The sequence below is a fragment of the Heteronotia binoei genome, chromosome 8 (genome assembly GCF_032191835.1).
Source record: "Heteronotia binoei isolate CCM8104 ecotype False Entrance Well chromosome 8, APGP_CSIRO_Hbin_v1, whole genome shotgun sequence".
Taxonomy (NCBI): Eukaryota; Metazoa; Chordata; class Lepidosauria; order Squamata; family Gekkonidae; genus Heteronotia; species Heteronotia binoei.
In genome coordinates, this window is record NC_083230.1 from 17,320,603 (window position 1) to 17,392,691 (window position 72,089).

Consider the following 72,089-nt stretch of genomic DNA (forward strand, 5'->3'; position numbering starts at 1 on the left):
AAGCATGACATAAGAGAATGCAAGGTGAATCTGTGCTGACATCCCTCTGTGTTCTGAGTGTTTAAATACAATGCTGCAGATAATTATCAACTCCTACCAAATGTGCTTGTTAGAAGTATTGGAATTAATTTAGATATTAATTATGGAAGCTTTACCTTTGGGGAAACCCATCAATCTAGCTATGAAACACCTGTCTGCAGGCAATTTGATGCTGCATCACATTTAACAGAAGTTTATTCTCCAGTATTGCTGTTTTTTTGTAAAAAAAAATTAACTGCAATCACTGAAAGTTCGCATAACTAATCCACAATGAATGTTGCCCTATTCTGTAGGTTCAAGTTAACTGATCTGATGTCATTTTAACCGCCATATTTTTGCTGTGCTTTGTCAATTTATTTTTAAATGCATTTTCCCCATTTATAAAGCAGCTACAAAATACAGCAATGTCAGTCTTGGAGAGTGCTAATTTAAAAGACAGGCAACAAGCTTTACTTCAATTGGATGAGAATTCTATCCAACAATATAAGGAGATTGTGCAAGCTATAAAATCACTGCTTAGTAATAATAAAGCAGTTTATATATTTGGAACCGTACAAGCTAATTCATTATCATTTGATACAACTTTTGGTGCTACTCTTTGCATTAGCAGCTAGAAAAGTCGGAGAAAAGATTGCTCTTAGGAACGCATCTCATTGGGATGTAATGCATTGACACAGTAATATAGTAGTGATTGAAAATGGAATTCTACAATGCTGTCTATATTTTGATTTGAGGTATTTTAGATTTTGCGTAACTGAATTTAATAACTTAATATGCTATTTCTAATATTAGGCATGAAATTTCTATCATTCTTCTCTCTCTTTTTAAAATTGTTCCAAATAAACAATTTTATTAGTAACATATGGTAGTAGAACTATAACTACAACTTATAAAAAGCTTAATATATATTAAGAAAAAGACCATCATTCTACCCCACATCTTACTTTCTCCCACCCCTCCCCCAATTACTTGACCCCCGCCAGTGTTATTTTCTTTAAAAAAACAGATATTAAAGGTACCCTTAACTATCAAGAAAAAAAACGAAACAAAAAAGAAACATAGGGAAGAAGAACCCCCTTCAAGAATTGTATTGTTATCTTAAAAATCTTAATCCTCAAAAATTGTCCAATGTCCTTTTATTTTCCACTCTTTCTCTACATATCTTCTGAATTTCTTCCACTCTTGGTTAAAAAGTTCTAAATCACAGTCTCTTAATTTTCTTGTTAATTTGTCCATTTCACTCCATGACATAACTTTCATAATCCAGTCCCATTTTTCTGGTATTTTTTCTTGCTTCCACAACTGCGCATACAATGTCCTAGCAGCTGAGAGCAAGTACCATATTAATGTTCTATCTTCTTTTGGAAATTTTTCCATTTGTAATCCCAGCAGAAAAGTCTCTGCCTCTTTATTGAATTCATATCCCAGGATCTTAGATATCTCTTGTTGAATCATTTGCCAAAACATTTTAGCTCTTTCACAAGTCCACCACATATGGTAGAAAGAACCTTCATGCTTTTTACATTTCCAGCACCTATCTGGCATCTTATTGTTCATCTTTGCTAATTTTTTTGGAGTCATATACCATCTATACATCATCTTAAAACAGTTCTCTTTAATACTATGACATGTTGCGAGTTTCATGGAATTTTTCCACAGATATTCCCAAGATTCCATCTTTATTTCTTTATTTACATTAATTGCCCATTTTATCATTTGAGATTTCACTACTTCATCTTCTGTAGCCCATTGTAAAAGTAATTTGTACACTTTTGAAATTAATTTCTCATTATCTCCAAGCAGAACTCTTTCCATTTCTGTTTGTTCTTTCCTTATTCCTTCAGCTTTGATATCATTCTCCATCAAACTTTTTATTTGTTGCATTTGAAACCAATCATATTTATAGTTTAGTTCTTCTGCAGTTTTCAATTCTATTTTCCCGCTTTGTATTTTACCTATAAATACAGAGCATTTGCAGATGATATAATGTTTATAAATGAAAATCCTTTACAAGTTACACCTTTGTTGTTAATGAGAATACAAGAGTTTGGGGAGTTGGCGGGACTTTATATAAACAAAGAAAAATCAAAAATCTTATGTAAGAATATGCAGAAAAATAGACAACAAGAACTACAAAGACTAACGGGTTGTGAAGTTACCTCTAAGGTAAAATACCTAGGGGTAGAGATAACAATGAAAAATATTGATTTGTTTAAGAACAATTATGAAAAGCTATGGCGTAAAATAGAAGAAGATATGCTAAAGTGGAACAAGCTCAATTTGTCACTGTTGGGTAGAATAGCTGCAGTAAAAATGAATATTTTACCAAGGATTATGTATCTGTTTCAAACCATCCCCATTGTGAAAGATGCTAAGCAATTTGATAAATGGCGAAGAAAAATTTCGGAATTCGTGTGGGCCGGGAGGAAACCTAGAATTAAAATGAAAGTCCTGATAGATGCGAAAGAGAGAGGTGGATTCCAATTACCAGATTTGAAACTGTATCATGAAGCAATTTGTTTAGTATGGTTAAAAGAATGGATAACGTTATTAAATAAAAAACTTCTAATGTTAGAAGGCCATGGAAAAAAATTCGGCTGGCATGCATATTTGTACTATGGAAAAAAGAAGATGGACGGTCTTTTCTCTCACCATTATATAAGGAGTAGCTTATTAAATGTGTGGATAAAGTACAAGAAATATGGTGATGAGAGGAGACCTTTATGGATAGTGCCGGCTGAAGTGATAAAGTTAACGGCCAAAACAGTCAAGGAAAAACAACTATCTCTTTTTAAAATTGTAATGGTCAATCACTATATACAATACAATAAACTATCATCACTTCAGTGCTAGATACCTTCTCCAGTGCAACTAATACTCACCTTCTCACCAAACTCTTTATTATGAAGAACCCCTTCAAAATAACCAGACAAAATGTTTGCTGTCTATATCGGAAGTGGAATTAAATATAAATGAAAATATTGAGGTGGGGAGTGCTATATGTTCTTTTTATCTGTTATCATAAGCACACCGATGGCATCTCACTTCTGATCTCTAGATTATCTTCATTAATGGTTTCATGTAGATGTTAAACAATATGAAGAATGAGAAAGAGAGAGACTCTTGTGCAACACCGTAGCATGGATTCCTTGACAGTAAATTGTCAATCCCCAGTATCAGAACCTACCTGACAGGAAGAAAGTGATCAAACAGAATGTAGTGCCTCTCACCTCTAGCCTTAACAGTACAGAATATCTGATTCATAGTATTAAAAATGAATGAGAAGTTAACAGCAACCAACAGGGTTATACTCCTTTCACCTTTGTAATGGTATAGGATGTCTACCAGTAGGGAAAGGCACAAACTGTCTCATGAACTAAAGTTCATAATGAATTTTGCCCGGTTCATGGTTCACAAAGTGTTGTTTGTGGAAGAGCACCCAGCATGAACATTTCACGAACTTCAGTGCTATTCATGGAGGTTTGTGACAGTTCATGAATGGATACATTTTCAGGCCAGATTGTCTCTGCTCAAGGTAATGGGGTGTGTGTGTGTGTAGAATTGGAAACACCAATAGGAGCCCTCCAAAGCTTAGCAGGCTGGCTGGCAATAACAGAATTCCCATTCTGCTCTGTGGAATTAGAATGCCATATATCAGCTCAGCTCAGCTCTGCATCCTCTTTTCTCTTGGTTGTTTGCAGTTACAGGGAGGCCCAGGGAACTTCCTAAAAGCAAACTAGCAGAGTACATTCCCTTTTGATTGGGAACGTCTCTCCCCTGCTGGGGTTTTGGTGTTAGGTGGACTAAGGGCTCTAAGCCATCCTATCTCTCTGCTCATGGTGAGCAGGTAATTTTAGTTAGTGGGCTTCTCAGCTGAGGACCTCATTTTGATTGTGATTCCTCTCCACTGCTGGGGTTTGGGGGATGTAGGTAGACTCAGGACTTTAAGCCACCCTTTTAAATATTTTTATCACCTTTTTTATAATCATCATAATTGCTTTATTACAGTATGTAACCAACACAAAACAATCCAGACATATTGAAAACCAATATCGAAATATAACCATAATATTGTAAAATTTAGAAGTCAGTATAAAAATAAAACCACAATGAAGCATTTACAAATAATTAAATAAAATATATTAGAACCCATATCACACCTTTACACACTGTTTACGGATTCTGTAGGCTGCTGCTAGATATTTGGCAGCACCAATGTGACCTCTGGATTTGAATCTGAAAGAAGCATGTTGCTTATTACAGTATTCGAGAAACCTGAAAATCTTTCCTGGATAGGTTGTATGAATGGTTGTAATACCTACAACTAAATAGAATATGTGTGATTGTATCCACTTCTCCAGTACCGCACTGGCAGACGTGCTCAACCATCGGTGTCTTTCTGTAGTGGCCCACTACCATCTCTGAGGGAAAGATATTACAGTGGGCCATAGAAAAGGCCCATCTATGAGATGGAATGTCTAAATTCAACAAGTATGAAGCTGGGGAGATAATATATGTTGTTTGAAGTGAGGCTAAATAATTTGAGACCCTAGCGATGTCATTCTGCCTCTCTGCATCTAATATTCTCTGCTTTACTAGGACCCTGGCTTGATTTAAGGCCATTATCTGCAAGGACTCAGGAGAGAAGCTGAGTATGGGTAGCCTCTGATAAACAGCTCTAATCCACCATGAAGAGTGCCAGTCCTTCAAAATTAAGGAAGTAATATGTTTCTTGACTCACATTTTATACCCTCCCATCCCTCCTGATTGTGAACCAATCCCTCTCTGCCATAAGGATGAAAGTGGGTGCGAAGGGTGCTCATTGTGGGGGAAAGAAGTCACCCACTTCCTATACCACAGGCCCATATCTCCAGGCATGAAAATCCATCCTGCCAGCCTACAGAAACCCACTCCTAGGCAGGGCATCACAAGACGTTTCAGAGCCTCCTTCCCTTGATCTGTTCCTTGGACTCTTTGTAGAGGATAAAGAGTTTTTAGTACTGCCCAGAGATCAGCACTTGATAACACTCTTTGGACAGTGATTTATCGTGGAGGGAAGCATCCTCCTCTTCCACACAATTCACTGTTGCTTCTCCTGCTTCCAGTACACCCCTTTGTGCCCCTCCCACTCCAGTGTCAGAAATCAGGTGTCCCTCCTCACACCTTCTCTAGTCCTGGGGTGTCATTTCTGGCCTACACTTTGGAAATATTTCTGCACCCTTCTCAGTGACCCTGTGTGGCAGAGTGCCAGGTATGCCATACTCACATCCACACAGGTGAAAACTCCCAACATTTGCCTTCCTTCATCCCTCATAGGTGCCTTCAAAGGATCCACCCCAATATGTTGCCATCAGGGAAAAGAGAGGAGGCCAGTGGGAGGAAGAAGAGGCCCACTCTCTCTCAGCAAGGAGAAGTGACGGGGGAGCAGGAGGCCCCTTCAAGAAGAACTCCCCACATTGTGGGTGGTGGGACATCAAAGCAGGCCACCCTCCAAGAGGTCATTCCCACAGGGACACTGACAGTGCCATCCAGAAGGGATATGTGGAGGGCCCAAGAAGCAGTTGCCTCATCAGTGAAATTATTGCTGGGTTGGCCAACCCTTCTCCCTTGTAATTCTGAGTTTTAAATAGTGTCTAGGTTTCCCCAAGGGTTTTGACCCTTTTTAACCTTTCCTTTCAATTTCCTCTTCACATGCCTCCTCATCTCAGAGAATTTACCCCTTTTAATTTAATTTATTCAATTTATATCCTGCCCTCCCCGCCAAAGCAGGCTCAGGGCAGCTCACAACAATAAAATCACAATAAACAATAACATTTCACAACATTAATACATCATAATTTAAATCCAACAGTTAAAAACAATCTGGTGCTAATATCATTTGGTGTTGTTTCACTTTTGATGGCTTCAGTATTTCTTTAATTTCTCCTACAATAACGGTGACTCAGAATCAATTAAGGGCCAACCAGAAGAGTGTGGTCTTACAGGCCTTGTGGAACTGGGTGAGGTCCTGCAAGGCCCTAACTTCCTCCAGCATCTGGTTCCACCAGTAGGGGGCTGCTATTGAGAAGGCTCTGTCTCTGGTGGACTTTCATCTTGCCTCCCTCGGCCCGGGGTTCACTAATAGATTTTGTGATCCAGATCTAAGTAACCTCTGGGGACAGATGGTTCCTAAGGTAAGCAGGTCCTTGGCCATATAGGGCTTTCAAGGTAATGACCAGCACCTTGTAGCGAATCTGATATACTATTGGCAGCCACTGCAGTTCCCGCAGCCCCGACTGTATGTGCTCCCACCTGGGAAGCCCCAATAACAACCTGGCTGCTGCGTTCTACACTAGCTGAAGTTTCCAGGTTCAAGACAGGGGCAAGCCCAAGTAGAGGACATTACAGTAGTCAAATCTGTTATTAGAGAGCAGCAGCTTCAAAGCATTTAAAGGCATCAGAGCCATCCTGCATTAGTTCTTGATGTAACCAAAGGTCATTCTTCGCCAGAGATTGAGCTAAACTGGAGTGTAACTGTGAGGACCACTTGATTCTCCTTACAAAGAGCTGAGATCCCTCAGGGAGATACTGGGTAGGACTTAGCAAAATGTCATTTCTGAATTGAAGTAGAAGCCTTAAAGCACAGAGGTCACTTTTGGTTCTGTTGCCTACCTGAAAACAGAGGGTCTTGAACCAGAGTGAGGGGATACTACCATGTAATCTATTGTGCTGGCTCCTCATGTAGATAAGAATGTAAATGCACCGCTCAACACATCAAACATTGTGTTGCACAGAATATGCAGCCGATGGAGTGACAGCAGTTCTAAATCTTAAACTTGGTTTATTTATAACTGTGTCCAGTGAACACCAATCCCAAAGCAAGCTTTTTTTTTTTTTATCTTTTACAAGCATCTATAATTTCCCCAAAGAAAGATTTTTATTGCTATAAATTCTACAATTACATTCCATCTTATTCCTTACAGTCTATTTTGTATTCTATTTCATAAATCAATTTTTAAAAATATTTTAACAAAATTTAAACAAATAGAAAAGATCACCTAATTATTAAAACAGAAAGCAAAGGTGGATTACATCTTAGATGTATACAATGATTAATATTCTTACATTCTATCCAATCCTTTTTTGTATATCTCTCCTCTATTATTCATTTCTTACACCTTTTAACCCGTTACTTTCCTCATCTTTAACTCTATTTTGTATCCAAACATATAATTTCTCCCATTTTTGATTAGCCAATATTTTTTATTTCCCATTAAGTATCACCGTAAGTGTATCTGCTTCTGCAGCTTGTAAGACCTTATCTATTAATTCTCCCAAACTTGGGGTTTTCTCTAATCTCCAATATTTTACATATAACATTCTCGCGGCGGTAAGAGTGTAAATAGCCAAATGGACATCATCTTTAACCACATCTTTCTTCACCAGAGATAATATAACTTCAGGCTTAAACTGAATTCCCATTTTCAACATTCCTTGCAGGAATTCATAAACTCTAATCCAATATTTTTTTGCCTTACTACATGTCCACCATAAATGATAGAATGTACCCATTTTTTCTCCGCATTTCCAACATTTTGGAGATAGACCTGGATTAATCTTTGCTAACTGGACTGGTGTGATATATCACCTGTGGAACGTCTTGAATAGATTTTCTCTGAAATTTACCGCCTTTGTAATCTTGCAATTAGTCTGCCATATTTGTGTCCATTGTTCTAAGTCTATATTTTTTCCGAAATTTTGTGACCATTTTACCATTACTTCTTTCACAATCTCATCTTCCAATTTTGATTGCATAAAATAATTATAAATTTATTTATTAATTTGTCCTCCTTAGTCATTAACAATTTATCAAAATCAAAATTTTCTTTATTAAAACCAATTAATTTATCTTTATTGAATTTTGCTTTGATCTGCATTATTAACCACCAATCCATTTTTATACCTTGGTTCTCTAACTTCTCAACCATTTTTAAAGTGTCATCATCATTTAATAGGTCTTGGTATCTTACTATCTTTGTCATTGTAAACAGTTGTGGCTGTACGGAAGCTTCACTGGGAGAAATTCATCCAGGAGTCTTAGTATATATCTTTTTTTTTTTTACTTTTTCCCAAGAACTCTGCAGGGATTTATGTACTAAATGGTTACTAAAATATTTATGCCCTTTACTGACATACCACATGTTCACATCCCATCCTGTTTTAAGATCATGTCCTTCTATTGCTAAAATTCTTTTATTCTCCAACCTCGCCCACTCACTTAGCCATAGCATTGGCAATATAATGTTTCTCAGTCTGGCAGTCCCAGTCCACCATTTTCTTTTTTATCCCATAAAATTTTATGTTTTATCCTAGGTTTCCTACCCTGCCAAATGAAAAGCATAATTATTTTATTTAATTTTGCAAAGAAATCTTTTTTTAGCACTATATTTATTGTCTGAAATGAAAACATAATTTTTGGGAGAATAACCATTTTTACTACTGATATCCGACCCATAAAAGACAACTTCAAATTTCCCCACTTTTTAAAAATTATATCTATCTCTTTTAACAAATTCAAATAATTATTTTCATAAATGGTGTTACATTCGTTGGTTAAGTGTATTCCCAGGTACTTCTTTTCAGATTGAAAACCAGCCTTTTTACCAACTGTTTCACCATCAGATCTGTCATATTTTTCATTAACATTTTGGATTTTTCCTTATTTACTTTCAGGCCTGCCACTTGGCCATACTCAGTTAAATCTATTAAAACATTATCAATCGATTCTAATGGGTTTTGCAAAATCAATATAATATCATCTGCGTATGCCTGTATTTTGTACTCCTTGCCCTTCACTTTAAGTCCTTTAATATCATTATTTTCCTAATCGTTATATTAACGCCCTCTAATGACAAAATAAATAATAAAGGGGATAATGGGCATCCTTGTCTTGTGCCTTTTAATAAATTTATCTTCTCTGTATATTCACCATTCACTATGATTTTGGCTTTCTGTTTATTGTATATGGTCTGTATCATACGTATAAACTCATCTCCACAATCCATTATTTTTAGTTGTTCTAGCATGAAATTCCAGTTTAAGTTATCGAAAGCTTTTTCCGTGTTGAGTAACACCAGTGCCATTTGCTTATCTGGATTGATCTCATAGTATTCTAAGACATTTAGAATGATTCTCATATTGTTCCTCATTTGTCTTTTAGGGAGAAATCCCGATTGGTCTGGATGTATCACCTCATTCAAAATCTTTTTTAGTCTAGTTGCCAAGATGGTTGCATAAATTTTATAGTCTACATGAGGAGGATATGGGCCTATAATTTTTGACTTCTTCTGGATCCATCTTCTCTTTAGGGATAATAACTATATTCGCTTGCTGCCATGACTCTGGTAGATCCGCTTCTAACCAACTGTATTCCATCAGATGTTTAAATGGAAGTGACAGACATTCTTTGAAAGTAATATAATATTCAGCCAGAAGACCAACTGGGCCTGCCAATTTGTACTTTTTTTGTTTATCCCATGCCTCTTCTATCTCCTGCATCGTTATTGGGCTGTTTAACAGTTTTTTCTGGTCATCTTTTAATGTTGGTAGAGCCCTAGCTGACAAATATTCTTTTTGTTTGTTCTCATCAATTTCACTTCTACTATATAAGTGAGTGTAATATTCCTTAACAATTTGTTTAATATCTTTTGAAAGATGTTTCTGGTTCCCTTCCTTATCTTTCAGGACATTTATCAGCCTTTTCTCCTGCTCCTTCCGAATTTTATACGCTAACCACCTTCCCGGTTTATTTGCGTTTTCAAAAAAATGTTGTCTTGCAAATCTTATTTTATTTTCCATTTCATCCAAATATATCACATGTATTTTTTGTTGTAACATCCTTATTTCATTTTAATCTCTTCCATATTAGGCTTCTCCTTTAACTGTTTCTCTCTATGATTTACATGTTTGTCAATTCTTTCACTTTCTTATTTTTTCCCCTGTTTTGAATGGCATTATGTTTTATGACCAGGCCCCTAAAAAAAGCTTTACTTGCTTCCCAAACTATTTTTGGGAACATTCCATTCTGACTATTAATTTGGAAAAACCATTTCATTTCTTGCTCAGCATATTCCACAAACTGCTTATTCCCTGTTAACCTAGGGTTCATCCTCAATCCAAATACCTTTCTTCTTCCTTTCAAACTTACCATTATTGGATTGTGATCCGCAAAGGTGTTGGGTAATATCTCAATTTCTTCCAGAGTTCTCATTAATCCCACCGACATCCAACACATATCAATATGTGACCATGAGCAGTGTCTGTGTGAAAAGAAGGTATAGTCTCTTGTTAGCGGATTACATGTTCGCCATGCATCCACCCACGCATATTCTTCTGCCATCTTAAAAAAACTTTCTGGCAATGTATTGCCCCCTTTTGATTTACATTTTGATTTCTTTGTTGATTTTCTATCTTCTTCTGGACTTATCACTGCATTGTAGTCCCCAATAATACAAATATTTTCATATTCGTATCCTAATAATACTTGGTGCAATTCTTGGAAGGAGGTCTCTTGTTTTTCGTTTGGCGCATATATGTTTATTAGTAAAAGCTTCTGATTCTCTCTAACTACTTCAATGCCTTAAAATTTGGCCTCTTCCAAAAAAAAAAAACAAGTTTTGCTTAAATGTTTCCTTTGATGTATGTTATCAATCCTCTTTTCTTTTTTTCCGTCTCTGATGTGATAAAGGCTTTTCCTAATTTTTTATCTTCTAAAAGATGCTGGTCTTTCTGTTTCATATGTGTCTCTTGGAGGCAAATAATATCTGATTTTAATTTCCTCAGTTGCATCAACACTCTCCTCCTCTTTTGTGGAGAATTTAATCCATTGATGTTTATTGAAACAATTTTTAGCTGGTTAAGCATTCTTTAATACTGTGCTCCTCTGGATTCTAATTGTTGTTTTTTCTTTTTCTTCTATAATCTGGTTTCTATTTGGTTCATCTCTTCTCTAAGATCCTCCTCTCCCTCTTCCTGGTCTGATTCAGACACTGCTTCAGCTGTTTTCTTCGGATATCCTTTATCCTCTTGTCCAGGAGGTTCTTTTGAGTTCTTATTTTCTTTCAACTTCCCCTCGTCTTTCCCTCCTTCTTTGCATTCTCTCCCTGCCCCTTTCACTGTGTGGTTATCAGTGGGAGGGGGTGCCATAAATTAGTTTTGTTTAGGGCACCAGACAGTCTAGAAGCCGAGCTGCAAATTACATCAGACACAGCAGGGTGCCTTTGGTTTTGCATCTACTTTGGCAGACATTGGTGTGCGGAGGAATGGCCTCAGGAATGGGTAGATGAGGGGTGGAACAGAGATTTGACTTTCTTGGAGTTTTTCCTGATCTTGGAAGTTGGGCCAGGCGGGACCCTAGGCAACCAATATCCCCTGCAGTTCTTAGGGGTTTATGATTGGGGCCAGGTGTGCGTGTCAGAGTACGAAGCGCTGCTCTTTCATGCCACCTCTCTCATGGCATTTTTTGGGGCTCTGCGGGTGAGTGAGCTGGTGGCTCAGTCCAAACAGAATGTTTCAGGGAGGGCCTTGATGGCCCAAGACAGTTGTCTGGCTGGTGGATCTGTATATGTTACAGTTCGTCATTCCAAGACCGATCAACTGCAACGGGGAGATACTATTAGTTTGGGTTCCTGTTCTGATATCGAGCTTTATCCCATAGTGGCTTTAACGCGCTACATGGTTGCTTGTGGTTTGGGTTCTGGCCTATTGTTCCATCATGGGGACTGCAGTCCCCTGACGAAGCATCAGTTTTGGACAGTGACGTGCAAGGCGCTTGCTATGCTGGGCCTGTCGGCAGTTAAGTTGGGCACCCATTCCTTCCATATAGGAGCAGCATCTACTGCTACTGCCTTCGGGTACTCCCCGCCTTCCATTCAGAAGCTTGGTAGGTGCCGTTCCTTGGCCTATAAGGGCTATGTTTGCCCTCTTGCACTGCAGTAACTGGCATCACATTGTTAGGGGGCTATGCTATTCATTGTTTCTTCTTTTTCAGGTGCTGTGGTCCATGGAGAGAGACAACGCATCCTCATATGCGGACACAGCTTCGTGCTTTGGGCTGCCCATCGGGCTAAGAGGACTTCGGCCGGGTCACAGCTGGGGCTCAGCAAGTGGGCCATCATTGAATGACGTGGATGGCAGGGTCTCCATTGGTCCGGCCTGTTGCCCCTATTGTTTGAAGATGTTCACGTTTTGCCACCACATGTTGTGCTGATACATTTGGGTGGTAATGATTTAGGCCGGCTCAAGGGAAAAGCCCTTGTGTTGCAGGCCAAAGATGACTTTAGAGTCATCAAGAGACTTTGGCTGCAGGCTTTGATCGTGTGGTTGGCCATGATCCCACGTCAGGTATTGCATTGGGCATGGGATGCATGGGCGATTGAGAGAGCTCGCCGCAAAGCCAATTTAGAACTTTAAAAAATCCTTCGAGGGGGGTTTGGACCACTTTCTTCCTCACCCTGGGATCCGGGCTAATTGTGCGGATTTATACAGGGACAATGGCATCCATCTTTTGGATAAGGGTAATGATGTCTTTTTGGAGGATTTAAAACTGGGGCTTAAGGAAGTGTTGGGTGTTTAATGGGCGCAGCTGCCTAAGCAGAGGCTTGACATTGTGGTGGCTGGGTTTTTGCCTAAACTTCCGTTATGCAGCTCAGTGAGCACCTGTAGCACTCCAGTTTTGGGGCACGGGGTCTCGCTAAATCATTCCTGGACCATGTGGACTAGTTAAGTGATGAAGCTGACTGCCTTGGGTTTGCATGGATTGATTCGCCCGGTAGCCATGCGGCTGGGGGTTGGAACTCCAGGGCATAACCTTTGCTAGGCCGGCAGGGTATGAGCCATGCATTTTGGCTATACCTAGGGGCAGGGTGGCTCACCCATTATGTGGCAGGGGAGGGGTATTTCGTCCCCTGGCCCTGCCGTGCTGCTGGTTATGTTTATAGCCCTTGTGTTTATGTAATAAATACAGAAAGTGGCCCTTTAGTTACCCAAACCCTTGTGTCCGTCTCTTCCTTCCGTCTGGGGGGGCAAAACAATTCCATACCAGCCTCTATATGACAGCTTTTCAAGTACTTCAAGATGGTGATCATATCACCTCTCAACCACCTCCTCTCCAGGCTAAACATCCCCAGCTCCTTCAACCTTGCTTCATAGGACTTGGTCTCCAGACCCCTCACCATCTTTGTCAATCTCCTCTGGACTCGTTCCAGCTTGTCTATATCCTTCTTAAAATGTGGTGCCCAAAACTGAACACAATGCTTTAGGTGAGGTCTTACCAGAGCAGAGTAAAATGATACCATCACATCACGTGATCTGGCACTATACTTCTGTTGATACAGCCCCAAATTGCATTTGCCTTTTTAGCCACCGCATCACACTGTTGACTCATGCTCAGTGTATGATCCACTAAGACCCCTAGATCCTTTTCGCACATACTACTGCTATGACAAATCTCCCCAATCCTATAACCATGCATTGGATTTTTCCTACCTAAATGCAGAACTTTACATTTATCCCTGTTGAAATTCATTTTATTGATTTTAGCCCAGTTTTACAGCCTGTCAAAGTCATCCTGTATCCTGTTTCTGTCTTCTTCTGTGTTTGCAACCCCTCCTAATTTAGTATCATTGGCAAATTTAATAAGCATTCCCTCTATTCCTTCATCCAAATCATTGATAAAGATGTTGAACAAAACAGGTCCCCAGGACAGATCCTTGAGGCACTCCACTTGTCACTCCTCTCCCAGAGGATGAGGAACCATTCACAAGCACTCTTTGGGTGCGATCTGTCAACCAGCTACAGATCCACCTAATGGTAACAGGATCCAAACCACATTTTACCAACTTGTCAACAAGGATAGTATGTGAAACTTTATCAAAAGCCTTACTGAAATCAAGATAAACGATGTCTACAGCATTCCCCTGATCCAGCAAGGTAGTCACTTTCTAAAAAAAGGAGATCAGGTTAGTCTGACATGGCTTGTTCTTGAGAAAACCAAGCTGGCTCTTAGTAATCACATCCATTCTTTCTAAATGTTCCAGGACCAACTGTTTGATGATTTGTTCTAAAACTTTTTCCAGGTATAGACGTCAAGGTATACCTGTAGTCAGTAGTTACGGGGTCAGTAGTTTACCCAGATCGTTTTCCCCCCCCCCCCCTTCTTGAAGATGGGAACAACATTCGCCTGCCTCCAATCTTCTGGCACCTCTCCTGTTCTCCAAGAATTCTCATAAAGAATAGCCAGAGGCTCAGAAATTACATCCGCAAGCTCTTTTAGAAACCCTTGGATGCAATTCATCTGGCCCTGAGGGCTTAGTTTCATTTAAAGAAAACTAGGTGTTTATGTACTATGGCTGATCGTAGGTTGGAACTTCATACCCCTCCTTATATGTTCTGTTTTTGCCATGTTGAGCACCGTTTCCCTCAGAAGAAAAGACTGAGGAAAAGTAGGAATTGAGCAGTTACGCCCTCAAGTTCCGTGTCAATGATGGCACAGGTACACTTTGCTTGTCCCATGGTGTTTCATGAAAGACTCTACCATTTTATTTTCTTATCCAGTCTTTTTTCTTTTCTTTTTTTGCTTTTACTTGCATTGGCCTAACCCTTACACCTTTTTGAATAGGCACATATCTCTAATAAAACTACATGGAATTCTTGATTCAAGGGTATGAAACCAAGCTCAGTATGGGAGGGCTTCTTATAGGTAACAAGGATCTAATCCACTGTGAGAAGTATTAACAGTAGCCTAGTTTATGGAAACAATATAGCTAAAATTCTAGTGGGAATCTAAATGGAGATTCTGAACCTTTTATGTGCATGGCAAATGGCCTAAATTACATATTTATTATATGAGTTGCAGCTTAGTAACAGCTGTGAGTCTCCAGTGGCAAACTCCATGTAAAAGCATACAGGGGTCCAATTGAGATTGTGATCATGGTGTGGGAGACTGTGTTTTCTGCCTTCTCCCTGTGCCATTTCCCAGAACCAAAATGGCTGGGGGTATTATTTGCCCAGGTCAAAGAGATGCACATGCATTGAATGCTTGCATATGAAATACCCCCATGGGGTCAAAAACCACCCTGGCTATGTCATCTTGGTAAAATAGTGTAGGGGAAAGCAGGAACCCCTCCTCCACCCACATTATGATCCTGATCCAAATTGAGCTTTTGTGTTTTACAGAGTTGATGCTTGGGACTTATGGAGCAATCTGGAAATTCCTGTTAGGATCTTGCATGAAACGTAATTTGCAGTTTGGCCTAATGTCTGAACCTTCTATGTGAACATTGTGAGACTATATTTCCATCTGGAAACAACACCTGGCTATTGTAATCAGTAAGATGGAAAGCCTGATAATTGTGAAAGAAAGGAGAAATACTAACAACTTTTCTAAGAACTGCAACAGACCTTTTTAGTGGAAAAAAAATCCATGTATAATTAATTTCTGTGCTTTCTTCATGAGCATTAGAGCAGAAAATCCCTGAGCTTGTTAATAAATATAATTAATGACACCAAGTGCTAGGTATAAAGGAAAGTTAAAGCCCTACATTTCCATTGTGCCCTCAAACTTTGGCATGTTTATGATTCTTGAGCCCAAATTGTGCCATCTAAACTGTTCATTTGCAAATGGGGTGGAATGAAACAAAGCAAAGCATCCATGCAGGCGAATTGAGATCTCCGAACCAGATCTAAAATCACTGTGAAAACAGATTATTTCAAGTCATGAGGGATTGGGGTGTTTATTTAAAAAAAAAAATATCTTAGAACATATGGGATAATCTTACATAGAAAAGTAGCAGTAATTCTATGGTAGAAATGTAATTAAAATGAGATAATCGATCAGAGGTGAAAAATTCAGGTATGTAATGGAAAGAATAATATTTTCCACTTTTATAACCAGTTGCTTCCCAATATTTATTCTTTAGTGTGGGCAAAGTGTATATTATTCTGAAGAGCAAATAAGTAATGGGGGGAGACTTTCTGCTCCCGACAACAGCCTCTAAAAACCCCAGAGACAAAAATGATCATAGAGGATATTGACTCTCCTCCAAATTAACATCAGAACATAAGAACATAAGAGAAGCCATGTTTGGATCAGGCCAACGACCCATCCAGTCCAACACTCTGTGTCACACAGTGGCAAAAAAAGTTTATATATACGCACACACTGTGGCTAATAGCCACTGATGGACCTGTGCTCCATATTTTTATCTAAACCCCTCTTGAAGGTGGCTATACTTGTGGCCGCCACCACCTCCTGTGGCAGTGAATTCCAGATGTTAATCACCCTTTGGGTGAAGAAGTACTTCCTTTTATCCGTTTTAACCTGTCTGCTCAGCAATTTCATCGAATGCCCACGAGTTCTTGTATCGTGAGAAAGGGGAGAAAAAGTACTTCTTTCTCTACTTTTCCATCCCATGCATTATCTTGTAAACCTCTATCATGTCACCCCCGCAGTCGACGTTTCTCCAAGCTAAAGAGTCCCAAGCGTTTCAACCTATCTTCATAGGGAAAGTGTTCCAGCCCTTTAATCATTCTAGTTGCCCTTTTCTGGACTTTCTCCAATGCTAATAATATCCTTTTTGAGGTGCAGCAACCAGAACTGCATTTATATTATATTTAATTATAATTATACTCTTTAAAATAAATGTAATGTTTCTCAGTGTGGACAACAAAGAAGAAAGTACTTCGTATTGGGTGAAAGATGAGACATTCACTTTGTACATTGACTGATCCTTAGTATAGCCAACACCTAGGAGGACCAGGCCTCCCGATTTAGCATATGATTAAAAAAAAACGCGTACAAGTTCAGAAAATAAAAGCGGTAGCTTTATAGAGACAAGGGAATTGAAAATTCATACAAGTTCAGAAAATAAAGGTGGTAGCTTTATAGAGACAAGAAAGGGACTATATTTACACGGACTATATTTACACATTCAAAAGAACACAGACCCAAGAAGGATGAGAAAAACTAACTAGCATTACACTCAAAGAAGTTGTACCCAGTTTTTGTTTGGAGGTGTAATTCAGTGGATGTCTAGATAATACACACACAGAGACACACACAGACAGAGGAACATGCAGTTACTTGCTCACAATGGAAGAACCCAACAACAATCCAGAGTGCTGTGTTTTTGTTTCCCTTCCCCCCCGTCATCCTCCCCTATCGCTCACGTTGGTGAATCTTTATAACTTAATAAAATTGTTAAAACACGAAAAGCCAGAGTGCATATGGATCTAGCCTTTGATCTATGACAGGGGTGGCCAAACTTGCCTTAACATAAGAGCCATATCGAATAAACATCAGATGTTTGAGAGCTGCAAGACATGAACGTCTCAGATTTTTGTGAGCTGGGAGGGAGGGAGGTAAATACATGGAGAGGGGGAGGGAGAGGGTGGAAATAAAGCCACTTTAATTGTCAATGCATTTGTCAAGAAGCCAGCTAGCTTGGTTGAAGTGATTTTAAAAAGAGAAATGCCTTCTCCAGGCTGGCTGACAGGGTAGTGGGGGCTTTGAGAGCCACACGATATGCATAAAAGAGCCACATGTGGCTCCCGAGCCACAGTTTGGCCACCATGATCATATGGCATGATTGTTCCTAGAATAATGCTGTGATGATGTGAATGAAAACAATGTATTTGAACCAGGGAAGCTGCATAGCTTTCCCATGGGTAGTGAATGCAATGTAACATTCTATGTGAAAATGTCTTTTGTTGTTTGTGACTGCTAATAGACATAACAATGAAAACAAAGGGGGTATTATGGGTTTTAAAATGGTTTTGACTGTAGACTAACATAGTATAAATCAGGTAAGGGGAAGTCAGGCAAGGTGGGGAAATAGGTTAGTTGTACTGCCTTTTCTGTAAATTAATCTTTTGGCATTTGTTGGATTAAAAGCGAGAAAAGAACTGCCAAAAACCCAGACCTTTGCACCTTCAGGATCAATTTTCCCGGACAAAGCCTCTGGCCAGTATATGATGACACACACTCCATGTGATTGTAGGACCTATTTTGATACTATTTGCAGACCAGTGAAAGTCTTGAGGTGTGACCCGGTGATATGCTGGAAAAGAAGATTGTCTGCCATCACCTTTTCCAATGGTACTAGACTAGTCCTTTTGAGGGAGGAGGGATTCAGGAATGACATTGGAGTGGCTTCTGTTGTCCCTGCTGCAGGGCCAGTGGGTTTTGCACAATATTCGTTGCCATTTGCACCGTCCCCTGCATGAATGTCATGAAGCCCAGCATCTCCTGTCTCATCTCCTTTCTCATCTTGGTCATCTCCACTCTCAGGTGGCTGAACTTGCCAGCAGAGGCGGCTCTGGCTGCCCCATCCCGGTCTGTTTCATCAGACTCTTTTTTGTCCTCTTCCTCCTCTCCTTCCAAGAGGAATTCTTCAGTGATGACATTTGAACCCTTCCTTCCGTGATAAAAGTTGCCATTTTGAGCGGCCTAGTGCAAGGGGGTCTTCTTCAACCATTCCATTGGGGTCATACTCCCAAAGATGGACTGTCCTAGACCCTACCTTCTTTTGGGTATCTGGCCACCTAGCAGGAGTTGTGTCCCCCCCCCCCCCTTTCTTCAGATCTGTGATCCCTAGGGTCTGGCTTCTTGTTTGGGAACATTGGGTTACTCCTTGCCTGAGTCTGGTGCACTGACCCCACTTCTGTTCTCAGTCTTGATTCAGTTTGGGAGTTTGCTCAGTGTCACCAAGGGTAAAGAAAGATTGATTCCTGGCCTAATGTGAGGATCAACCAGGTATCAAACCAAGTAAACTCTCATGGAATGAAGGTACAGTTTAATAGTTTCGATACAGGAGTCAACCCTTTGCTAGAGGGTTGCCAGGAATGAGGTTGATGTTTACAAACAGCAAAGATATACTCAAAACGTGCTTGCAATTATGGTTCTCTCCCCCCCTCCCTCCTTTTCGCACCAAGTTGTATATCAGCCGGAGGACAACACAGTCTTTTTGGTTCACATCTTCCCAAGGCCACTTGCATAGCCTGGGTTAAGGGGAGGCATCAGGCACCAGGACTTTGTTTCCCATGGGAATGAGATAAACCATGAGTTACAGACACTGAATCTAGACCATAAACCAAGAGCTCTTAAAACTACAAGAGCATCATCTTCCCCTCCTTCTAACACAGGACTAGCAATCAAGCAACTGGGTTACATTAAGTAAGTAAGTAAGTACATTAAGGGGAGGGACGGTGGTGGGGGAGGGACGGTGCGTCAGTGGTAGAGCATCTGCTTGGTAAGAGCAGAAGGTCCCAGGTTCAATCCCTGGCATCTCCAAAAAGGGTCCAGGCAAGTAGGCATGAAAATCCTCAGCTTGAGACCCTGGAGAGCCCGCTGCCAGTCTGAGAAGACAATACTGACTTTGATGGACCAAGGGTCTGATTCAGTATAAGGGCAGCTTCATATGTTCATATGTTCATGTTCAAGTAAGTAAAACAGCAATATAAGGTTAAAAAAAATCTAATGACAGGACACATCCTGACAAATACTTATGGATTTATAATATATTTAATTTCAGATTTCATTTTTTTTAAAACTTTGTCTTGTGAAATGTCACTCATTGCTTTGATGGATGACCAGACTGCTTAAGGGTTCAGTTCTAAAGGTGTTGGCAGTGAAGGAGCAATACAAAATGAAAGGTGTCTATTATTCAATTTCTGTTTTAAGAGTTGGGAGTATCATTCATAATCCTCACAACCTTTAGTGGGATGGGCAAAGTAAATAAAAAACGAGAGAAGCCTAACACATATCTCTCCTTTTTGAAGCCAGGATGCAGAACATTTGCCACCCTTTCAATATTTACAACATTTTAAGAAGAAAGCAAATAAAGGGGACATTTGCTCATCTGTTTGGCCTTTTAGATCACATAGTAACTGACCTAAATATATACCACAAATGTCAGAATAATAGGTACACATGCAGGAAAACATGCTCAACACTTTCTACTTCTTTCCTTCCACAGTCACATACCCTTTGTGCATACAGAATCTTTTGAAACCTCCCATAAAGTATTGCCCAAAGGCAATACATTAAAACAGGCTAACATGTAAGCTCTATGAATAAACGGATCAACTAGAGAAGAAAAATACATTGCTAGTGAGAAGAATAATACATTGCTAGTGACCCAGTAGGAGAAATCCCAAGCCTCAAGGGGGAACATCTACCATACACACAGCTACTCAACACTTGTAGTTCAATATACAGAAGTCTTTGCTTGATTAAAACAAAGACTGATTTTTGTGACATGAAAAGCAACTCTTCAAAATTAATTCCAATTACAGCAAGCTTCTTATTTATGTATGATAGCCGCTGGGAAAGCCTGAATATTCAGCTAGCGCTTGGAAAATAAGACAGGGTTGACATTAGTTTTAAAATGCAGATTTAACCAAAATTTGAATGTTATAATCCACGCACTGGTCTCAAAGACTGTTAGAGATCGGGGCCACTTGGCTGGTTTCCACACTTTCCACAAAACAATATTTTTTTGGTATTTCTAGTAATTCATTTAGCTCATGGTAGCCATAAAACAATAACACAGCCTTTTCAACCTATATGCAAGAGACAGGGCTTTTTTGTAGCAGGAACTCCTTTGCATATTAGGCCACACACCCCTGATGTAGCCAATCCTCAAGAGCTTACAGTAGGCCCTGTAATAAGAGCCCTGTAAGGTCTTGGAGGATCATGGGGGTGTGGCCTAATATGCAAATGAGTTCCTACTACAAAAAAAGCCCGGTGAGAGGAAAGTAGAACTGCATCATCTGCATAAAGCAGGAAAGGGACTTGAAACGTACCAGGTATAGTACTGTGTCTATCAATAGTATTCAGGAAGGGAGCCAAGTCATTACGGAAGAGATTGAATAGTACAGGGACTAGAATACAGCCTCGTTTCACACCTATACTTATTGGGATCTTATCAGTTTTATCAGCCTCCTGAGAATACCAAATTTGACAAGTAGTGTTAGAGTGAGAGTTGGAGTAAGAGGCAAGATCATTCCAAAACACAGCTCTATGGACAGGAAAAAAATAGATTTGCAGGACTCAAGTAGGACTGTTGGAATCTGGATCACCAGAATATTACCATACAAAATACAATATATAAAGTACCCATATGAAAAATTGCACCATTAGAAATTTGACATACTTTTAATTCCTCCAGGACCAGACTTCCTTAGAATGTGCTGTTCTTATGCAAGTTATGAATGTCACAGTTGTATACATATTTTGCCCATTTTCTTTTAAAATGTCCCCTGTTTTGAGACTGACCGTAGCATTGGGAACACACTGAGATATGTATCTGGATACATATTATAGTCTTATGAAAGTATTAATTGCAACCTTATACATCTTACTCCCTGTGCATGACCCATCATCATGAATTTGACTGTGTCTAGTAAATGGGGATACTTTCTCATGTCTGAGAGATATTTGACTGGGAGAATCCCTTCATCAATGATGCAGTGCCTTATACATATATGCATACATACACACAGTTGTTTTATACATAAAGATACAATGCTTTGTACATATAAAACATAGCAAATATATATCCAAATGCACATTTCATATTCATCTGCACACGATTCACAGAAATTCACAGTTGAGTATTTGAATGGAATGCGCATAACAAACTATGAAATACATATAGAACTGAGTGAATGACTTTTATCCAACTTATATACAACCCTTCTTGCCAGAGACAAACTCAATGTGAGGGGCCTCCAGCAATACCCACTGGAAGTGTGGGGTGTCACTAGGGGTGATCCTTTCACCAATGTTGTTTTAACATCTATATGTGCCCCTGTACCCAGCTGGCCCAGGGGTTTGGGCTGGGTTGCCATCTATCTTCTTTCTTTCTTTCTTTCTTTCTTTCTTTCTTTCTTTCTTTCTTTCTTTCTTTCTTTCTTTCTTTCTTTCTTTCTTCTTCTTTCTTTCTTCTCCTTCTTCCTTTCTTCCTTTCTTCCTTTCTTCCTTTCTTCCTTCTCTTCCTTCCTTCCTTCCTTCCTCCTTCCTATCCTTCCTTCCTTCCTTCCTTCCTTCTTCTTCTTTCTTTCTTTATTTCTTTCTTTCTTTCTTTCTTTCTTTCTCTTTTCTTCTTCTTTCTTTCTTTCTTTCTTTCTTTTATCCCGCCCTCACCCACTGAAGCAGGCTCACGGCGGCTCATGACAATAAACTTTTACAGTTTTGAATATGCTGATGACACCCAGTTCTATCTGTTGTTGGATTCCACTCCCAAAAATCTGGACAGGGCTCTGAAGCCCATGGCTGGGTGGTTTACAGCAAAGTGGATTCAAGCTAAATCCTTCTAAGATGGAGGCTCCCTATCCCGGATGGTGGTACCTCTGGTGCTGCCCAGAAGGTGAGGAGCTGAAGGTGACCCTGGATGCCTCATTCTTTATAGAGGCCCAGATCACTACAGTCACCAGATGTTATGTATCCATGTATTACCAAATAGTGTTCCTGCCTGGCTTATTGGAATCTGAAGGACTTAGCTTGGGGACTTGGGAACAATGGGCAGTAGGATCCAAATCCCAACTGCCCTGCTCCAATCATAGGGCCCTCTGCTGGTTTGAATGACCCAATAACGTGCTAGCACAGGAACCCAGTGTTGTATATTAGTTGGCCCAGCAGGCCTCGTTCGCCAGTTGAGTTAGTGCAGCCTCCTATCATGTGTACTCAGTAAAGAGCTTGTTATCACTACCACCTTGCCTCTTCAATGCCTAAAAACCCACTATATTATAGTGGTGATGAGGATGGGATCCTGGTAGGTGATCCAGCAACCGGCACCACACCGTGCCCTGCAGCAGTTGCTTCCAGCTTTGTGCATCACACTGCCATCGCTGAGAAAGGTCTCCAAGACAGGACTTGAGATGAGTGAAGATCAAGCCCTTACACAGTGGAGCCCTTACACAGGCTTCTAGACAAAAAGGGCTCTGTGGGTTTAGGGGTCCACTGGCAAGCCACCCGCTTTTCAGGCGGTAAAAGACATATTGACTTCGAACAGCTTGCTGGCACATTTCAACGAGCAACTGCCCATCGTTCTGGCCTGTGACGCTTCCCCATTATGGGGTGGGCGCTGTCTTTGGCCTATGTGCTACCAGATGGTTGGGAGTCCTGGTAGCCTACTATTCATGGACCTTGCAAAAACCTGAGCGCAATTACACACATATTGATAAGGAGAGCCTGGCCATTGTGGCGGGGGTAAAAAAATTCCATGACCATCTGAACGGCTGGCCCTTCAACATCCAGATGGACCACAACCCACTTCTGGGTCTGTTTGCTCCCCGACTGCCAAACTCCACAACTGCTCTCTCCGCAGGTCTTGCAGTGGTCCTTTTTCCTCACTGGGTACCACTATGACCTCCTGCACCACCTGGGGAAAGTCATGGGCCATGCCAATGCCCTGAGTCGCCCACCGCTGCCTTTGATGGACTCTGATCCGGCCCCTTTTCACCAGATCATGGCTTTGGACATCATCATCATCATCATCATCATCATAATAATAATAATAATAATAATAATAATAATAATAATAATAATAATAATAATAATAATAATAATAATAATAATAATAATAATAATAATAATATTTTTTTATTTCTATCCCGCCCTCCCCGCCGAAGCAGGCTCAGGGCGGCTCACAACATAAAATACACATTACATCCATTATACTTATAAAAACATGGTTAAAACAGTTATAAATTATTAAAATTAACAAAAAAATATGGCGTTATAAACATTAGATTTTTAGTGGAATTCAGACAATAAAGACATTTCCAGCAGCATACCTAGCTTTATCACTAGTTTTGTCACTAGTTGAAGGCCATCTTGAAAAGGTTGGTCTTTCAGGCCCTACGGAATCGATCTAAACATCTTAGGGCCCTCACCTCCTCAGGGAGTTGATTCCACAGTAGTGGAGCGGTGACAGAGAAGGCCCGATCCCGGGTGGCCTTCAGTCTGGCCTCCCTTGGCCCAGGGATATTCAACTGGTTTTTCCCAGATGACCTCAGTGCCCTCTGGGGCTCATATGGGGAGAGACGGTCCCTCAGGTAGGTAGGTCCTCGGCCATATAGGGCTTTAAAGGTAATAACCAGCACTTTGTAGCGAACTCGGTATGCCACTGGCAGCCAGTGCAGCCCACGCAGCCCCGGCTGAATGGTCCACATCCTGCTGGACCTCCCGGTGCATGTCAAGGACATTGCCTGCTGCTTCAGAATCCTCTCCCACATTTTGGACTGTGTGTGGAGGGGATGGCCCACGGGCTGGGTGGGGTCAGAATTTGTGTCCTGCAGGGATGAATTGTCTGTGCATAGAGGTTGTCTGTTGTGGGGAAACAGGATGGTGGTGGTCCTGGTGCTGCGGCAGCTAGTTCTCACAGCGCTGCATGAAACCCATCCGGGGATCGTGTGCATGAAGGCGCTGGCCCACAGCTATGTATGGTGGCTGGGAATTGATGATGCTATTGAGTCCAGGGCTGCCCAATACCAACCATGCCAGGAGACCCGACCAGCTCCACCCCAAGCCCCAGTCCAACAGTGGGAGTCCACATACAACCCCTGGTCCCGCCTGCACCTCGACTTCGCAAGGCCCTTCCAGGGACAAATATTTTTCCTCATAGTGGACTCCTACTCAAAGTGGCTGGAGGTCATACCAATAGCATCCACATCCTCCAGGGCTGTGTTAGGAGCCCTCTGCAGGGTTTTTGCCACCCACGACCTGCCCAACACACTTTTATCCAATAATGGGATAGTCTTCACCTCAGCCAAGTTCCAGGATTTCTGCAGCCATAACCTGACTAAACACACCACTTTGGCCCCTTTCCATCCAGCCACCAATGGCCAAGCTGAACAGATGGAGCGGGCAACTAAGGAAACACTCTGCTGCTTCATCTATTGGGACTGGGATGCCAGCCATGCAGAGTGTCTACTGGCACAGTATTCCATCCTCAGTACAGTCACCAGCCATAGCCCAGCTGAGCTCCTCATGGGCCAGCAGCTGACAACCTTGCTAGACCGCATGCACCCAGACTGCATCCCAGACCTACAAGAAGTTCCCAAGGCAGTTCAACACAGGGGACTTGGTGTTCACTAAAAACTTCGGGGGAGGGGGGCAGCATGGCTACCAGTCCGGGATTCCAGAGTGCTAGGGGCAGTCATGTACAAGGTCACCTCAGAGGACGGGTTTACATGGAGGGGGCACAAAGACCAACTGTGGTCATGTGAGGGTCCAGGGGGCAGAAGCGACCCACCTGCCACACCAGCCCCGAGCGGTTTGGAACCTACCGAAGTTGAGGCCCCAGTCCCTGCTTCCCCATCAGCACCTGAGATCTCTGGGGAACTGGAGCCGCTGTACATGTTCAAGACCTCTGATGCCCCAGAACTGCCAGTTGAAGTGCCTGCATCACCAGACCCACAGCCAGCTACGCCGGAAGCCACAACTGACCCACCGCCCACTCCAGTGCTCCAGAAGTCAACCCGAGAGTGTAGCAAAACTGCCTATCTACAGGACTATGATTGCTAAGGCTTGTGAACTGGAGTCGGGGGAGGGATGTTATGTATGTGAATCCATGTGTTACCAAATGGTGTTCCTGCCTGGCTCATTGGCGCCTGAAGGACTTAGTTTGAGAACCTGGGAACAATGGACAGTAGGATCCAAATCCCAACTGCCCTGCTCCAATCACAGGCCCTCTGCTGGTTTGAATGACCCAATAACATGCTAGCATAACCCAGTGTTTTATATAGTTGGCCCAGGGGGCCCCGTTTGCCAGTTGAGTTAGTGCAGTCACCTACCATGCTGTACTCAATAAAGAGCTTGTTATCACTACTACCTCGCCTCTTCAATGCCTAAGAACTCACTATATTATACCAGGTCTTCAACAGATCTTCAGCAGATCAGGCTGCTGGACCCCCTACCTCTCTCCCCCAGGACTTGGCTACAGTGACCCATGCAATGGTCACTTCTAGATTGAATTAATGCAACTTGCTCTATGCGGGCTTGCCCTGGAGGTTTATCTTGAAACTCCAGCTGGTACAAAAAGTGGTGGCACACCTGCTGACTGCAGAACCTGTGTGGGTGCACATCCAGACAATGCTCCACCAGCAGCACTGGCTACCAGTTGAGTATCAGATTCACTCCAAGATGTTGGTTATGGCCTTTAAAGTCCTGTGCAGCCTGGGACCAACATAATTGAGGGACTACCTCTCCCCATATGTGCCCTGGAGTGCCCTGTGCTCTGAAAAGCATAATCTGTTGGTTGTCCCCAGTCCAAGAGACTTTGCTTAGCCTCAATCAAGGCCAGGGCTTTCTCTGTCCCGGCCCTGGCCTGGTGGAACATGCTTCTGGCTGACATCAGGGCCTTGCAGGACTTGTTACAGTTCTGCAGAGCCGGTAAAATGGAGCTGTTCCATCAGGCCTATGGTTGAGGCAGTGGGTGTCTACCAGTTGGCCTCCCTGTTGCAGCTCAGGATACCAGCATATGAAGCTGCCTTATACTGAATCAGACCCTTGGTCCATCAAAGTCAGTATTGTCTACGCAGACTGGCAGCGGCTCTCCAGGGTCTCAAGCTGAGCTTTTTCACGCCTACTTGCCTGGAACCTTTTCAGTTGGAGATGCCGGGGATTGAACCTGGGGCCTTCTGCTTACCAAGCAGATGCTCTGCCACTGAGCCACCATCCCTCCCCAAGATCACATCACTCAGTTATGGTTCAAATTCAACCATTCCCAGATTAGACATAAATGCTATAACCACCACAATGCCTACACATTATCAATATGCTGTACTTTCAAACTGTTTTAACTTTTTTAGTGGCTGATATTTATTGTAGGTGTTTTGTTTTGTTTTTTAATTGTCCTAACATATTGCTGTAACTCACCCTGAGCCCATTCATGGGAAGGGCAGAATATAAATCTAAAGTAATAATAAATAATAATAATGGGAGTACCTAGAGTAGAATTAAGATAAATTTTAGAAATTTATAGCACAGTCATAATCATAGTTACACACATCGAATCCCATTTCCGTAATGGATTTTGAACTGTGTAACTCTGTTTAGAATTTCCCTGTCAGTCCTCACCCCCCCTCCCCACTTTCATGTTTATGAGTCTTGGAGGGAAGGTAGCATGGTATAGCCTGATTTCATCAGATCTCAGAAGCTCGGAAAGCTCAGTACTTGGATGGTAGATCGTGAAAAAAGACTCTGCAGAGAAAAGTATTGGCAGCGATGCTCTGTATTCTTGTTGCTTAGGGGGGCAACAATGGGAGGGCTTCTAGTGTCCTGGCCCCACTGGTGGTTCTCCTGATAGCACCTGGTTTTTGGCCACTGTGTGACACAGAGTATTGGACTAGATTGGCCTTTGGCTTGATCCAGCATGGCTCTCTGATGTTCTTATGTTCAAGGCTGCCTATATATTTTAAATGAGATAAGACAGATGGTGAACTTTGAATGCCTGATCTACCTGCAACCTTTAACTTATGTGACAGAGGTTATGGTGGGTGGTAGGGTGTCTCTGACTGATTAAGCGGATAGCCTCTGCTTTAAAAACTCCCAGTGTGTGAGAAACCACCATCACCCTATGAATGTTGTTGAAATGTTCTTACCACTAGGAAGTTTCTCCCGAGGTTGAAATAAGCACATTTGCCTTTCCCACCAGAGTGCTACTTAAGTCTTTCCTATTGGAGTACCAGAGATCAAATCTTTTCCCTCTTCTATGAGGCAGCTCTTCAGGTATTTGAGGAGCACAATCACAGCTGCCATTAGTCTTCTCTTCTCCAAGTCGAATATCGATGGCTTCCTTCATACGACTTACTTACCCTTGACCATCTTTATTGATCTCCTCTGAAACTGTTCCAATTTGTCTACACCTCTTCATGCTTCTCCATTTGGAACATCGTTGTCAATATGTTTTGGGTATCCGCAAACATGCATCTGAATCGGTAGTTTGTCTCTTTGTGTGTCTGCTTCCATGAAGTTTAAACTCTAAGAAGCTTGAATTGGCCGTCTCAATCACTAGGCAAAGGAACTCCCGTTTCCTGAAAAGCAGGATGAGAGATTAAGGTATAGAAACACAAAAAGAAGCCGTTGGAGGAGGAATAAAGAGAAAAGTGAACTGTTTAAGAACACAAGAGAATGCTGCTGTGCACCACCTAGTTTTATTATGGAAATGTGCCATCATGCATATTTATTACAAATTGATTCTCAGAACAAGACAGCCCCGCTTAATGATGACGATAACCATGCAGTTGTACTCTAAATGTAAGGGAGAGGGAGAGATGTCATTTCAAGTGCCTATTTACTTCCCATTCATTATCTGAGGTAAATAGCATCTGTGGTTATTGCATCAATCTTATCCTAAACGTTGGTAATTTATAGGCAGGCAGGCAGAATATCTCAAATAGTGTTTAGGCAGCTGTGGTGGGGGAAACCCCCCCCCCCAGCTTCATTAAAATTTCATCAGGCCTTTCTCTCATTCATGTTTTACAGTCATTTCATTCATTTCTTAGCAGGTTTCTTGTTTTTTACGGCAGTTGTTCACACGGAGGACATGGCAAAATGATTCATTACACAGGAGATTCGGGCCATCTGTTTACTTTTAACAGGGGCACAGTGCACCAATTTTGGAGATGCTCCAACACTGGACTCAACCTGAAAGAACAAGGGAGTCTCTTGGTGTAGGCAGTCATTCCTTGTAAACATGTTTTTAAGTGTGCTAATTATTACTGTCAGTTTTTCATCTGCAAAGCGTCCTGGGCATTGGTTTCTATGCTTTGCTACATCCCATATGAATTCTAGATTCAGTCTTGGCATATGTTAAGGGCCCTTTCCTCCCTCAGGCTGGAATTCATGGAACAAGGTTGGTCTGAGAAAGACAGCCGACTTCTTCAGGTGAAATTGTCCTCCCCGCACCCTTGATGCCAATATATTGTGGGCCTCTTATTTTTGGCCTCAGAGTTTACGGCTGGAAGGAGTAACTCTCTTCCTTTCAGAATGGTAAATGTTCAGAACTTTAGTCAGAAATGTCATATTGATTCATAATATAAACAGTGGTTTTCATTGCTAGATAATAAATACGTGCTATAAAACCTAAATGAGAGTAACAGCACCATAAATTATCAGTATGTTATGTTATAAATGTGGAATGGCCTTTGATGGGTTTTTATTGCTCAGACACAGAGTATACACTAAAAGGGAGACCTTTTGTTAACAATACCATAAACTATCAGTGTACGGCAATGTAAACCGTAAGAAAACTTCCTAGCCCAAAAAACCATCTTTGCAATCTTGTACAGTGCATTGCACTGCGACCTAGTAAGAACAATCACATCTCAGAGAAGAAGGACGCAAACCTAGTTGTTGTGTATGTTATGCTTTGTAGACAGAAGTTGCTGCCAGGCTCATTGGAGCCTTTTAAGACTGAGCTTGGGGACTTATGGTCAATGGATAGCAGAATCCAAATCCGTGCTTCCCTGGTCCAATCACTGGCCCCCTGCCGGTTCAAATGACCCAATGGCATCCTAGCGCAGGAACATGGGACTGTATATAGTTGGCCCAGTTCAGTACTCTTTAGTTTAACCGTTGCCATGCTGCAGCACAATAAAGAGCTTTGATTACTACAACTGCATCTCTCCATGCATCGAACCCACTATATTACAGTGGCGATGAAGGTGGGATCCTGTTGAGCGAGCCCCGCCACTGGCACTAAACCTTGCCTCGCTGCTCACCACTCCACATGCCCCACACATTGCATCACCATCACCAGCCAACATGGCTACCACTCCAGGAACGCTGCCCAAGTTCAACTCTGCCCACCCCGAGCTGTGGGAGATATGGGTGAAGTGACTCCAATACTACCTCGTGGTTCACAAGATCGGGAATGAGGAAGAAGACCAGGAGATGAAGAAGGCCCTGCTGCTGGGCTCTTGCAGAATCGCCACGCTGAGACTAGCAGAAAGTCTGGTCACCCTGGCAATGCTGGAGACCTCTAGGGATCATCTCGGCACTTGTTAGAGAATTTGCACGCAGCAGAAAACACTGAAGAAGAGGGACAGGCAAACACAGGAATTAATAGACAAGAGAGACAACTGTATGCAATGGTAGAATATATTTACCAAGACAGTATCCAATATTCAGAGTCGTTGCCAGGCCAAGGTCATACACAGTAATCAGTACACACTTCAGTAGATAACAGTATACACCAGTAAGTATACACAGCACGATCCAAGCACAGTAGCATAGGATCAACACAAGCAGTGTTCGCTGCCACCCAGACGGTGAGTCTTACAGTACCCACAATCCTTGCAGGCAGACAGAGCAAGCTCACTGAGCTTCCCTAAATACCCATACCAATCATGCAGGCTCACCAGAGGTTGCATCAGCTCTGTGAGTCAGCACAAAGCCTAATTACAGGTGAGGATTTCCCAGAACTTGATGGACTCTCTTTTAAAAGGCATCCCTGGGGTCCAGCCATTCTTTGACAATGTGCTGATGGCCACTGCCAACGAGGAGGAATTTGCCACCCATCTCCATGCTGTGCTCCAATGTTTCAACTCAGCCAAGCTGAAGGTAAAGGAGAAGTCTCTCCTGGGGGACACCTTTTTATCTAACCCCCACTTGAAGCTCTCTATGCTTGTAGCCACCACTTTCCAAGTATTGACTTCTTGGGCTACATGGTGGACGCCCACAGAATTCATCCTGCGCAGGAAAAGGTCCAGGCCATCTGCAACATGCCTGCTCCCACAACAAGGCAGAACTCCAGGTTTTCTTAGACCTCCTGAACTTCTACCATGCTTTCCTCCCCCACAAGGCAGTAGTGGTTGAGCCCCTCCACCAGCTACTGGACAAGAGGACACCCTGGGTCTGGGGCTGCTGGCAAGCCACCACTTTCCAAGTGGTCAAGGATTTACTAACCTCCAATAGCTTGCTGGCACACTTTGGCAAGCAGTTACCCATCATCCTGGCCTGCAACACCTCACCTTATGGGATAAATGCCATCTTGGCCCATATGCTACTGGACAGCCACGAGGTCCCAGTAGCCTACTACTCAAGGACTTTACAGCCTTCCAAGCGCAACTACACACAAATAGATAAAAAAGGGTCTGGCCATAGTCATGGGGGTTAAAAAATTCCATGACTACCTCTACAGCCAGCCCTTCACAATCCTGACGGACCACAAGCTGCTGCTTGGCCTCTTTGTCCCTGACTGCCAGATGCCCCTGATGCTCTCACCCTGAGTCCTCCGCTGGTCCATCTTCCTGGTGGGGTACCAATACTCTCTGCAGTACCCGCCAGGGAAGGCGATAGGGCATGCCAATGCCTTGAGCAGCCTACTACTCCCGTAAGGAGACCCAGACCCAGCTCTAGCACACCAGATCCTTCTCTTCGAGACTCTCCCAGACCATCCGGTGCATGCAAAGGACATTGCTCGCTTGTCAGCCAAGGACTGGGTCTTCTTGGACTGGGTGTGAAGAGGGTGGCCCACCAGTCAGATGGGCCCAGATTTTATCACTTACACCTCCCACTGGGATGAACTCTCAGTTCACAAGGGGTGCCTCCTTTGGGGATGCAGAGGGGTAGTGCCCCCAACTTTGCACCAGAGGGTCCTAACTGCGCTACACGAGGCTCACCCAGGGGTGGTACGGATGAAGGTGCTCAGCTGCAGCTATGTGTGGTGGCCTAGGATTGATGGTGCCATAGAGTCCTGGGTTGCCAGCTCCAACCCTGCCAGGAGATCAGACCAGCACCACCCCACGCCCCAGCACATCATTAGGAATCCACTCCTCAACCCCTGGTCCAGCCAGCACTTGGACTTTGCAGGGCACTTCCAGGGACAGATCTTCTTCATAATTGTGGACTCCTACTCCAGATGGCTGGAAGTAGTTCCAGTCATGTTGACCTTCTCCTGGATAGCTATCGGCACTCTCCACAGGGCCTTTGAGACGCATGGCCTGCCGGACACTCTCATCTCCTACAATGGGTCTGCTTTCATGTCGGGGGAGTTCCAGGACTTTTGCACACAAAATCTGATACAACATATCAGATCAGCGCCCTTCCACCCAGCTACCAACAGCCAAGCAGAACAAATGGTGAGGACCACCAAGGAACCCTTCTGCTGCCTCATACGTGGGGACTGAGAGGCCTGCATTGCAGAATTCCTCCTGGGCCAGCATGCCATCCTCTGCATTGCCACAGGCCTCAGCCCAGCAGAACTCCTCATGGGGTGGCGGTTATCCACTCTCCTGGATCAGTTGCACCTGGACAGGGCCCAGACTTGCAGGAGTTCCCCAAAGTACTCCACCCCCCCCCCCAAGGGTTAGCTCTGGAAGATCTGGTGTATGTGCAGAATTTTGCAGGCAGCCCAGCCTGGGTACCCTCCAGGATTACAAAAGTTATGGGGTCCGTGTCATATGAGGTTGAAACAAAGAGTGGCTTCACCCTCTGGCACCACATTGACCAACTGAGGTCCCACACTCTTCCAGAGGATGTGGCTGTCAACCATAGCCCCATCGGCCAACCAGAAGTTCAACCTCCACAACCGACTGAGCCGACCCGACCTGAGGGCACCGTTCTGGCACCACCGGCTGAGCCTACGGCATCCTAGGATTCTGCTTTGCCGGTCAAAACACAGGCATCGCCAGCCCCTCTGCTCACCGCTCCAGAAGCCATGGGGCAGGACCATGAAACTCCTGCTGCTACACCCATCCCTGTACCAAGGCGCTCGACACAGGAGCAGCACAAACCTGTACATCTCAATGACTACATATGTTAAGGCTTGTGGACTGGGTGGGAGGGTGTTGTGTATGTTATGTTTGTAAATAGAAGTTCCTGCCAGGCTCATTGGAGCCTTTTAGGCCTGAGCTTGGGGACTTAGGGACAATGGATAGCAGGATCCAAATCCCTGCTTCCCTTGCCCAATCACTGTCCCCCTGCCGGTTCAAATGATCCAATGGTGTCCTAGCGCAGGAGCTTGGGACTGTATATAGTTGGTCCCATTGGCCCAGTTCAGTAGTCTTTAGTTTAACCGTTGCCATGCTGTAGCACAATAAAGAGCTTTGATCACTACAACTGCATCTCTCCATGCATCAAACCTAGTATATTACACTAGTGCTCTCATGTTAATCTCAGCATAGTCACGTTGCTTCTGAGACATCTGTTCAAGAAGCAGTGTTGCTCATTTTCCTTCTGTAGTTAGGTCAAGCACTGATTTCTCCTTCTTCAGAAGTCTAAAAGCATACAGCAATATCAGCAGACATTTTAAGTCTAGTTTGAACACACATTTTGTAGCCTGAAAATAAGCTGCTTGGGTCACATTCTTCAACCTACAATTATTTTAATTTGGGAAGAACTTCTCCACTGTGTCTGGAAAGAAAGAAAAAAGGAGTAGATTTGTGTGTGTGTGGAAGGAAAGAGTTTAGTCCAGGTGTTGAAATCACAGGCAGTCTCTATATATACTATTGAAAAAGACAGAGCTATATTTTTGACAAGTGCTTGGCAGGGGAGTACTGAAACTAGTTTCCATCACTCCTCTCCCCATTTAAGCATACTTTTTGCTTAAAGGAAGAGTTATCATTTCCCCACTTTATTACGCAGTATCATATTTGGATGAATTTTTTTTACATATCAAATCATTAATTCCAGTGTCTGTCATTTATCGTTTTAAAACACACAGAGAGAGACACAGGTCATGAATGACTTTAGAAAGATAGTCAACATAAAGTCTATCATCTAGAGAAAGATACATTGAAACCATAATTCGAAAACTCAGTCACTTCAAAATGGGTGCTATCAATTCTCTATTTTCTTGGCATTTCTCTTTCCCGCCTCTATTCTGGTCCATGACTTGCTCATTTTTGGCACTCAAAAAGTGAGTGAAGTTTTCATGAAACCATTGGCAGTATAAAAGCATAAAAGGGATTAGAAGCATAAACAATAAATGTGAAAAGGAAACACAAGTAAATGCAGTATCAATCCCCCCTATCATTTTGGGCTCTTATAGTTTCCATATTGCAAGAAGTTATGGTATCGCTTTACTCTGCTCTGGGAAGACCTCAGCTGAAGTATTGTGTTCAGTTTGGGGCTTCACATTTTAAAAATATAGACAAGCTAGAATGGGTCCAGTGAAGGGAGACAAAGATGGTGAGGGGTCTGGAGACCAAGTCCTATGAAGAAAGGTTAAAGGAGCTGGGTATGTTTAGCCTAGAGAGGAGGTGACTGAGAGGTGATATGATCACCATCTTCAAGTACTTGAAGGGCTGTCATATAGAGAATGGTGTGGAATTGTTTTCTGTTGCCCCAGAAGATAGGACCAGAACCACTCGGTTGAAATTAAATCAGAAGAATTTCCGACTCAGCTTCCTGACAGAGTGGTTCATCAGTGGAACAGGCTTCATCAGAAAGTGGTGGGCTCTTCTTCCTTGGAGGTTTTTAAACAGAGGCTAGATAGCCATCTGACAGCAATGCTGATCCTGTGAACTGAGGGGGACCCCTGAAAATCTGGGGTCTTTACCTCAAACCCCCTGCCCCCCAGCCACACTTCATTATATCCTATTTTGTCTTTGACTTCAATGGTCCATAGGGAATAATGGAGAGTTAGGTGCACCCTTTTTGGTTGCCCACAGAATTGGACCCCTTGGTCTAATCTTTTTGAAATTTGGATGTTCTGAAGGAGAGAGTCTTCTGAAGCTTCCATGAAAATTTGGAGCCTCTACCTCAAGCCCCCTGCTCCCCAGCCGCATTTCATTACACCCTATTTTGCCTTTGATTTCAATGGCCCATAGGGTATAATGGGGCCAAATGGCTGCCGAATTTCAGCGGCAATTCGCAGCTGCAGTATTTGGCTCCCGAATCAGTTCACAGAATCTGATTCAGCTCTATACCGCTTTAACACAGCCAAATCAGCTGTTTTTCGGGGGTGTATTCGTTTCAGCCGAACCGAACGCACACCCCTACGCATCCCCTTACCACATGAGAAGATGAAAAGCCCATCCATAGTGTTAACATTTTTAGTCATTAAGTTAGACATGGCACATCAGTTTTTTAGGCTACCATTGGATAAGCTGGCAACCTTGCGTGCCAGAATAGCTCAAGCAATGGTTAAGAAAAAGAGTTATTTGTTGGAACTACAGCAGTTGGTGGATCATTTGAATTTTGCATGCCAGATAGTTGCGTCTGGGTACACTTTTCTACACCACCTTTGTGATTCCTTTGCAGGTCTCCATCATGATCTGCATGCACTTAACAGCCAGCATGAAAGGAGACCTGTGGGTCTGGGCACAGTTTTTGGTCCAGTTCAACAGGATTTCTTTTTGGATGGAGGATTTGTTACTGCACTCAAACCTCCAGGTGCAGTCCAATGCAGCAGGGTCCTTTGGATGTGGGGTATATTTTCAAGGGCATTGGTGTGCCACATGGTGGCCTGAAGTATGGGTTGGGGAAGGCATATGCAAGGATCTGAAATTATTGGAAGTCTTTCCCATGGTGGTCTCTCTCTACCTTTAGGGCAAGGACATGTCCAACAGCACAGTATACCTGCGGTGTGATAGCATGGCTGTAGTTCAGATTGTTAACAGTTTGCCATCTAAGTCACCAAGGGTGATGGTTTTGGTACGTGACTTAACCTCGTGCTGTTTACAACTTAATATCCTATTCCATACCCAGCATGTTCCAAGTGGGCAGATGTCCAGAATCTGGCAATTGGCACATCTGGCCAACAGCATGCAGATGAAAATGTCAGAGGAGCTGTGGGAACTTGGAGAGCCAAAGCTGACAGGCCCATAGGTTCGTCCATCACTCCTAGTACACAGAGAGCTTTAGGCAAGCTACGTGGCAATTCACAGAATTTAGAGTACAGGTAGGGCTTCACAATCCCTGGCTAGCACTGGTACAGCACCTGATGAGGTACTGTGTCTACTTTAAAAGGTAAGAGGTTGACTGTCAGGTCTATTCAGGGCCAGATAGCTGGGATTGCATTTTCCTGTAAGGTGTCTGGGGTTCAAGAATTTACCAGGGACTTCAGACTAGGGATGGGCATGGACTGAACCACGAGCCATGATTCAGGCACAAATTGGGCCAGTTCATGGTTCAGTTCCAAACTATGCTTCCCACAAATCCATCCCTGAATTTCTGAAGCTCCCATAGGAGGTTTGGAAGGTTCGGGGACTGTTTCTGCACACTTGGTTTCCCTAGGCATCAAGTGGCTGCAGGGTGCCTGAGGAAGCCAAGGGGAGACAGTTTAAACTGCCTTCCCTCAAAGCCACAACCAATCTGGGGAAAGCAAAGGAAGATTGGGAAGCCCTCTCCCCATGGGCTCAGCTCGGGGTCTGCTGGGCTGCCCAGTTTCAACTGGGCAGTGCAGCAGAGTCGGTAAAGCAGCCGATACTGCAGGGAGACCTCTTCCCGCAGGATTGACTGTTCTAGGTTGTTCTAGCTGTGGTGTGATCCTAGAGAACGGGTTTAAACTCCCTTCTCTAGGGTTGTGCCACAGCTGCAGCCTGATCTCTCCATTATGTCCTATGGGTTCATAGGACACAATGGAGAGTTCTTCGGCTGGAGAAAGGAGGGGGTGGCTTCACAATGAACCACAAATTTCCAAACCATGAATTGTTCATGGTTTTTGTTGGTTCGTTGTTCGTTTGGTTCATGAAATCAAACCAACCATGAGATGAAATGAACCACCCTTTTACCAGGTCCATGCCCATCCCTACTTCAGACTCAGTAAGATGTTAGAGGGCTGGACATGGGAAGCTGGAGCACTTAAGGATAACAGGCTTCCTATATCACCATCTATTTTAGAAGGCCTCACAAGCACTCGGGATGCTATCTGTAAATCCCCTTTAGAAAGCTATCCTTTTTCATGCAGTAGCACACACTACCTTTTTTGTGCCCTCAGGGTTAGCAAGTCGGTGGCCCAGTCCCAGAGGGATACCCCTGGGAGGGCTTTACAGGCCAAGGGAGAAGTCAGTAGTGCTTTGCATTGGCCCTCCAAAACTGACCAGCAGCATGCTGCAGCCACCATTACCCTAGGAAATTCCAGCAACGGGGGCTCTTCCTGGTCACTGCTCTGAGGTGGTATGTGTCTTTGAGGAGGGATTCATAAAGGCCTTTTTTCCAGCATGAGGCCCTGTTCCTCCTTACAGAATTCCAGTTCTGGGCCTTGACAATCCAAGCCTTGAAAGCCCTGGGACTGAAAGCTGTTTGATTCAGGATGCATTTGTTTCAGATTGGGGCTGCCTCAACAGCAGCCACTATGGGTTACTCAGGCCCCAGCGATCAAGAAGTTGGTCCAGTGGCACTCATTGGCATTCTATTTATATGTTTGGCCTTTGAGCCGTTAGTTCTGTGACATGTTAATAACGGTTCTTGTTCGTTTACTGTTCAGGTTCCATTGGGATTTGGAAAAAGGCCCGGCTCCTCATCACCGGTCATAGCACGGTGTTTTGGGTGACCAACAGAGCACTGCACTCTGAAATTGGATTGCAGACAGAGTTGAGCGAGTGAGCCATTCTCAAGCGGCAGGGACGCCATGGCATGTGCTGGAATGGTTTGCTCCCTTCGTTATTCCAATGCCTTGAACCACCTCCAGATAGGATGGTGATCCATCTTGGTAGCAATGTCCTGGCAACGATGAAGGGCAAGGCCCAGATTATTCAGGCCATCCAGGACATGGACGAGATCCACAGGTGCTGGTCTGGGATTTGCATTGTGTTTTCAGCCGTTGCGCCTAGATCAGACGTGTCAAATGTACTCCCCACCTAGAGCTTTAATCCAGCCCATGGGTAAACTCTCCCCCTCCCTTCAAATAGCTGCTGGACTCAAACTTTTCAGAAACTGTAACATTTGGCAATCAAATGCTACCGTCGGCAAAACTTCAAAGAGGGGACTAGGCAGTCTCTACTGGGCTTCTTTGCGCCACCACTTGTGGGTAGGAATGGTTGAGAAGGGTGGAAGTAGGAGAAGGAGGAGAAGGAGGGGGAGGTGGCAGTAGGCTTCCCAATCCCCAGGTCCCAGTGGAGGATCCCCTGGTTTTACAGGCTTCCCCCCTCCCCCAGCCAGCTGGACAGCGGGGGAAGCCCACTCCCACAGCCATTATGCACCTCCATGAACGATTCCCATAAGGAATGATGGGGAATTGATCCGCGGGTGTCAGGGGCTCTGGGGGGGGCTGTTTTTTGAGGTAGAAGTGCCAAATTTTCAGTATAGCATCTAGTGCCTCTCCCCAAAATACCTCCCAAGTTTCAAAAGGATTGTATCAAGGGGTCCAATTCTATGAGCCCCAAAAGAAGGTGCCCCTAACCTTCATTATTTTCTATGGAAGGAAGGCATTCTAAAAGCTGTGCTGTCCCTTTAAATGTGATGGCCAGAACTCCCTTGGAGTTCAATTATGCTTGTCACACCCTTGCTCCTGGCTCCCCCCCCCAATGTCTCCTGGCTCCACCCCCAAAGTCCCCAGATATTTCTTGAATTGGACTTGGCAACCCTAGGTGGCAGCGGCAAAGAAGGAGGGGAAGCAAACGCAGAGGAGGCTGGTTCCATCCCAGGGCCCACACGAGTGAGATTGCTGAGAAGGAAACCAGGGCCTGCCCCCTGAGTCTTGGAGCCACTGTAGACATGAAGGAAGGCAGGAAGAGAAATGAAGGGATTTTCAAGGTTACCAGCTACTGCTGCTGTTTGCCCCTTTTGCTTCTGGAGCAAGTTGGGGGGGGGGGGGTTGGGGGAGGGTCCTTTTCTTGCACACAAATTTCACCTCTCTCTCTCAATGCTGGAGCCCTTGTGTACAAGTTGAAATTGCATCTGTTGCACCTCCATCCACGGTGAAAAGCACTGTGTGCGTGTGGCGTGTGTGTATGCATGAGAGGGGGAAAGGGAAAGGCCAGGATGAGCCTCTCCCAGTCTTGCTACGACAGATTTGAGGGCAAAAGGGACCTGGGCTCTCAGTTGTTTTATTTGGTGCAGTGGGTGTCTTTGTGTGCATGTGAGCAAGTGTGCCGATGCATGCAAGAGAACTCCCTGGCCTCTTTGCAAAATTGCATTGGCTAAGTTTTTCCACCTGCCCTCTTTCTCTGTCTTTCTGTCTGCCCCCTTTCCTCTCCCTTTTCCTCTGCCCCCCCCATTGTGTGAGCCAAAGACAGGAGGGGAAAATGTTAAAGAAATTGCCCATGTGAGCTGCATCAGTCTAAAGCTCTGAGAAAGGAATTTCAACTCTCCCCTCAGAATTCAGTCCCAGCACACATTTCCCTTTCCAAAGAACTGAGAAGTGTGTCTGCAGGGCAGGGGGAAGAGTGATTATTCCCTTCATTCTTAGGGAAAACGTCTACCCGGCAGGCGGGTTGGAAAGGCGGTGCTTCCATTTGGGAAGAAGGAGAGAAGGGCTGATCTGGCAAAGCCATTCAAAATAGGGTCAGTTTGTTTGCACCAGTCATGGCATGGCAAGAATGGGCAGATCAGTAGGGCTGCGCTGGTGTTTGTGCGCCGGGAGCACTTCCTGGGTGGAGAACAGAAAGTGTGACCTCCAGAAATCTCCCACTTGCTTTGCTTTGATTTCTTTCCTTCCCTTGCTTTGCTTTCCTTTCCTGATCTCAACCCAACCTCTTTGGTTCCCTCTTCTGCTCAAGAAAAAGAACCAGCCACTTTGGGATCCCTTGGCTGGACTTTTGCAGAATGGGAAAGCCCTTGGCTGCCTCTTCCCACAGCCTCCCAACTAGTTCTGGTTGCGTGGGGTCCTGATATGCACACAGGAATATGGAAACACAAGGAGGTGGTGAGGCAAAAGCATCACTTCTACCCAAGGTCACTGTGCTGTGCTTATTCTAGTTCTTTGCTCTGGCATGGCACACATCTGAAGAAAGAAGCATTCCTATCTATGATAACAAAGCTGAGAGACCAGTCACTGCAAAAATACTCGAGACCCAAGAACCCCCAGGACTTCATAGAGATATTGGCTTTCTATCTCAGTGAACATAATAACTTTCTCAGGTCTTAATTTCCCCCAGAATTCAAACTGTTGGTTTTAAAAGAGTGTCTGGTCTCTATTTATAAAGTGTCCCTGTTTAGGGTGAGTGCCTGCTTGGGGTGGGTTACGGTTTTCTTTTGGGGTGGGGTGGGGTTGGTCAAGTCGTTAGAAATTAAAATTTTGTGTAGGGTTTAAAAGCTTGTTGTAGAAATATTTCAGTACTTTTATTCAAAATATTACTGAATTATTGCTGTTATTATTTTGTTGCTGGATGGGAAGCAGGGAGTTTTGTTCACTGTTGTTAATTGTTTGGTTGAATTTCTGATCACAAGTTGTGTTAGTGGTTGTTTGCAGATTTAATTATTGCTACTGTTTTGTGGACATTGACAGGTGTTTTTAAAGAGTTTATTGGTGTTTCCTTTGATGTTTGGGGGTGGATGGGCAGCTGCTGTTGTGGGGTTGTGTCTTGTGGTTTGGTTCTCCTGCATACCGTTGTTGCTTTTTTGCATTTTTTTTGCTGCACAGTGTGATTTGTTATTAATGTAGGATTGGCTTTTTAAAGTTCTTTTTCCCCCATTCTGGTTGCTGGGAATGGAGTTGGTGGTGGGTGTTGGTGGGTTGCTGTATTTCTCTGTGTTGTTTTGTCTTATACAGACTTGGGTTTTTTGCCCTTTTTTTCCTGGGTGGGCCTTGCAGCTGGTGTTACTGATACAAACTTGTGTTACTCTTTGTGACTTGCTTCCTCTGGCTGCCTGATGATTCTTTCTATCTTTGTTGCAGTTTGAAATCAGGTTTGGGTTCAGTTGATTTTGGCCTTAATAGAGGGGGAGCACTGTTGCTGGGTTGGTTGACTGCCAGGAAGAACCAGTCAAGATGCATAATAAGACCTGGGTGTTCACCGAGTATAACTAAAAATGGAGCAAGGGAAGAATACAGCAGCATACAACTACAAACCTGAACACCTACATGTGAGAGAATGACATTTCGAAGAGTACCAGTGGCACCTCAAGACTAGCAAAGGACAATGCTAGGTGGTATAAGCAACACCAGAGCTCTGTGAGATTCAATGAAAAGGGTGTCCCCTCATATTTCATATAAGGGCGGGGGGGGATATGTTGCCAGGAAGCACCAATAGAATCTAGATGCCAAATGACAGAGTGGTAACTGCAGCTAGAAGTGGATAAACATATTAAACAAGAGCAAAAAAAGCTGCAATTTTGGATTCAGAACAGATACTTATGCGATTAATAGCATGCCTGAGAACTGTTTGACTGCAGTGGCACACTGAAGACCAACATAATCTGTTTTCTGTGAAAAGCTAAGGATTAAACAACTTAGCTATTAATTATTATGTCTACTGAGATAGGAAGCTGATATCTCTGTTATGTCCTGGGGGTTCCCTTGTGTTGACTGTGTCAGAACTTGTAACTTTGATTTCTTTGCTTTAGCCAAACTGACTCCAGGTTGTAACTTAGAAAGCTTGACAGCGGTCATTGACCCGGGCCTCTCTGCTATGCCAAATATTTAGGGCAGTAAGACAGGCGGCAGAGAGTCTCTGCTTAACATCCACAGGTGCCCTTTGAAGCCAGACCGTTTGGCCTTCGCAATAGGGGGGCATCCTCCTTTGCTGATAACGAAGGCTGGGAAGAAGAGACAACCATTTGAGACCGTGTGAATTATTGTTTTATTATGCTTTGCTGTGGGCATAAAATGTAACCAACTGCCCAGAATCGCCATTACTGTTATTTCGTTACTATAGTTCTGTAGTTCTTCTAATAAAGATCCTAACTTGCAACAAGTATTGGACTCTTTTGAAGTTCATCCAAGTTCTGACAGACTGTTTTTTATGATGACTGGTCTCTCAGCTTTGTTGTGATAGAAAAGGAATGCCTCTCTCTTTGGGAATGTGCCATGTCAGAACCAAAATGTAGGTAAGTATGGTGCAATGACAGGTTCCCAAGATACTTGCTTTTAAAAGAAGAGCAGAGGTGATATTTACATGCCACTCGGCATTTCAATCAAGGTTCCCCTTGAGCAGCCTTGTTTTTTCATCAGCTACTTTTAAAACCCAAGTGCCACAATTTCAGTGACAAACAAGTGAAGAGTTGAGGAATCTCACACAGGTATTTCTTCTGTGGTTCAGTGGGCAGATGCTTGACATGCAGGAAGTTCATGCCCCATCTCTGCTGCATGGCAGTAGTGCATTCAATGCACTGGTTCTGTGCAGCAGTCCTTGCAGAGAGCCTGCACCCCAAGTTTTGAATGAGAGAGATTCTCTAGTATGATCTAGTGTACTGTTTGTGCCAATGGAAGTAGCATGGTGGCACTGGTTCTGCTTGGGGGCATGGCACTGCCTGTGGGGGAGAGGCCCCTGCAGCTGCTCTGAAAATTTGGGGGCTCTCTATCAAACCCTCTGCTTCCCAGAATCAGTTTCCCCACTGTTATTACAGTGGGAAAACTGACAGATTGCTTTTCCCCCAGCATTGGCAGAAATGGGCCTTTTTGGGTACCCCTAGAATGAGAACCACTGGTCCAATCTTTTTGAGACTTGGGGGTTATGTAGGGGAGAGGCCCTCGCAGCTGCCCTGCAAATTTGGGGCCTCTACTTCAAACCCCCTGCCCCCCAGCCACACTTCATTATACCCTATTTTGCCATTGATTTCAATGGCCCATAGGGAATAATGGGGCTGTATATTCGGAAATAGCCGTATATCTCCCGAATCAAATTCGGCTCCTGAATATGCTATTAGGAGATATACGGCCTCCCGTATTTTTAAGCTCCAAATACCCCCAAATCCAAATGTTCCCAATTTTTTTTTCTTTTGCACACCCCTTGTGACGGAACCGGCCCGATTCTGCCTTCAGACCCGTTCCCGTCAGCTCCCTGTTGAGTCGCCAACTCCTGGAGAGAGCTATTTCTCCTCCTGCCCCTTGGGCTTGCTGCCACCACCTGCTCAGTCTAGGGGTTCAGATTGAGAGGAACAGGACTCCCAATCCCCTTCTCCAGCTATGAGGCCCAGCCTCAAGGTCCTCTGCCACCCTGCACTTGGGTTTCACAGAGACCTCAGCACTTCTTTGGGGCTGGGATTGGCACCTTATCCAACTGCATGCCTTCCCCCTTCCCCGGGGCCCCCTTCTCAACACAGCGTGGTCTGAGCGGTCGGGGATCTATGTGGTACAGAGATTGACTGCCAGCATTCCAAACAGTAAAAATATATTTATTTAAAAGAGAAAAAGAAAAGAAAAGAAGAACAAAACAAAAACAGTTGCATTTAAAAAGTTAGCACAGCACAGCACCCGTACAGCAAACAGCATGACAAACAAAATGTGGTTTTAAACGCGTCCTACTGTCCCTGGTCTAAACACGCCCTGCCTTTTTGGATGACTTACTTGGTCTGACTGCCTGGGGGCCTCTTCTCTTGAATAGGCTGCATGCACAGGCAGGAGCCCCCACACTGGCAACCTCTTCCTTCGAGCTGCAGCTGAGAACTGAAAACTCCTCCTCCTAACTCACATGCAGAGAACAAAAGAACTTCCTGTCTCTCTAGGAGATTTTCCCCCTAGCGTTGTTGGTTTGGCTCTGGAAGGGAGGGGGGAGTGAGGGGAAGGCTAGGCCCAAGCCTGCTTGGCAGTTTAGTGATCCCTCCCAATGAAGCACCAACATTGACTGAGATGGCGTTTCTCCACACCCCTAAACAAATTCAGCAGCCAATTCTGTAAACCCTCAGGTGCTACAATTGCTCGAACTGACTGGCCCACAAAACAGGATTTCGTCTAGATAATGGACTGTATCCTTAAGCCCTGTCTTTTTCTACAAAGCCCATTTTAAAAATGAACCAAATCTCTCAAATGCTGAACAGGAAACAGAACAACCCATTGGCAATGACTTGTTCAATTAAAAAGAACCTTCAAACACAAAACCCAGTAATTCAAAGTCTTCCAGGTGAACTGGTAAAAGCCAGAAAACTGACAATGTCACATTTAGCGAGCTCAGCTGCAGGCCCACACCTGCGTATGACCTGGACTGCCTCGTTAAAGCATGTGCAGCACACAGATCAAAAGTGCTCTGGGATAACACCATTAACCAAGGTGGCCCTTTGGACATGATGAATGATTAAACAAAACTTCCCTGCCACTTTCTTTGGTACAATCCCAAGCAGTGACACCCAGAGTGCAGAGGTTCATGGGGCAGCAAAGGGGTCCAATACGTATCCCTTCCAGCACTCCTTCTCAGTCTTTTTCCATACTACATCCTCCATTCCTATGATTGACTTAATTCAGAAAACCAACCCATTCATCCTGATAACGAATTCTCAAACAAAACATAAAACCATTCATCAGATACTCGCTATCAGACTTATTGGGATAAACTGCCAACCATACTCTAAACAAAATCAGCTTTACTTGGCTGGGGCCCTTTTGAAGAAAAGGATTCCAAGGGTGAGCATATGGAGAAGGCATGTGCTCTGCCACATAGCAAACATTCATGAAGAAACTCCCCTGAGAAGTACATTCCCTTGCAATGGCTGGCCTCTTTCCTCCAAGTTGGGGACAAAAGATGGTGATACGGGAAGAATTGTCTTGGAAGCACCCACTTATATGTGGTGTGCTGCAAGGGACGGTTCTGTCTGTGATGTTATTTAACATCTACATGCACCCCCTTGCAGAGAGCCCCCTTGAGAGCCAGTTTGGTATAGTGGTTAAGTGTGCAGACTCTTATCTGGGAGAACTGGGTTTGATTCCCCACTCCTCCACTTGCACCTGCTGGAATGGCCTTGGGTCAGCCATAGCTCTGACAGAGGCTGTCCTTGAAAGGGCAGCTGCTGTGAGAGTCCTCTCAGTCCCACCCACCTCACAGGGTGTCTCTTGTGGGGGAGAAAGATAAAGGAGATTGTGAGCCACTCTGAGACTCTGAGTTTCAGAGTGGAGGGCGGGATATAAATCCAATATCTTCTTCTTCTTGCCCAGTTTGTCAGGAGGTATGGGCTGGGATGCCATCAATATGTGGATGACACCCAGTTCTATCTATTGTTGGGTGGCCAATCCAGCTGTGCCCCAGACAACGTAGACCTGGCACTACGAGCCGAGGCATCTTGGCTCTGACTGAGTTGACTGAAGTTGAATCTGACAAAGATGGAGGTTCTCTGAGTAAAATGTTCCAGAAAAACAGATCTCCTTGCCAGCTTTTGACAGGGTGCCATTGATACCAGCCTCGAAGGTCAAGAGCCTGGGAGTGCTCCTGGAGTCTTCTTTGAATATGGAGGTCCAGGTAACAGTCATCACCAAATGTACGGCAGTTGGCCCCTTTTCTGGAGCACGGTGACTTAGCGATGGTGATCCATGCCATGGTCACCTTGAGAATAGACTACTGTAATGCCTTTTACATGGGGCTGCCCTTAATTCTGACTCAGAAACTATAGCTAGTGCAGAATGCTGCGGCACGGTTGTTAATCGGGCTTCCCTGATGGGAGCACTTTCAAATGGTGTTGAAAGAGCTGCACTGGTTACCTATTGCATTACAAGTCCATTTCAAGGTTCTGGTATTGACCTTTAGAGCCCTATATGGTCAAGGACCTATCTATCTACAGGACCGCCTTTCCCCATATGTTCCCCAGAGAGCACTGTGTTCAGGAACACAAAATCTGTTATCCATCCCCAGACCAAAGGAGGCCAGTCTGAGCTCTACAAGGGCCAGGGCCTTCTCAGTGGCAGTGCCAATGATGTGGAATTCCCCTTCCAGAGGCCAAGGGCCCTGCGGGATCTTTCCCAATTCCGCAAGGGCCTGTAAAACTAATTATTCCGACATGCCTATAATATCTAAACAGGAGAGGACTGTCACTTTAATGCTGTTTAGGACCATTATATGGGGTCCACCATACAGACCACTGTCAGAAAAAGAATAAGTTATGACATTATCAATTGGACTGCCGATTGAAGGAAGTTATAATTATGCCTATATAAAAAAACTCTGAAGTAGCACCATAAATGCAATTTTAATTGCTATTTTTTTATTGTTTTAATACTGTAACTTAAACTTGCTGTTTTAATGATTCATAGCTGCCCTGAGTCCATTTGCGGAGAGGGCAAGATAGAATTTTTTAAATAAATAAATAAATAAAATATTCCCAGCACAGCATCTGCTGCTGCCCGATGGTGGGTGTCAGCAATCTCGCATTCGCGGCCCCATCCCCTTTCTGGATGATATGTCCACTGTCGGATCTCTTGCCCACTACCGATTTTGCTTGAGCCATGAATTGCAGCCACAATTACTTGTGGACTTGGTCCCATTGATACAAGCGGTTCACCACTGCCCCCATTCTAAACTCCTCATTGCACTGCAACCATGCTCCACTGGTGGAGTCAGTATATTCTCAATATATAATATCAAGGTATTGAAAGAGAGGGGCACCTCAATGCGGGTGCACCTGGGCAGTAACCTCTACATATATCAGGAACCTGGGGAGCCAACTGGCCTACATGCAGCCAACCCTGCTGTGCCAAAGGCACTTCTTATCCCTCGCCTCCAGCTCCTCCTTATCCTTCTTCTCAGTCTCCCAGTAGAGCAACATAAGCACATCTACAAAGTCACCCTTTAGGATTTTCTCCCTTGTTACCATGATCCCCTAATGACATAGTTACATCCGCTTTTGGCATTGCATCAAATTGTATAGACCCATATGACGGGTCACAGCAAAAGGCCAGGTCTCCCTCCTGACCCCCTGTTATGGGGCAGGGAATGGGGCTAGGCCCAAAAACAGTAGCCACCCCGGTTCCCCGAGACAGGAACCTGTCATTGCAGCTGCCAGCGAACCCAACATGGAGACTGGGGAAGCTGCCAGAACCCACTGACCCCATGGCCACATTGGAGATTAGGGTTGCCAAGTCCAATTCAAGAAATATCTGGGGACTTTGGGGGTGGAGCCAGGATACTTTGGGGGTGGAGCCAGGAGACATTAGGGGTGGAGCCAAGATCAAGGCTGTGACAAGCATAATTGAACTCCAAAGGGAGTTCTGGCCATCACATTTAAAGGGACGGGACACCTTTTCAATTCCTTCCTTCCATAGGAAATAATGAAGGATAGGGGCACCTTCTTTTGAGGCTCATAGAATTGGTCCCCCTAGTCCAATATTTTTGAAATTTGGGAGGTATTTTGGGGGGAGGCACTAAATGCTATACTGAAAATTTGGTGCCTCTACCTCAAAAAACAGGGCCCCCAGAGGCCCAGATACCCGCAGATCAATTCTCCATGATTTTCTATGGGAATAAATCTCCATAGGGAATAACAGACATTTCCCTCCCCTCCCCCCGCTTTCTGACGAACCTGAAGCGGGGGGAGGGCCTCCAAACCGGGGGATCCCCTGCCCCCACCTGGGGATTGGCAACCCTATTGGAGATGCCCCCATCATCTTGGGCTTATCTTCTTCGGTAGTTATGGGAACCGCCACCATAATGGGCTCCTCACTCAGGCTGGCACTCGATGTCTCCTTTGTCACAGAACTGGTGACTTCTACCAGCACAGCTCCAGCCATGCCCTCTCCATTAGAAAGGCACTCAGAATTCCCTTGAGTGCAGAAAGATGGCTGTCATCTCCGCATTAAAGCAGGATTTTGGCAAACACTTGGCTATCCACATGTCACCTCAGCCCCACACAAGGGTCATCCCGCCATGGCCTCCAAAGCTGCGATCCACAGCAGGATATCTTGCCACTCCAAAACCTCCTCCTTGTCCTCCAACAATGAAATGGAGTCTGAAGGGCATTTGAGCAGAGGTTTGCAGGGCTGTTTTCAGTTGCCCTGGGCTTTTTATTTGCCCTTCCCGGCCATGCTATGCCCTCAAAATGTTCCCGCCAAAGCAGGCCTTGCATGCTTCCTTTCAAACCTGACTATAAGGCACACAAAGTGATAAAGTCTGCAATCACAACCCTTGTTCTCCAACTCCCTGAAAGAAGAAGGCAATAGTTGAAAAGAAACGTGCAGATAAACCCAGAGCAGTTGACACCATCCTCCTCTTCTGAAAACTTGAAGGAGGATGAACCAACAACAAGGTGGGGTGCTATAAGCTGCCACATAGCTGCCTGTGGAGTATTATTCCAACCTTCTCAATCCTTCCAAGGAGGTAAAGTAGGCCATCCTGCCCTACTGGCACTGCTAGCTGTCAGGTAGAGCCGTATTCCCTCTGAACCCTCCAAACAGCAACTCCTTATGAAAGACATGACATTCAAATTATCAAATCTTTAGGCTGCAAAGGCAAGAGTGATCATCACACAAGTTTGACTGTGAACGCAATAGTGGCAGTAGTTTCAGCAGAGGGAGACGATGAAGTACTTGCTCATCCGAATGAGACTCACAAGCATGACACCACGCTGCTTCTTTGGCCTGTTCCTGTGACCCCAACAGGATACGAGCATCTTTCATTAAACGTAGTGAGAAAAAAAGACAAAAGTTATGAGGGGATTGCTTCATTCTGGAGACATTTTTTTCTCCCTGAGGACATCTGGGTCGTTATTAATAAAGATCTGTTAGGCACATTGATTGCCACTGTCTGCTTTTGGCAGCTAGTTAGACATTCCTCCTACCCCTCATAAATACTCTTGCTGCAGGCCTTCGGTATGAATAAGCAACGGGCATATTATTTAGGAGCTGGCTTTGTGAAGCTGTGTCATATCTTATTAAAAGCAAGTCCCAACAAATGAATGCTGAAGCCTCCACACTGCCAAGGTCTCAATGGCTAGTGCCAATCACCATCAAAGGAACCTAGGGGCCCTCCACACATCTTTCCTCATCAGAGAACAGTTTGATTGGTGGCCATATGAGAGCCACCTTCTTTCTTCTCTTTTTTTTCTCCCATTCCAACTACAATACTAAAGCCCACAGGTATCTGCTACACCACAAATGGATGATGGATTAATTCCCCTGCAGTAGAAATATCTTACAAAAAGGTTCCCCAGGCTTATATTGAACTTTAATGGTACCCTCCTTGCTTTTTAGGGATTCACTGGAAAGACTTCATCATTACACCTCTGTGATAAGGTACCTACTGAGGCAAAGTCTAATTAGATTTGACATTTTAATTGGAGAATGATAAATGCCTTTCACCAAACTTTCTTGAAACTGTTCACAGGTGACTGATTATATAGTAGGATTAATCCACTGTTGCCTCTAGGCATCCAGCAGAAATATGAGCCACAACTTAGAAAATCTAAAACTTTTTTATCTGCATTTCTCCTCTTTCAGGCTGCCTTTCATATTTCAGGATGCTTCATTTTATTTTATTTTTTTTTTAAAAAATCTTCACTCACTTTAGCAAATGTTTAGGTACGTATCCGATGCAGCACATTTCACCCCATTATTCTGTTGAGTGAGGAGTGTCAACAAGGGATCCCTGCCAAAACCAGGTAAGTGGCTCCCTAATTCCCTACTTAACATATACTAGAATTCATCCCTGTTCTATAGAGGCTCCCACCTTTGGCAACGTGTTCCCTGAGGAGATGAGGAAGATGTCGTGTCTAGAAGCTTTCAGTGGGCATCATGAGGCCTTTTTATTCGTGAAACTTTCTAATAGGGTTAAAGCTGCTAGTCTTTTCTGTGGAGATGTAAATACGGTTTTACTGCACTTTGTGTGCTTTTAAAATGTAAGCTGTCTTTAGCTCCGCTAGCAAGGAGATTCTCAAGTGGGGGATATCGTATCCCAGAAATTAATTCCCAAATCTGACCGTTCTGATAATTAGGTCATTTAAAAGAATGATCCGTTAAAAGTTGTCTCTATAGCTGTGACTGGTCTATAAAATCCCCTCATGTGCAAGGGAACAAGACACCATTTGTCACACCGTCACACTTCATCCTTTACCCTAACTCAAGGAGTATATTATTCCCTTCCCAGGTCACCATATATAATTGTCCCCTAAGTTTGCCAGATGGGTGGTGTTGTATATGTGACTAGAATTGTATCAATGATATGGAGTTCTTGCCTGGCTCATTGGAGCCTGTAGGACTGAGCTCGGGGACTCAGGAACAATAAGGAGTAGGATCGAAATTCTTTCTCCCCTGCTCCAATCATGAGCCTTCTGCTGGTTTGAATAGCATGCTAGCAAAGGAACTTTGTGTGTATTTATAGTTGGCCCTTCAATGGTAATCAAGTCCATTTTGTGATAGTTCAGATGAAGAAGTTCACAGAGATGGGATTTAGCTAAAAGTTTACTTCTCCAGCATGGGGTCTTCCTGCCATAAGGACAAACAGTGATGCATACCTTATTGGGCTGTAGAACCAATTGTTGCACGTTCCTTTTATGGCCCACGCTGACCTTAGACTCCGTAAAGGAGCTCCGGGGATCAACCTCCTGAGTTGCAGGCGGACATCGCTTTAAAGGGGCTAGAGCTCCAATAGAGGTATCATCCAGCTGGGCTAAGTAGACTTTATCCATTGACACTGATAGTCTCTTTAGTTCCAAAGAAAGGTCAAGAATTTGGTCTTCTAAACCCTTTAACTTTTTAAAGATACAATCCACTGTGCTTGCAATCAGGGTAATTGGGGCGAGCTCGTCAGAAGACATGGATCTTTCTTCATTATCATGCTGTCTCCGCTGCACCTTTAAAGCCCCCACCCCAGACTGGAGTTGAGAGTCGAGAGTTGGCCCTGTGGGCCCAGTCTTCAGTCTTTTAAGGCAGCTCTATACCATGCTGTATTCAATAAAAGAGTTATGTTCACCACCACCTCGCCTCATCATTGCATGGAACCCACTATATTATAGGTGGCAACTGAGTCAACTACATTAAAAGAAAATTGGTGAACATTTAAAGAACATTTAAAGATTAAACGTGTTGCTAAGCAGAAACAGGGGCCAGAGTATCCTCTGAGGTATGGTTCGTAAGAGTGAACCAACGTATCCTGTTTCCTGTTCACTGTTTCGTCTGCTTTGCAGTAAACCTTCAGGAAACTCAGTTGGGAGAGAACTCCTACTAATGGAGAATACTGAGAGAGAGAGAGAGAGAGAGAGAGAGAGAGAGAGAGAGAGAGAGAGAGAGAGAGAGAGAGAGAGAGAGAGACTCAGCGCTCAAAACAAGACCAAAATTAGATCCCACCTATACAGACCTTGATGGGCAAATAGTAAATGGTTCTTGAGGAATCCATTAAAGCAGGTGTCCCCAACACTGGGTCTGTGGGCAGTATGGCACTTTTCCTGGCACCTGCCAAATGTTTATAGAAAGTAGGTGGGGCCCAGTGGGGCTTTTTGAGTTTTGTATATTTATGGTATAATGCTGAGAGTGGTTCAACCATCACCAGTGGTCTGACCTAGCCTCAGATCGCAAAGCATGGAGGCACACCATCCTCCAGGCTGTCTCTTCCTTTGAGAACGCACGTATAGCTGGTCTTGAGGACAAAAGGAGAATGAGGAAGAATCGTACTGCTACAGCACCAACCCCAAATCAGTCTTTTCCCTGCAGCCACTGTGGCCTGACTTGCCTGTCCCGCATTGGTCTTGTCAGCCACCAGCGAGCCTGCAGCAGACGTGGACTACTGCACCTTTCTTAAATCTCTGTATATTCGGATATATCCGGATACTGTTATTCAGAAATATCTGGAATATTGAAAAATTTGTTACCAAATATTTCCGGATCCAGATATTATTGATTTTTTTTCCGTTGACAACCCTACCGCCAGATAAGGTTTTCTTAGCTAAGGCAATATGTTTACTTACTAGAAGTAAGGTCCATTGTGAAGAACAATACAATGGGTTCTAGAAGGAGGCTCTGGGTGAGTTCGTGCCACCCTTGCTGTCTTCCCACCCACCACCCAAATGAAGGCATTGACCCCCTCCCACACACACACACACACACCTCAAAGGGAGCTGATCTCTGCCATCTAGAATTTTCTGACCTGGAACTGGTAACCCTGCAAAGGACAGTCTTTCTTCACAGTGTGTGTGTGGGGGGGGGGGGAGCCAAACAGCTGACATCATTCTCCTCATTTCTCTCTCCCCTTTGATCTGAATAATCACCCTGTGAAGGCTTCCCTATCTCCTTCTCAGGCAACCATCTTGGGGCGAGGCTGAGGAAAGGAAGGACAGTCAAGGTGGGACAGGCATGCCTTCTGAGGTGGAGCCAGGCTTACTGGCCATTGCAGTGGCCTTCGGAGGCTGTGTGTGCTGGGAGGCCGCCTGTGTGGGCTGTTGATAGGGCCTTTTGTGAGGCCGCAGGAGCTCTGCAGCCCTTTCTGAAGCCAGTTGACAGAAAAGGGCTAAGAGATGTGTCTCTCTCTGAGGTAAGATTGCTTCTGGCAGTTTGTTCAGCATTCCAGAGCCTGAGTAGACAGGAGCAGGGAAATCAGCTAATGGGAGGCCAGAGACTGTGATGGACCAATGGTTTCTGGAGTGCATGGAATGTTCACAAGAGAATTATTACTATAGATGATTTTGGGTAAATGAGAAAAAAAATTTAAACAAGTTAAATTTAAAAGGTTTCTTGTTAACCAGAGCTTCTGCTTGAAATATTGAAGAGCTATTATCAGAATTAGTAGCCCCGTGGCACAGAGTGGCAAAGCTGCAGTACTGCAATCTGAACTCTCTGCTCACGACCTGAGTTCGATTCCGGCAGAAGCTGGATTCAGGTGGCCGGCTCAAGGTTAACTCAGCCTTCCATCCTTCCGAGGTCGGTAAAATGAGTACCCAGCTTGCTGGGGGGAAAGTGTAGATGACTGGGGAAGGCAATGGCAAACCACCCCATAAAAAGTCTGCTGTGAAAACATCGTGATGCAATGTCATCCCAGAGTTGGAAATGACTGGTGCTTGCGCAGGGGACCTTTCCTTTTCCATTATCAGAGTTAAGCATAATCTCACTCCTTGATATTTTATGGTTAGCTTTACCACCTATAGTATTTGGTGGTTGTGTCCAAGGTGCCTGCAGGCTCAAAAAGGCTGGGGACCTCTGACTTAATGCTATACACACAGGTAGACAACATGATCGGAAAACATGCTTTACAGACATTTCTGTCCCTTACAAATGAGACCTCTCCTGTTCTTAACAAGTTTTTTCACCCATTGGCTAATGGGTGGTGTCAGAGGAAAAGGAAACTATATCCCCATTATTAAGGTAACTGGGCCAATGTTCCATTACAGATATCCATCGCAATACAACGGAAACTTGACCCAATTGTCTTGGCAATAGAGACACATTCCCCGTTGCCCTTTAAAAGTGGTACCAGATTGGAGAGGATGAGCGATGACTTGAGAGGCGTAATGAAAGGTATAGAGGAGTTTGAGGTGGGAGGGAAATTCATAAACATTTTTGCGTTACATAGAATGGCTGCTTTTGCAGTGAAAATTGATTTTTATAAAAATTCAGCACAGCATTGGTTCTCCTTTTTAAATGATATAACTACATTGTTGTTATTTCAGCAAAAACAGTTTTGGGAACACGTGTTTGTTGAGATGACACCTAAAAAAACGGTTCCCTGTGCAAGCACCAGTGATTTCCAACTCTGGGGTGATGTCACATCATTACTTTCACTGCAGACTTTTTACTGGGTGGGTTGTCTTTGCTTTCTCCAGTTATCTACACTCCCCCCCCCCCCGCAGCAAGCTGGGTACTCATTTTACTGACCTCGGAAGGATGGAAGGCCGAGTCAACTTTGAGCCAGCTACCTGAACCCAGCTTCCGCTGGGACTAAACTCAGGTCGTGAGGCCTGCCCTCATGTAAATCTGGAAGAACAAGAGCTCCACATGATGACACTGTCCAGGAATTTGTTCTGAAAGTAGCACATTATAGTCAGGACCCAAAAACCCATGCAAGTTGTTCAATGAGGCAAAAGGGCATTTAGACTTGTTTCTAGGGGTGTACAACTTTTGAAAACTGGTATTTTTTAAAAAAAAAATCCTTAATTTTTTAAGGTCTAAATTTTTTGATATGGTATTTGGATCTGGGATTTTTCAGAAACTCCCCAAAATTTCAGGTCCAATACACCCAAATTAAAAAATGCCTTTAAAAAATACCAGACCGGTCCTGGAGCTAGTTTGGCTTCTCCTGAAGCCCAGTATAAACCAAGCTGCAGGAGAAGGCAGCACAGAGATGCACCAGCGAGGAGCTCTCAACTCCCTGCCAACCCAACTGATCTTGGACTGGCTTCTTTTGTAGCCCGGTTTAAATCAAGCTCCGAGAGAAGCCAGCTACAGCCAAGGTGGTGGGAAGCTTTTAGCTTCCTGACCCCCTGGCTGATAAAGGGATTGCATAAACCTGCCCAAGAAACAGGAGATCTGGCCAAAATTCCTGAATATATCCAGGATTTTCTTGGGTTCCTTTTTTTTCCCTGAGAAAACCTAGATGCATTTGGGAAACTGAAATATACCCCCCAGAAATACTGATAAGATATTTTGGGTTATATTTTCAGCTCCAGTAGATCTTAAAGCACACCTCTACTTATTTCCCTCAGATAGTTATTGTCTCTTTTCTTTTTTTAAAAACTATGTTTGTTCGTTTTTAAATTATGGTTGGGTTTTTTTTATTGTTATGTGTGTATAGATCGAGAACCAGTAGCATTATCAGAAAATCTGTCGACAATGGAGCAAAAAACCCACCCTTTTCAGTTCTGTTAAATAGTGCTTTAAATGGCTAAGAGAAATGCACTTGATTACGAGTGACAATAGCAATTATCCTGTTAATCAGTGAAGAGAAGGGAAGTGTGAGGCATGTACACATGTGGAGGCTTTAGAGTAAATGATGAGATGCATACCGATGACTTTGAAATGTAGGATACTAGGGAACACCATCTCTTGTGAGATAAGTTGCATCAGACATCTCATCAACAAGGAGGCATCTCATCAACAAGGAGAAACTCATCTAAGATTGTAATTCTTACACCAGCCTAATTCTTATACATGCATTCACCATAGGAGGAAAAATCTTCTCAAGTAAAACCAAGTTATACTCAAGAAACAAAAGGATGTTTGCGAAATACGCTCAAGACATATTTTATTCATTATCTTTGCATAATACTCTCATTAACATGCTACAATAACAAGAAACTGTATCATTGAAATACCACGGGCCAATCTGATAGAAGTAAAGCCATCACTAAGCTCAAAAAGGCAAAATCCTCTGCCTTCTCTGAAAATACGGTACTAGGCTTACTATGTCTCACCATCTAGTGGGGGAAACCTGCTGCTTGCCTGCTGTCCCATCCACCACTTGGCAGGGCAGCATGAGGAAAAATGGGTGAGAAAAGCATTGATGCTCCAATGGCACAATGGCACTTTCATGCAAATCCAAAAGTGACATCACCACATCAGCATGGCATTCTATGGAGAAACGTCGACTGCGGGGTGACGTGATAGGGGTTGACAAGATAATGCCTGGGATGGAGAAAGTAGAGAAAGAAGTCCTTTTCTCCCTTTCTCACGATACAAGAACTCGTGGGCATTCGATGAAATTGCTGAGCAGACAGGTTAAAACGGATAAAAGGAAGTACTTCTTCACCCAAAGGGTGATTGGCATGTGGAATTCACTGCCACAGGAGGTGGTGGCGGCCACAAGCATAGCCACCTTCAAGAGGGGTTTAGATAAAAATATGAAGCAGAGGTCCATCAGTGGCTATTAGCCACAGTGTGTGTGTGTGTGTGTGTGTGTGTGTATAAATTTTTGCCACTGTGTGACACAGAATGTTGGACTGGATGGGCCATTGGCCTGATCCAACATGGCTTCTCTTATGTTCTTATGTGACACAGAGTGTTGGACTGGATGGGCCATTGGCCTGATCTAACATGGCTTCTCTTATGTTCTTATGTGACACAGAGTGTTGGACTGGATGGGCCATTGGCCTGATCCAACATGGCTTCTCTTATGTTCTTATGTGACACACAGTGTTGGACTGGATGGGCCATTGGCCTGATCCAACATGGCTTCTCTTATGTTCTTATGTGACACAGAGTGTTGGACTGGATGGGCCATTGGCCTGATCTAACATGGCTTCTCTTATGTTCTTATTCTAGGATCCCTTCAAAACTTTACTGGTAACACTATGCTTTCCATCCCCATCCTCATTCACCTCCTAGTTGCCAGCCAATGGCACTGGCACTGCCAGCCAATGGCTGGCAACTCTATGCTGTACTGAAATATCCCTTAGATCTTTTGTTTTTATTTATCCCAATTACGTTTTTTTTTAACAAAAGGAAGATAAGCTTTTAAAAACTGTCAGCATCTGATGTGTTATCAAGTGCCATCACTGGCACAGGTAATAATGAATTACATTCCCGTTGAACCACATCCACCCTTTAATGTGGTCAATTTATCCAGTCTGGCTGAAATAATTCTCAGTATTCGATAACTTTTAGAAGCATTCATATTTGACTACTACTCTAGTACCTTGCCATCTGCTTTTTAGGGAAGCGAGAAGAACAGTAAGGAAAGGAAATGACTCTTCTGAATATAGATTAACCCATAAGGCAAAGACCAGTTCAAATGCTGATGCATCTCTGTGTGGTTTACATTGGAACATCATCAGGCTTCCATCCTGACTAGGAATGGGCATGAACCGGGAAAATATGGTTCAGTTTATGGCTCATGGCTGAAGCACAAACTGAAATCCAAGCTGAGCCAGGAGGCTTTCATCTGAACTGAAACAGTTTGTGTGGTTCATGTCCCTGCATACCCCTTTGAAGGGACTATAGTCCCTTTAAACAAGGTTTACAGAAAGCTTGAAAAATGGCCGAGCAGCGGGGTGCAGCTTGCTCCCTGCTGCTCAGCTGTTTTAAACTGTCTTTTTCAGTCCCTTTAAACTTTAAAAAGGATTACAGAAGACAACCCAATAACCAGCAACCAGAAATGCGGGGAATCCCCTGGGAAGGGACTTTCACCTTTATGCTAACTTCTGTGAACCTCAGTCAGCAACAAGTGGGGGTGAAGTGCCCCTGAGAAGGAACTTCACCCCTTCTAATTAAACCCACCTTTCTGCTCCCCATTGCTTTCCCCAGAGAGCAGAAAGCAGGGCCATTTAAACTCCTATTATCTGCTCCCAGTAGATAGATGCAGAAAGCAGCCATGGTTTAAACGGCTCAGAGCCATTTAAACCATGCTACCGCAAAAAAAAAAAATTAAACCAAACAGCCATTTAATGCAAACGCCTCCCAGCCATTCAGATGTTTCTTGTCAAAATGTGTGGTAGTTTGTCCTCCAGTTTGTGAATATCAAACAGACAAAAATTATCATACCCACCTGAACAGAGAAGCTATTGAGATTTACAAACACCAGCACAACTTTAACAGAAAGGAAGAAGGCATTTCCATCCACCAATCTTGGTATCCAGCTCTGCAAAACACCCTACAGACTATAAATTACAGAAAGTCACAGAACAACCAGTACATTCCACAGAACAATCAGCACAGTCAACAACCATCTTCCTTTTCTTCACACCCCTTCCAACCCTCCCAGCAATTAACACAGAACAATGGTCACATTCAACAACCAGTTTCCTTATCAGTACCCTTCCAGGAAGCCCCACCAAACAATGGGCACATCCACAAACCTATTGCCCTTTCACCACACCCCCTCCAGCCTAGAAATAGCAGCTCTCCAGCAGCCCTGGCCTCACTCAATGCACAGCAGCCAAGAAGGTCAGAGCGCCTGCCCCGGCTGCGATGCCACTGAGGATGTTCTCCACAGCCAAGAACGAAACGTCTGGAAGACATTTCTCTAGTAGAACACGGCACTTGAGCCTGAAAGATTCTACAAACCCTAAAGACAAAAATTCACTATGAACCTTGGTTTGTCAGCTGGTTCATGCCCATGCCCAATCTTGACCAGGATCCTGAATGTCCATCAGTATCTGGGTCATTAAGTTATTAGAACTAAGGCTCCAATTTGCCAATGAAGGGGGACCCCTGAATAATTATGAACACCCCTATAATAATAATAATTGAAAATATGGTTGTGCCTTCAAAAGAGAATGTCTGATGCAACATTTAGAGTGGCTGTTAAGAGGCCCCTTAGGGGAGCTTCTGATAAACTTAAAAACCAGACATGCTAAGGGTGTGAATCCAAGATAACAGGAGCCTGCAGAGAAGGAACTTTTTTGTTAATAAGCAAAGGAACACAGACGTGGAAAACGGCAAGAAATGACTGAAAGGAAAGCAGGAGGTGGAGCATTTGAATTAGGTAAGGACTGTGGGCTAGTCTGCTTGTTTGGGGGATGAATAAAAATGGTCAGAAGGCTGATGATTTTAACTTTGTCATTTTGAAGCTTATGCTGACATAGTTCACTTGGATATCAAAGTAAAATATCTCGGTTTAAACCAAGCAATGTGTGGGGCTTCGTTATTCTACTGCTACACCAACAGTCCTATGTGTTTGTAGAATCTTTTGGGCTCAAGTGCCGTGTTCTACTGGAGAAAGTTTTCCTTCCAGATGTTTCGTTCTCAGCTGCGGAGAACATCCTCAGTGGCATTGCAGCCGGAGCAGGCGCTCTGACCTTCTTGGCTGCTGTGCATTGAGTGGGGCCAGCAGCCAAGAAGGTCAGAGCGCCTGCTCCGGCTGCAACGCCACTGAGGATGTTCTCCGCAGCTGAGAACGAAATGTCTGGAAGGAAAACTTTCTCCAGTAGAACACGGCACTTGAGCCCGAAAGATTCTACAAACCCTAATGATGTTACCAGCCGTGAAAACCTGAAATCTTTGATAGTCCTATGTGTGTCTGGGTCTAATGTTCATCAGGAAGGAAGGAAGGAAGGAAGGAAGGAAGGAAGGAAGGAAGGAAGGAAGGAAGGAAGGAAGGAAGGAAGGAAGGAAGATTCCACTCTGAGCCGCTTACTCTGTCCGTTCCCAGCATCTTTTTAAAAACCCAAATTTCAGTGTCATTGCTTTAGTTATGATGGAATAATAAATATTTTGTAGTCGAACTCCTACCTGAAAAATTTATTTTTCATGCAGTAGCACGCTCTTTCTCAAAAGTCACTTGGTTGAAGGCATGGAGGTGAACAGAAAAATTGTTTGTCAGCATTCAGCAAATGCAAAGATATTAATCTCGCCTTAATGTGATGCTGTGCATTGACTTTAACAAGCTCTTCAATACAAATTGTCGTATAAATGCTTACTCATAGACTATAAGACTTTTTTTATTATTTTTGACTAATGGCTACTAATTTGAGGCGCCTGTCCTCTTGACCTTCATGCAATATATCAACATGCCTGTTCTGGTCCACCATTTTTCAATCTTCATGCCCCTGGCTATAGTACATAGTTATCCTTTGACTTATAAAAATCACACCAGCATTCCTGCTCTATGTATGATAGATTCATTGAATGTTTGGAAGCAGATGTTCTACACTCCTAGAGAAGACGCCCTCTGATCAACTTCTGTGAGCAAATGAGTTGCAGTCAAATTACAGGTTTCCCTTCCACACACAGAAGTGTGCAGGAGATTCTGGTCAAGGTGATCAAGGCAAAGCTGATCTGAAACTTTTGTACATTTATAAGGAATTATGACTGTGGAGATGGATATGCCCTTCAGGCCTGCGCAGAGGAATTTTTAGGTGAAGCGCAGTGTGCGCGGTACTGGCTCCACCCTTTCACCTTGGGGTCATCTGCCATGGCCCAGTAAGCCGGGACGCCAGCAGCGAGTCCTCCAGATGGTAGGTGTTACATTAACGAGCTGTATCTGCCCGGGTTTGATGTTAGAGTTACCTTCTCTTGGCTGGCGAGGTTGGTGAACCCGGCCTGCCCGTCCGCTTATACTGCCGGACATTCGGTCGCACCATGACGTGACAAACTCTGTGAAAAATGGGGGGGGGCAGCGAGAAGGTGTTGCCACAGATGCAGTAATGTAGGAGAGGCCATTGCAGTGACCATCTGCCAGGCATAGCCAGACAGTGACCACGAGCGCTTTCATCAGCACTGCCTTCGCACCATCCTCAACATCCACTGGAGTGACTTTGTGACCAACACTGAAGTCCTCAAGTGGGCGGAGGTTATAAGCATCGAGGAACTGCTGTTGAAGATGCAGCTGCGCTGGGCAGGGCATATTTCCAGGATGGAAAACCATCTCCTTCCCAAGATTGCCCTGTATGGCAAACTTTCCACCAGCCATCGAAATAGAGGGGCACCAAAGAAGAGATACAAGGACTCCTTGAAGAAATACCTTGGTACCTGTTGCATCAACCATCACCAGTGGTCTGACCTAGCCTCAGATCGCAAAGCATGGAGGCACACCATCCACCAGGCTGTCTCTTCCTTTGAGAACGCACGCATAGCTGGTCTTGAGGACAAAAGGAGATTGAGGAAGAATCGCATTGCTACAGCATCAACCCCAAATCAGACTTTTCCCTGCAGCCACTGTGGCCGGATCTGCCTGTCCCGCATTGGTCTTGTCAGCCACCAGCGAGCCTGCAGCAGACGTGGATTACTGCACCTTTCTTAAATCTTCGTTTGCGAAGTCAAGCCGAAGGGAAGAAGATGACTGAGGAGATCCCATGTTGATTTCCAGACAGGAACAAATGCACATCTACATCTTTGTGTTTTGCATACAAATAATCATCGTTTGGGGTACGTGGAATTTCTAACCCTGGATCAAGCACCAAAGGTCAGCTCCTCTTAGACAAAAGGTTCCCAGGTACGTTCATTATTTTGTGAAAAGGAGGAAGTGGGAAAGGAAAAGAACTTTAAGTAGTGAGGAAAGGAAGAATTTCATTAGGAAATTACGTTGTGACTAGCATTCATACACAGAGAAATATGGAATATTAGCTAGATTTCTGCCTCAACAATCACTGAAATTAGCGGTTCATGGATATAAGACAACTGCTTAAGTTGGTGAAACACCAGAAAACATCAGTTCAAAAATAAAACAAACAATGTAGTTCCCTAGGAGATATCAATGTCTAACAGTGGGATTCAATCTAAATTTTCCATTGATAGAACAGAACTTTCCTGCTGCCCTCTTCCTATTGCAGCCCAAAGATTTCCCCTAAACAAAAGGATAAAGGACCCTGAGGAATGATAAGCTGGAGTTTGCACTGGGAAGAAGTGGGAGAGATAGAAATGTTAGAGCAGGTCCTGCCCAAGGCTTTAATCAGGCCCATGGGGCTCTTTTCTCCCCTCTCCTGTCCTCACCCTTTGAAGCTCTGAGGTTGCTGAAGTTCCCAGCTCCTTTTTCCTTGTCTTTGCAGGTTGAAGCAGGAAGCAATTCTGGGCTTGGAAAGCTGCAAAGAAAATGCAGAATGGACTTTCTATTCCATTCCATGTTTTCCTTACAGCTTTCTCTGTGCTGCAATGTATTTTAATGAAGGGGAGCTCGGTTTCACTTTTCAGCATTTATATGGTCACTTAGAAGCTGTTCCTCGCTGAAGTTGTGTCACCTTGCAAATAAAGAGTTGATGCTTTGAGCCAGCATGTCTCTGCTGAATGGACCTTAGGTGCCTAGTGAGTACTCTTAACATGGGAACCCACAGCCAAAGAGGGATATTACGCTGAAGAGCCATTGCCAATCTGAGTAGACCTGTGGACAGGGGGAGAAGCTTGCAATGCCCAGCCAATTCATGTTTTCCTAAGCCAAGAGAATTTTATATTTTTGGTTTATATCTTTAGTTTCTGCTGTGATCCTTGTGCTTTTTCTTGATGTTCTATTTTTAAAACTGCATTGCCAAATCCCACTGTTCCCCCGCCTTTCCATTTTAAACAAAACATCACAAGTTTTATAAGCATGTTTGTATTTTAAGTAAAAAAAATAAATCTTTAATTGTGTTTCTTTGTATCCTTTATAAAGTTTATATCTCCACTTTCTGACATCATATATTATGATACCCATGGCCTGGCCCCATAATAAATGAGTTTGATACCCCTGTGTTAGAGTAACACATGGCCCTTAGCTTCCATTGAGCTCTGCCTGATCTTCCTGCCGTGTGGAGCCAGCCCTCCTTCCAGAATCAATCAATCAATCAATCAATAAGCTGGCTGTGATTGGTGGCATAGGCTATAAACTAGCTAGTGCAAATGCACTCTTCTGAATTGTTAACTATTCAATACTGATGCCATAGAAGGGAAGATGACATGGTATACCCCTGTCTTGTCAGATCTCACAAGCTAAGCAGGTTCAGTACACGGATGGGAGACCACCAAGGAGGACTCTGCAAAAGAAGACAATGGGGAATGATCTCTGCTTCTCATTTGCCTTGAAAGCCCCTTGTGGGAGTTGCCATAAGCCAGTTGCGACTTGACAGCCGTCACATATGTATATACTGATATCATGATTATTAGTAGATTTACCTGTGTGTGATTGATTTCATTAGGAGAAATTTTGAGATATTGCTATAATGCAGACTGGGAGCCTACCAAATGGTGTGCTAAGAATATGCAGTAAGTATCCCCCTGATGCTTGAACGCCATGGCGATTCATATATTAATGCGTACATACAGCCTCAGTAGGTGTGTGAACACAAACCCTGTTAAATCCAGTGATCGGTCTGTATGTATTGAGGCTGTACACATGTGGTAAATACTAGTATCTCTCCTGTTCGTGGAAGCTGAAGATATTGAAAAAGTTACATGTGGTTAGTAGAAGAAGAAGAAGATATTGGATTTATATCCCGCCCTCCACTCCGAAGAGTCTCAGAGCGGCTCACAATCTCCTTTACCTTTCTTCCCCACAACAGACACCCTGTGAGGTGGGTGGGGCTGGAGAGGGCTCTCACAGCGGCTGCCCTTTCAAGGACAACCTCTGCCAGAGCTATGGCTGACCCAAGGCCATGCCAGCAGGTGCAAGTGGAGGGGTGGGGAATCAAACCCGGTTCTCCCAGATAAGAGTCCAGACACTTAACCACTACACCAAACTGGCTCCCAGTTGGTATTACTATAATATCTGAAAAGTTCTGTAGCAAGAAACCAATAGTTCTTTGCTAACTAACAAAATTTCTATCAAAATGGATGTAAGGAACTATGAGATACAGGAGTCATGAGAAAGAGATGTATGGGCAAATATTTCACTCACAAACATGTAAATAGAATAATTTACTTATGAGCATAGGAGTGAGCCTACTTGATTGGACTACAACAGGACTAATGACTATGTAACTATATAACTAATGACTATATAACTCATTTACTCCTGGAAAGAAAAAGACAGGGATCTGCATATATAAACACATCCACCACTAGATATATGAGTTGCTGGCAGGAGGGTGTCTCGACCTCAGTGAGACATAATTTAACACAATAACATGCAAAGTATAGTTATTAGAGCTTCCAGCCTTGAATGAAAACCGAAATTTTCTTTGAAGGCATCGTTCCATCCTTGTTGTGGTAAATCCAGTGCTTTGAATCCATTAACCTTTCATTGTGTGGTGCTACCATCCCGTTCTAAAGATTAGCTACTGACACATTTATCAAAGGATGATAAATGAGCTGTCCTTTTAGATGTCTGATTATTTGACCTTTATTCAGTTAAAAGCACAAGGAGCTGATGATGTTAAGTGACTGCCAGTTTAGAGCGAAATTGAAACCCAGGAAATGAATCCTTGGAATTGTCTTCAGTGGTGTGAAGTTAGGCCATCAATTTAAGTTTAAATTAAACAAAACAAAATCAGATGTAAACCGTTATTTCATTAATGGGGTTGTTACTGAGAAAAACAGAAGTGCCATGTTCTTTTAGATGGTCCTTCTATTCTATGAGGACCACATCCCATTGACATTCCCCACTATCATTTGAGAAGTCTTGGTGAGGCTCTTGGAAGGAAAATAAGGTTCCCATTAGGCATGTAATAAGCCACAAGTTTTTCACCCAAACATGAAAAAATATATATAAATGTTGTCGTTTGTAACTTCATACCAGAATTGAATGTCTTAATTCCAAATATAGGTCTTGTTTTAAAACTTGATCCTATTTGTATTGGTCTAACTGGTGTCTTCTAATGCTAAGGTGGTATTCAGGGTTAATCTTATTCTAAATAAGGTAATGCTTTAATTCAGCTAATGGAAAGTGCAGCATTAATGATAATAATATTGAGTTTATAGGAATAATTTTGAAGGGTCAGGAGGACGTAATTATGTCACACGGGGTCCTTTTGTAGAAAAATAGGTGGTGGAGCTCATGCAGGGATTGTTATGCAGCTGCGCATGCTATTCAATGGACAAGGAGGTGGAACTCTCAGAAGGAGGAAGTGGAACGCTCAGAAAGGTTCAGGAGCTGTGCTCCTGTGAGTTCCCGCTGAAAATGAGGCCCGATGTTACAGATTTTATTATGTAGCCTCAAACTCTCTGTTCACATTAGAGAATTTTATATTGAATGTATTAGAAAATGATCAGAGATCATCTTCTAAGAAAGAAATGGTACTGTCTTCCCATGCTGTGCCTATAGGGCGGAAGGTTTGGAGTGAAAGTAAGTTGGCATAGCTGTAGCAAGATATATCCATTAAGATATATCTATTCACTGGCTAGAAGAGCATTTTAGCTAAATGAACTACAGTGTATGAAATTATTATCTAGGTTTAATTTAAAACACCATTTTGAAACTGATAGCTAGTGTTTGAAATCTCACTGCTTAGTTAAGGCAGGATATCTCAGCAATATTGGTTTTATTGGGGAGGAAAAGAGATAGAACTACTTCTAAATAAGAGAGATACCAAATCAGACTCTGGGTTTGCTCCCTGCCTTTTATCATCCTAAACCATGAAGTAAGTCTCATTGCATTAAATAGCATTGACTCCCTAGTAAGTGTGATTAGGATCACAAACTTGGAGTCAAACTGCATACATTGTTTTGGCATACAGAAAGAATTTGGCACAAACGAAGTTTGTATAGCATTTTGAAAGCTTTTGAGGAGAAAAATATTCCAACTCTTCTGATTGACCAAAAGAAAAAAAAGTGCTGCTGGTTTTTGTAATGATTTTGTTCTGTATGTGGGCTCATACTTACGTTCCTTTACCACTGTTCCTGCCTGGCTCATTGGAGCATGGAGGACTGAGCTTGGGAACTCTAGAACAATGGACAGTAGGATCCAAATCCCTACTGCCGTAGTCCAATCAGAAGCCCCCTGCTGGTTCAAACGATCCAGTGGCATTCTAGCGCAGGAACCCAGGACTGCAGTAGAGAAAGGGGGTGGGGGGTGGAATAGGGGGATGAGTAAGAAAGATGATCGGTTGGTGACTGAGAGAGTGTGGGCAGAATTCAGAAGTGTGTGTGTGGAGAGAGTGAAAGCAGAAGCCAGTATGATGTCAGTCAGCAGTTCTCTCTCAGCAGAGTGTCAGCAGTTTTGAGTGTCAGCCATGGTCAAACAGCAATCTCTAGAGTCTGAAACCACAATCTTCTTGTTAGAAACCCCATTAAGTGCTGTGAAAGGTATTAAAGTGTCTAAAAAAGAGACTGATGATACTAAAAGGACATATTAGTGGCTAAAGAGAAAGTAGGGGAGGGACGGTGGCTCAGTGGTAGAGCATCTGCTTGGTGAGCAGAAGGTCCCACGGTTCAATCCCTGGCATCTCCAAAAAAGGGTCCAGGCAAATAGGTGTGAAAAGCCTCAGCTTGAGACCCTGGAGAGCCGCTGCCAGTCTGAGTAGACAATACTGACTTTGATGGACCCAGGGTCTGATTCAGTATAAGGCAGCTTCATATGGTCATATGTTCATATTTTGTAATTTTACTATTTTATTACATAGTATTGTTTTAAGTCTTATATTTTGATGTTGTTTTATTGGTTGTTAGTCACCCTGAGCCCGTTAAGGGGAGGGCAGGATATAAATCTAATAACATTAAATTAAAAATAAACAGATATACACATTCTTAGGGGCAGGAGCAGTCTTGAAATAGACATTTTAATCATTAGGAGAGTAGGCAGGACTTTGGTATTGGGTTTCATTTTCAAAGTATATATTAGAAAAGTGAAATGGTACAAGAAAAATATCTGAAGGAATTTATCTCAGAGTGTTCCAACAATCATTATTCATAAATACTTGTTGCTTATGATGGACAGGAAAACCTTCTCAATCCAGTTAATAATTTGCTCGATGAGTCTGTATATGATTTGGCTATGTATCTTTATTCATTGTTCTTTTTGGGTTTGGGTTGCTTGCATGTAGTTTCTGTGTGCCTCTCACCAAAGATGAGCAAATTCACCTTATGTAGTTTCTTGGTGTTTATTTATATCTTTGTCAACTGCTTTGGTTCACCACTTTCCACTGTTGATTTATGCATTTGTGTTATTTATTCATTTACAAAATTTGTCTTCTGCCTTTCTGCCTTCGCAAGGGCCACCAAGGTGACTAACAAATTAAAACATTCATAAAACCACATTTTAAAGCCAACCTCCTATAAGAACACACGTTATTTCAAAAAGATTAAAAGAAAGGTTAAAATACATACCAAAACATTCTTTAAAAATTTGTCAGGAAAGAAAAAACACCGAGGGAGTGCCAAATGTAACATAAAAGTTTTTTACCTACTGGTGGAAGATGGGAACAGAAGTGGGCAGATGAACCTCCCTGGGGAGAGAGTTTCAGAATTTTGGTGCCACAACTGAGAAAGCCCTCTTTCAAGCTGCCACCCACATAGCCTAAGAAGGTGGGAAACTTGAAGCAGGGATTCTCAAGATAACCGTAGTTGTTGGGTGTATTCGTAAGGGAATCTAAGGTCCTTTTGGTATGTAGTTTCCAGACCATATAGGGTTTGAAATCAACACTAGCACCTTCAATTGTGCCCAGAAGCAAACTGGGAGCCAGTGTTGATGGGACAAGACTCGAGTGATATGGTCCCTTAACCCACTCCAGTGAGCATCCCAGCTGCAGCATTCCGTACTAACTGAAGTTTACAAATAATTTTCAAGGGCAGCCCCATGTAGAATGCTTTGCAGTAATATAATCTAGATGTAACAAGGGCATGCAGCACAGTGGCCAGGTCTTTTTTGTTGCAGCTGACTGTTGAAGTTGGTGAAAGGCACCATTGGCCATAGCTGCCCCCTGCATATTCAACAGCAGAAATGGGTCCAAGAACAACTTCAGACTATGGGCTTGTTCCTTTAAGAAGAGAGCAACCCCAACCTGAATGGGCAACACCTTAACTCCTGGGTCAGACATTCTACCAACCAGTAACCCATCTAGTCAATATTAATCTTCAGTATTAGCCCATAACCACTGCAGAACTACCTCCAGTCACTGATTCAGGATCTCTATAACCCCCACGGGATCAGTTGGAAGCACAAAATAGAGCTGAGTGTCATTCACTTATTGGTGAAAACCCAGCCCAAATCTCTGGATGACCTCATCCACCGTTTCATGTAAAAGTTAAAGAGCATAGAAGACAAGATGGAACCCTGTGGGATCGCCAAGATCAAAGGCCAAGGGACTGAGAAGCAATTCCTCTGCTTCGCTTACTGAAACCTACCTCCAGGTAGGACCAGAATCACTGCAGAACATAGGTTTGATTGTATAAGGCATTTAGATGCACAATGCATGTTGTTGATAGTGTTGTGTGCACTTCATTGCTCTGAAGGCTGGTTCCATTTGGAGGAGAAATAGCATTAGAGTCTTATGGTGTCTTTGTTGTCCCCCTACCCGAAAGCAACTACAAAGCTTCCTCAGGTTCATTAATTTCTACAGAAATTTAATCAGTAACTTTGCAGAGTTGGTGCTCCCCCTCACAGACCTGCTAAAAACTAAATGGAAGGGGCCTGAAGCCAAAAGTACTGGAGCATGCATAGATTGGTTGCCCAAATGTCAAGAGGCGTTTGAAGAGTTAAAATGCCTGTTCACATCAAAACCCATTCTAGTTCACCTGGATGAAAATAAAAAGTTTGTGGTCCAATGTGATACAAGCGATGTTGGCTAAGCTGGGGTTCTCCTGCAGGAGGGGAAGGATGGAAAATTACACCCATGCGCATATCTATCAAAGAAATTCACTTCTACCAAGTGTAATTGGTCTGTGTGGGACAAGGTGACTTCTGCAATTAAACTGGCCCTAGAAATGTGGCACCACTTTCTTGAGGGGGCTAAAGTGCCTTTCAAACTCTGGACAGACCACAAAAATCTTTCACTGGTAGCCACTCAAAAAATAAGTATGAAACAAATCTGGTGGGCCGGGTTCTCTTCAAAATTCTGTTTCACTCTTGGGCACATCCCTGGGAAACAAAACTTCCTGGTGGATGTGTTATCCCACCTCCCTCAACATGAAAGCAGGAGGGAAGTAATAATAAATTCCTTGTTCATCCCGGCCCCATTGGAAGCGATGGTCACTACACGCCAACAAGTGCAAGAATTGGCGCAAGGGCCCACCCCAATGGACTCATTTTACTCTGCCCTGAGGGAAGAATTAACACGTCACCCCCTGGACGAAGGGTAGGCAGGGGGAGCTAAGTGGGGAGATGATGGGCTATGGTACAAAGACTCTAAGCTTTACTTGCTCGAGCCCCTCCACAAGGCAGTACTGGAATGATCGCACAATGCCAAGTTAGGGGAGCACTTTGGATTCATGAAAACCCTCCACCTCATTCAAAGACAGTTTTGGTGGCCAGGGCTTCGAAAAGATGTATCTCAATATGTAATGGGATACCCAACCTGCATCATGGTTAAGAAGGGGGGGGGGGGACCCCAGGTGAGCTGCAGCCTCTTGAGACAGCTGCTTGACCATGGGAATTAATTTCCATGGACTTTATTATGGACTTGCCCCCCTCTCAAGGAAAATCAGTTGTTTGGGTAGTAGTAGACACATTCTCCAAACAAGCTCACTTTGTTCCCTGCAAACAGTTGCCTACTGCAAGGAAATTGGCAGAATAATTCCTACAGCACATAGTTAAGACTCCATTCATTCCCCTCCAAGTTGATTTCCGATTGGGGGGCACAGTTTGTCGCCAAGTTCTGGGGGGAGCTTTGCTCACTGACAGGCACCAAGCAGGGATTCCACTCAGCCTACCACCCTCAAACGGATGGGGAGATGGAGTGCACCAATGAGGTATTGGAGCAATTTCTCCGCTGTTATGTTTCTTATCAACAGGACAATTGGGTGTCTCCTCTTCTGTTTGCTGAATATGCTTACAACAATAGCATTCACAGCTCCACTGGGTCCAGACCTTTCCTAATCGTGAATGACTACGAGGGAAAACCGTACCCTGAACTATCAGGGGCACCTGCCCTGACAACCTCCCCCGAATTCTCAGACTGCTTGGGGGCCATTGCCCGGGGGTGGACAAACATCCACACACAAATGGAAAAAGGACTCTTACGAATGGCAGTATGACAAAACCCACGGGAAACTTTGGGACTTGAAGGTAGTAGATAAAGTGTGCATCTCTACCAAAAACCTCCCTAACTCTCAACCATACAAGAAGCTGGGTCTTAAGTATCTGGGTCCTTTTACAATCAAGAGAGTAATCAATAACCTGTAGAGCTGGACTTATCTAAATCTCTAAAACATGTTCATCCCTGTTTCCATTCTAGCCTCTTGAAATGTGACCCCGGGCCATCGCCATGCAACCCACCAACATCGGCCTCATCTCCTATCTTGATGTGGGGGCAGATTCATCATGAAAGACAAAACATCCTTGACTCGAAGTGGAAGAGGGGAGAACTGTATTACCTTGTCAAGTGGACTCACTTCCCCATCAGCGAATCTGAATGGGTGAAAGCTTCTGACATGCAAGCCCAAAAATTCATTAAAACTTTTCATCAGTGCTACCCGGACAAACCAGGGGTGGGTGGGTGAGGGGCCTTTGGGGGGGCAGTATGTCAAGAGTGCCTCTTGCCATTTAACCAGAAAGCTACTTTCGCTTCTCGCTTAGTCAGCTCCTATCTCTATGTAACAACTGAAGCATTCCTTCTGCCTGATCTCAGGGATGGCCAAGGTCATCTGTGCCTGATATGTGTGCACCTGCATTGGGACTGGGAAAGAACTAGGAGGGTGGGATTGCTTGCTTCGCACCTTGAGTTTGAATGTATAACTGTTTAACATAAAGTATAAGCAGAGGGCCATTTGCCCACCAAAGCCAGTTTTTGCAAAAGCCATCTTTTAACCTGTCAGTAAGTCAATAAAAGACTATTCTCTGAATGGCCTGGTGTTGATCACTGAACTGTTGGGGACCTGATAGTATGTTTGCTTCTTTCTGTTTCTTACGGACTTGTTATGGAGCTTAAACAGAGAGAGTATGGGGTGGGATGACAACAGCTGTCAATTGCTTGGCTAATGGAGGAAGAGGCAGGGTGAGCTGTATATTTAAGAAGGCTGCCTGCAACAGTTGCTGAAAGATTTATGTCTCTTTTTGAAGACTGGAGCAATGCCTTCCTGACTAAATGAATTTGTTTGACAGCTCCCTGTAAGAGGTGAAATTGATACACTGGGGATCTTAGGGAGAATACTTCTGAGGAAGATTGTTTTGTCCAAAACGGGGTGCCACTAGGACCCATTCAGAAAAATCTAAGGATTCTACAGAGAAAATAATAAATCAGCCTGGCGGGACATGGCATACCTTTACACTACCGAACATTTCAGGAACTAATTACTTTGCATACGGAGATCTGTTCCAGGACCATGCAAGCACTGGATGTTTTGTATAATGTTAAGTTTATCAGAAACACAGGCCATGCTATTAGAGGCAGCTTGCTGAAAAAATGGCGGTTATTAACGCATGGTTATTATTGAAGATGAAAAGAAGATACAATGGTTAACATATCTTCAATTACCATCAAGACTTACAGAAGATAAGCACTGAGAAAGAGGTACACTAAGGAACTCCATTCAATTTGAAAGGTAACTTTGAATCAAAAGGATCATCTTCTAGCACATATCTACAAATTTCTACTACAATAGGACACAGAAAAAGACCTATATGGTGAAATGGTCACAAAATTTTGGGGAAAAGGTCCTATTCCAGCAATGGGGAAAGCTATAAAATATAAGAGACATAAAATTCACAATGAGTGAGGCACTTAGGCCCTTTCTGCTTTTGTGTTTACTATGGCTCCCACCTCCCATCTCCATCACTTTAAAAACCTGCTTCCACTTAAAAAACTTGCCCGCTCACCTCACTTTCTCATTGGATTTTTAAAATTCCTTCCACATCTTTCCCCCAGCAATCTGCTGTCACTCCGTTGTATCTCTGTAGTTTCCAAGAGTGGTTTTTCAGAGCAGTATTTTCCCCTCCTCCTCTTAATTCACTTGCAAGCTTTTAAAAGCAGAAACATTTCCTCAGACTTTCCCCCTCCCCTTCCCTCGCAGGCTAATTGGTCCGTTCTTATTGGTCAGTTTCACACTACGCACGTCTTTTGAAATAGGAGATTAGATAAGTAAGTTAGCTTAGTTGGTTAAGATGCTGGGCTAATTTGTATTTGGGGGGGGGGGGGGGAAGGTTTCCTTTTAAATTGACTCTGGCCACAAACATTTCAAAAGTGAGAATAATGCTGTGGAACCAACTTTGTGGCAGCAGTAGCCTTTTTTTTAAAAGTCTGGTGCATTAACTGGGGGCAGAGTTCACCAGAGCAGTGCTCCGGAAGCTCCATTGCAGCTTCCGATGCTCTTTGAGCCTCCCCCCACCCCTCAACGCACACTCCCACTTTGAAGGCGGTGTATTTTTTGCAGGGCTCCCTTTTGCTCCCCACCGCTTGGCAGTGCGTGTGTGTGAAAGGGATTCTTTTAATGTCTGCCCACCCCTTAAAGTGAGCAGCTGATGGGAGGACCTGCTTGGCTGCTTGCTTTAAGAGACAGGGAGCCATTGCACGTCTCCCTTTTGCTACCCCCCCCTCCTGCAAGTGAGAGCCCTTTGCTGATAGCCCTTTGAGATAATGTGAAAGTTCTGTCTGTAGAACCCGACCAACAGCTCACTCACGCATGCTCACACATTGTCATGCTGGAGCCCTGCTTGTGTAAGTCAGTCCTGTACTATAAGCTCCAAGCAAGATCCGGGAAAGTCAAAATGCTGTTAACAACAATTATCACCTATTTATTTTGTGATTAATTGCTACTTTCTCCAACCAGTAAATCAGACAGCTGTGATGATTACCTGTGGAGTTCTTTTAATTAACCATAATAGTCTGAAAAGATTGAACAAGGGTTTCAAAGTTCAATTGCCGTCATTAAAGTACTGTGAGTTCTGTTCTTTAACTGAAATGTTTCAAGTAG